Below are 72,089 nucleotides of genomic sequence, written 5' to 3'. Positions count from 1 at the left end.
TCTTAGACAAGCTCCTAGAGCATGGTATAAATGCTTGACCAAGTTCCTTACTACAAGTGGTTTTGAAATTGGTAAAATTGATTCTACTCTCTTTACTAAAAGGGTTAATGGAGAACTATTTGTATGCCAAATTTATGTTGATGACATCATATTTGGTTCAACTAACCCTCTCTTTAGTGAAAAGTTTGGAAAGCTAATGTCAGAGAAGTTTGAGATGTCTATGATGAGTGAACTCAAATTCTTTCTCGGGTTGCAAATCAAGCAAACTAAGGAAGGTACATTTGTCTCTCAAACAAAGTACGCCAAGGACTTATTCAAGAAGTTCAATATGCAAGAATGCAAAGGTATGTCTACACCCATGCCTACTAGTGGACATAATGATTTGACCAAAGATGGTGAACCTGTTGATCAAAAGGTTTATCGCTCTATGATTGGTTCATTGTTATACCTATGTGCTTTGCGTCCCGATATTATGCTAAGTGTGTGCAAGTGTGCACGATATCAAGCTGGTCCTAAAGATTGTCATCTTAAGGCTGTGAAAAGGATAGTGAGATATTTAATCCATACACCAAATTTTGGCATTTGGTATCCTAAGAGGTCTTCTTTTGATCTTGTTGGCTATTCCGACTCAGATTATGCCGGAGACAAGGTTGATAGAAAGTCCACTTCGGGTACTTGTCAATTTCTTTGTAGATCTCTTGTGTCTTGGTCTTCCAAGAAACAAAACTCGGTATCCTTATCCACCGCCGAAGCGGAATACATTGCCGCTGGTTCATGTTGTGCTCAATTACTTTGGATGACCCAAACTCTTAAAGATTATGGGATTTATGTGAAACATGTTCCATTGCTTCGTGACAATGAAAGTGCTATCAAAATTGGTCATAATCCTGTACAACATTCTCGAACTAAGCATATTGAAGTTCGTCATCATTTCATTCGAGATCATGTTGCTAAGGGTGACATCAATCTTAAGCATGTTCGCACCGATAAGCAATTAGCGGATATATTCACTAAACCACTTGATGAGAAAGTGTTTTGTAGGTTGAGAGGAGAATTGAACATCATTGATGCTTCAAACTTGGAGTAGAAACTCCATTGGATACATGCAAGACATGAGCTTATAACTAATCCATGATGTATCTCTTATGATAACTATCTTATGTCTTGGATATATTTGCACCTTGCATGTTGTCTAACCCATGTAGGTGCTTGGTTGAATCTAATTCCATGAGATTGCGACTCACTCACATCTTGAGCAATCTCTACAAGACCAAGACTCTACACAATAGTGGTTGAAGACAAGGAAGCACAAAACCATTCAAACATATCCTTTGACAAATTCTATGTTAAGCTTCATGATTGTCATTTTTGGATACACAAGTGCTCTTCCTTGCAAGAACTAACCCATGTAGGTAGATGAACTCAAACTCCAAGTGGTGCTCCCAACTCTTGATGAACTACATCAACCCTGAGCACCCACACAAGTTCAACTACATGAGCAAGAACCACATCACTATCCAAGGTATGTTATTCCATCTTAGAGAAGCTTTACTCCAAGACATGAGTCAAAGCAACTCAACAAGATGTGAATACATCAAGATGCTTAAACGAAAAATGGTAACCCCATTTTGAGCTTAAACGATGAGTATGACCTATGATCAAGTGTCCTCACTTGACTCCTAAGTCAATATACTCTAACATAGGTAACTATGTCACCGCCCAATTCTAGATGAAGTTCTCTTGTGTTCTTTTATGAGTTATTGCATTTTTCCCTTGCATATTTGTTTCCTTCCTTTCTCAAAAAAAACTTCATCTAGAAACTTTCACTCCTTTTCTTTTTGTTCTTGTTCTGCATATTTCTGCATCAAATTCCTTGCAAATCCTTGTGAGATCTTACTTGACTAGTGAGCTGAGGTGACAAGTGTTTTTCTCTGTGTAAACTCGGTTCTACCGACTTGCAAATTTCGGTCCAACCGAATCTTTTCGGTACCACCGAAATATGCCACTCGGTGCCACCGACTTTGCAATCAGAAAAACAATTTACCACTTGTTCTACATTTCTTCTGATCCAGCTCCACTCAATGAATCTTGTCCTCCACAAGCATCACAATTTTATCCTCTGCTTTGTGCTGAATCTCAAGGACCAAACCTATTCGACGGATTCCAGGAAAAACCTTCTTGGAAATTGATGTCAAAGGGGGAGAGAGAGATCACATCAAGGGACAGAAACAGTCTCAAGGACCAAACCTACAAGAGAGAAAGTATTAAGGGGGAGAGAGAGACCTCAAGGGGGAGAGAAAATACTCAAGGATCCCAGATGCTTGATGTTCAAGAGGAGAGATGCCACATGTGTTCATATAAACTCATTTGAATTAAGTTCTATTCATATCCTTCTGCTCTGATTTTCTGTTTCCTATCTTCTCCCAATATCCCATGTAAGATTCAGGGGGAGCAAGACACCTAAGGGAAAAGAAATCAGCCAAATTCATTGCATATTTTTATTCTTGGGGACATGTTGAATCCAATGTGGTACCTTGTACTCACTCTCTACATGTCATCCCAGTCTTGGCATTCTTGTGGTTTCTTTTGTTTGCTTTGGCTAGTGGACGTACCTGTGTTATCTAACCTTGTTTGTGCAGGTTCATTCCATCCTAAGCCAACTCGAGACCACAAGGTAAGTATATGCATCAAAATCATGAGTATGAGGAATTCTTGCTTATGTACATACTGTTTGCAAGAAGGACTCATGAGCATGAAGGTATTTTCCTTAATAATCTTTTGCTCTGATGCATATGGCCCAGATACATGTAACACATTGCCTACTCTATCATGATCATGCTCTCACATGCCTCTATATTTCATATTTACATGAGTGCATACATGTAGGGGGAGCCTATGCTTGCTACATGTTCTTCCAAAGCTTTACTTGCTGTTCTTTATATCTTTATCTAAAGCTTTGATGTATGTTGCCATCAATTACCAAAAAGGGGGAGATTGAAAGCACAAGTGCTCCCTAGGTGGTTTTGATAATTGATGACAACATATCTCTTCTTGGACTAACACTTCTATCTAGCATATTTCAGATAAGTTCAACAATGGAGTGGCATTGACTAAAGGTTGTGGGAACCCCCTCAAGATGCTAAGGACAAGGGATTGGCTAAAGCTTCAAGCTCAAGACTCTTCACTTTTACATTTTGGTGATCCAAGATCACATTGAGTCCATAGGAAAAGCCAATACTATTAAGGAGGGATGAGGTGTTGCTTAATGAGCCTCTTGCTTCATGTGCTTAATGATATGCTCCAAAATCCTCAACTACTTTCCCACTTCCACATATGACCTTAACCCTAAGCCAAACTCGGTCCTACCGATTCTTCCTATCCGGCGCCACCGAGTTTCACTTGTCATAAGCCACTGCCAAACCCTAATCAGTTCGGTCTCACCGAGATGGGCTTGCAAACTCTCTGTTACCCATTGCAATATTCTCGGTCCCACCAAGATATGCAATCGGTCCCACCGAGTTTTCTTGACCAAAATCTCAGTTTCACTTATTACCCAAATCGGTCCCACCGAGTTTGAGTAATCGGTCAAACTGAGTTTTGGATTTACCCTAACCCTAGCACATCGGTCCCACCGAGTTGATCCAGTCGGTCCCACCGAAATCACTAACGGTCACTAGGTTTACATTTTCGGTCCGACCGAGTTTATTGATTCGGTCCCACCGAGATTGGAAAACTGTGTAACGGTTGGATTTTGTGTGGAGGCTATATATACCCCTCCACCTCTTTCTCATTCAGTGAGAGAGCCATCAGAACACACACACCATTCCAACTCATTTGTTCTGAGAGAGAACCACCTACTCATGTGCTGAGACCAAGACATTCCATTCCTACCATATGAATCTTGATCTCTAGCCTTCCCAAGTTGCTTTCCACTCAAATCTTCTTTCCATCAAATCCAAATCCTATGAGAGAGAGAGTTGAGTGTTGGGGAGACTATCATTTGAAGCACAAGAGCAAGGAGTTCATTACCTACACACCATTTGTTACTTCTTGGAGAGTGGTGTCTCCTAGATTGGCTAGGTGTCACTTGGGAGCCTTCGACAAGATTGTGGAGTTGAACCAAGGAGTTTGTAAGGGCAAGGAGATCGCCTACTTCGTGAAGATCTACCGCTAGTGAGGCAAGTCCTTCGTGGGCGATGGCCATGGTGGGATAGACAAGGTTGCTTCTTCGTGGACCCTTTGTGGGTGGTTGCTTCTTCGTGGACCCTTCGTGGGTGGAGCCCTGTGTGGACTCGCGCAACCGTTGCCCTTGGGTGGAGCCCTGTGTGGACTCGCGCAACCGTTACCCTTCGTGGGTTGAAGTCTCCATCAATGTGGATGTAGGATAGCACCACCTATCCGAACCACGGGAAAAACATCCGTGTCTCCAATTGCGTTTGATCTCTCCAAACCCTTTCCTTTACATTCTTGCAAGTTGCATGCTTTACATTCCGCTGCTCATATACTCTTTGCATGCTTGCTTGATATGTATTGTGTGTGTTGAAATTGTGCCTAAACCCCACTTAAACCGGAAAAACTTAAAAATGGCAACTTTAGCACTAAGTGTCTAATCACCCCCCCTTTTAGACACATCTACTTCTAGATCCTACAGGAATAGAATATGGTGGTTGTGGAGAAGACAAAAAGAAGGAGAAAGCCTCACATCAACTAGGAAAATTAATGGACTATGGAGATGCCCATCAATTGATATCAATGCAAGTGAGTAGGGATTGCCATGCAACGGATGCACTAGAGCTATAAGTGTATGAAAGCTCAAAAAGAAACTAAGTGGGTGTGCATCCAACTTGCCTGCTCATGAAGACCTAGGGAAATTTGAGGAAGCCCATGATTGGAATATACTCCCTCCGTTCCGAATTACTTGTCTTAGATTTGTCTAGATACGGAGGTATCTAGCACTAAAATAAGTCTAGATACATCCGTATCTAGACAAATCCAAGACAAGTAATTCGGAACGGAGGGAGTACAAGCCAAGTTCTATAATGAAAAATTCCCACTAGTATATGAAAGTAACAAAATAGGAGACTCTCTATCATGAAGAACATGGTGCTATTTCAAAGCACACGTGTGGAAAAAGGATAGTAACATTGTCCCTTCTCTCTTTCTCTCTCATTTTTTCTTTGTTTGGGATTCTTTGGCCTATTTTTTATTTGGGCTTCTTTGACCTCTTTTATTATCTTTAAAGTCCGGTGACTCATCCCAACTTGTTAGGGAATCATATATTCCATCATCCTTTCCTCACAAGGGACAATGCTCTAATAATGATGATCGTCACACTTTTATTTACTTACAACTCAAGAATTACAACTCGATACTAGAACAAAATATGACTCTATATGAATTCCTCCAGCAGTATACTGGGATGTGCAATGAACAAGAGTGACATGTATAAAAGACTATGAAAGGTGGCCAAGCCACAAATACTATGCCAACTACATGATCATGCAAAGCAATATGCCAATGACGATATGTGTTATAATAAAACGGAATGGTGGAAGTTGAATGGCAATATATCTCGGAATGGCTATGGAAATTCCATAATAGGTAGGTATGGTGGCTGTTTTGTGGAAGGGTAAATGGTGGGTTTAATGCACCGGTGAAAGTTGCGAGGTACTAGAGAGGCTAGCAATGGTGGAAGGGTGAGAGTGCGTATAATCCATGGACTCAACATTAGTCATAAATAACTCACATACTTATTGCAAAAGTTTATTAGCAATCAAAATGAAGTACTAATACACATGCTCCTAGGGGAGAGGTTGGTCGGAGTTAACCATCGCGCGCTCCTGACCTCCACACAAATGATGACAATCAAGAAAATAAATCATGCTCCGACTTCATCACATAATGGTTCACCATACGCGCATGCTACAGGAATCACAATCTTTAACACAAGTGTTTTTACCAATCAACAATTACTCATTAGCATGACTCTAATATCACCATCTTTATATCTCAAAACAAATGCAAAGAATCAGACTTCTCATATATTCAACGCTCTTATATGAAAGTTTTTATTATATCCCTCTTGGATGCCCATCATACTAGGACTAAATTCATAACCTAAGAAAATTACCATGATGTTTAAAGACTCTCAAAAAAATATAAGTGAAGCATGAGAGTTCAACAATTTCTATAAAATAAAGCCACCGCCATGCTCTAAAAAGATATAAGTGAAGCACTAGAGCAAACTGCCTAGCTCAAAAGATATAAGTGAAGCATATAGAGTATTCTAATAAATTCACGATTAAAGCGTGTCCCTCTCAGAAGGTGTTTACATCAAGGATGAATGTGGAAAACTAAAAAGCAAAGACTCATATCATACAAGACGCTCCAAGCAAAACACATATCATGTGGTGAATAAAAATATATCCTCAAGTAAATTTACCAATGGATTGAAGACGAAAAAGGGATGCCATCCGGGGCATCCCCAAGCTTAGATGCTTGGTTATCCTTGAATATTACCTTGGGGTGCCTTGGGCATCCACAAGCTTAGGCTCTTTCCACTCCTTATTCCATAGTCCATCAAATCTTTACCCAAAACTTGAAAACTTCACAACACAAAACTTAATAGAAAACTTGTAAGATCCAATAGTATAATAAAGCAAATCACCACTTTAGGTACTATTTTGAACTCATTCTATATTTGTATTGGTGTTATATATACTATATTCCAACTTCTCCATGGTTCAAACCCCCCGATACTACCCATAGATTCATCAAAATAAGCAAATAACACATAGAAAATAGAATCTGTAAAAAACAGAACATTCTATAGTAATCTGGAAACTTTGTATACTTTTGCAACTCCAAAAATTCTGAAAAATAGGAAAATCTAAGAAATTTGTATACAAATCTTGTGTAAAACATTAAATAATTTATCATGTTCTAGCAGCTCAGATCAATTCTGTTATTGGGCGCAAAAGTTTCTGTTTTTCAGCAAAATCAAATCAACTATCACCATGACCATCCCAAAGGTCTTACTTGGCACAAACACTAATTAAAAACACCAAAACACAATTACTACAAAAGTAATAATGTGTATTTCCTCAAGAACAGTAGCAAAAACAAAAAAACACGAAATAAAATTGGGTTGCCTCCCAACAAGCGCTATTGTTTAAAGCCCCTAGTTAGGAATTGATAATTTTAATGATGCCCACATGAAAGACAAAAAAGATGAAGCACAAAGAGAGCATCATATAGCATGTGAAAAACAAGTTTAAGTCTAACATACTTCCTATGCATAGGCATTTTATAGGGAAAAGATTTATCAAGACAAGCAAAAACAAGCATATGCAAGGAAGTAGAAAGAAACAATAGCAATCTCAACATAACGAGAGGTTATTTAGTAACATGAAAATTTCTACAACCATATTTTCCTCTCTCATAATAATTACATGTGGGATCATATTTAGATTCAACAATATAACTATCACATAAAATATTCTCTTCATGATCCACATGCATGCAAAGTTGACACTCTTCCAAAATAGTGAGATTATCATCAAATAAAATCATGACCTCTCCAAGCCCACTTTTATCAAAAAAATCATAAGATTGATCGTACTCCAAAGTAGTGGGATCATTATTACCTAGAGGTGAAACTCTTCTAAATCCACTTTCAATACTATCGCAAACATATTCATCATGAGGCTTAAATAAAAGTTCAAGATCATAAGAAGCATTATCACCCCAATCATGATCATTGCAACAAGTAGTGGACATAGCGAAATTAGCATCCCCAAGCTTAGGGTTTTGCATATTATTATCACAATTGACATTCATAGAATTTATAATAACATCATTGCAATCATGCTTTTCATTCAAGGAGCTATCAAGTGTGGGTGCAATAGCAATAATTTCATGTTTAACATAAGGAACTACAGAAAGTTCATCTCCATAAGTACAATTAATATTGGCATCATGGCCATAAGAATAGGAAGCATCATGTTCATCAAGGGGGGATATTTCAATCAAATCAACGGAATCATCTATAGATTCATGCAAATCATTATCTTCTTCCAAAGTAGCGGACATTCTATCAATAAATTATTTAACATAGGCATTAGAAGCATAGTTTTCATAGCTATATTTAAGTATGTCAAAATTTTCAGATTTGTAGAGAGTAATATCATACTTTTAAATCAAAGAAGCAACCACTACAATATAAGACACATCCGTGACATTTTGGGCCGAACGAAATTTTTCTGTCATGCTTATGACACTTCTATGACGATAATTGTGACAAAACCCGGTATCATCATAGATGTGGTGGGCTCCTACTTCTATGACAGAAAATCATGATAGAAAATGGGCTTTTCATCTTCGGCAAGCCGGAGACGCAGCTGCATGACATTCTTTGGGCCGTCCATGAGGGAAAAAACCGTTGTAGAAGTGAGGGCGAGGAAAATATCGGGGAGTTCCCTGTTACAGTGGGTGGTCGGGGCCGAGTGATGCACGAAGGTTTGCGTGTTTCTCTCATACACGAACGCGCGTGTGTGCGAGGCATTGCGCTCTAACTAAACCTGAGCGAGGCGTTCACCTACTGAACCCGAGCTATCGATCCCTGGCTGTTAACTGAACCCGATCGACCAATTCCTTCGCTACTGCTGCTAACTGAAGCCGATCGAACCTGCTGCCTCTTGATGAACAATGAGCATTGTTGGGGGGGGGGTGGATGAACAGTTCCCGGTGGGGGGTTGTATGAACAGGACCCCGTGGTAGTAGAGGCTGTTGCCGCTGGATGAACAAGACCCCGATCGAGCCGGTTGGGGTGGATGGACAGGAACCCGTGGAGGGCTAGATGAACATGACCCCGTGGAGGGCTGGTTGAACAGTAGCCGGTGGAGGGCTGGATGAACAGTAGCCCGTGGAGGGGTGGATGAACAGGACCCCATGGAGAGGGCTGGTTGAACAGTAGCCGGTGGAGGAGAGGTGGATGCTGGATGAACAAGAGCCCATGGATGAACAGTCGTAGGTGGAGGTTGGAGGAGGTCGACGGTGGATGAACAATAGCCCGTGGAGGCTGGAGGAGGTCGACGTTGGAGATGAACAATAGCTCGTGGAGTCCCGTTTTGCGATACGCCACACCCCTCCCGATGAACATGACCCCTGTTTCGACCATAGCGCTCCAACACAAGTCCGTTTCCTACGTTTTGCAGTACGCCACACCCCTCCCGATCAACAGGACCCTGTTTCGACCGTAGGCAGTCGAACACAAGTCTGTTTCCTCCGTTTTGTGGTACGCCAGACCCCTCCCGATGAATAGGATCCCGTTTCGACCGTGGCTGGTCGAACACAAGGCCGTTTCCTCCGTTCTGCGGTACGTCGGGCCTCGTTTCGATCGGTTGTTCCGTCCAAGCCGGTTGGCTCCCGATGAACACGACGTTGTAGTTTCTCCATTCCAACCCAGCCGGTTGGCTGCCGATGAATAGGACGCCATCGCTGCCTCTCCATGTATATGAGCCATGGTCGTACGTATGCACGAGTAGCAATGTTAGGGATATCGCTTATCGAGAACTTATCGATCGACCCATGATAAGGGGTAAATCGGCCAGTTTATCGGCATATCGGCCCATTTATCGCCATATTGGCAGATTTATCGGCCGATTTATCTTATTGGTCTGATAGCGGTAAGCGATAAATTGGCCGATTTATCGGCATATCGGAAGATATCTTGAACAGTGGCGAGTAGGCATTCGAGACCTCGCCCGTATGTACATATGTGGCCGTATTTACTTTCTTGCACCATGGATGTACGTACGTGTACATGCTACGTGCGCGCCTCTACTATGACACGTGCCCTTCCTTACTCAGCCACGGTTCATCGATGTAGCCTGCAGACAGACAGATCGACTAGTATGTACGTACACGTTCGTGACCAGAATGACAATGCTACGTACTCTTTGACGAGGTGGGTCCCGACTGCCAGGGAGGATAAGGAGGCACTTCCTTGCGTGTGAAGATGTAGCTAGTGGGTCCTAGCAGTCAGGGGGGAAACATTTTTTTCACGAAATATGGTGGCCCGTCTGGTGGGTCCCTGTTGTCAGGTGGATGAATCATTATTTTGCATGTAATAAGGTTGCACTTCCTTGTTGCACCCGGGGACCCAGCTGTCAGTCTCTCCACGTACAGTACTCTTCCGATGGAAGTCGTTCCTTGACCACATTGACCACTCCGCGCTGAGAGCACCAAGGCGGTGGACGATGGCGAGGCCTAGGAAGGGGACAACGCGGAGCTGGGGAAGACGCGACAGTGGATGCCCACGCGGAGAGGAGTACGAGGGTTCACTAGTTCGGCTGCGGTGTGAGGCTGCCGTCACCGCAGAATAACAGGGGGTGTGGGTGACTAGAGGGATGGCCTGGCCAGCGGTGGGAGTAGTAGGGGGCGGTGACGCCTCCGCGGCAGCACAACCGACCATGGGAGGCAGGGGCACACGGCTCGACCGGTGCTTGTTTGGGTAGCTGGAGCAAGAAGACCAGAGGTTGAAGAAGCACTACGGCCGTTGGATGGACATTGTATGGTCACTGGAGCTAGAATCGTTCATATTGACTAAGTTGACAAAGCCCTCCATCCGCGTCAACTTAGTAGGCCCACAAGTCAGCCTCCCACTATGGTGGGTCCCAGTTAGCAGCGGGAGTATTCATTTTTTTGTGCGTAATAAGGAGGCACTTCCTTGCGTGTGAAGATATAGCTGGTGGGTCCGAGCTGTCATTGGGAGTATTCATTCTTTTTGGTGTAATAAGGAGGTACTTGCTTGCGTGCAGCCATGGACCATGTGGGTCCCAACTGTTAGCCTCTCCATGTACATCCCTCTTCCCATGTTGTCATTTGTTGATAACGTTGACCACACCGTGCCGAGAACACCAGCGCAATGGACGCCGGCGAGACCCAGGAAGGGAATGACTCGGAGGCGGCAAGCCACAACAGTGGAGGGATGAGGGTGAGTAGAGGGATGGCTTGGCCAGCGGTGGGAGTATTAGGGGTCGGTGAGGCCTGCGCGGTAGCATAGCCGGCCATGCGAGGCGGGAGCAGGCGGTCCCGCCGGCGCTGGATTTGGCGGTTGGAGCAAGAAGATCAGAGATTGAAGAAAGACGACGGACGTTGGATTGACATCCAATGGTTACGTTTGCTAGAATCATTTGTTGACGTATATAATAAGTAAAAAAAATCTTGCATACGCGTCAACTTAATAGGCCCACAAGTCAGACCATTACCTATTTTTTAATAATTTATAGCTTGTTGCAAATTCTTATGCAATTTCTTGCAGTCCGTTTTTTGTTGCCCAGGGCCAGGGTTAAAAATTTAAATGAAATATCGCATATTTTAGTGGGTTCCAAACTATTTTTAATACCGAAATGTTGAGCTAGATTTAAAGTACTTTGAAGATATATTTAAATTAGGTTAAAGCCCAGTGAAATTGGAATATGAAAATGTCAAATTTTTTAGAAATTATAAAGTAATTGCCAATCTGTCATCTGTTTTTTATATTTATAGCCCATTTCATATTACTTTCAAGATTTAGAGGCATCTCGAAAGAGTTGCAACCCATGAGGGCCTAGAAAAATAAGTAGGCCTGGATTGGGTATTCTTCAAAAAAAAACTCGGCTCATTTTCACAAAGAAAAAATAGCCGGGCTGGTCATGTGGTAAACATAAAATATAAGCCTGTGCTACATGGGCCACAACCCAGTTGAAACCCTGCTCCGTCTCAACAATAACAAAAAAATACTGCTCAAGCAGCTACGTCCCAGGTGTCATGCGATCTTGCGCTGTTCTCTTGTCTATTGACTATATACACTGACCATGTCGTGGGTCCCAGATGTTAGGAAACCACTAGGAGGAAGCATTTTCTTTTTTCATACACTGACAATGGAGTATATATAACAAAAAATAAGGAACTTCCTTGCGTACGGCCATGGAAATGGTGGCCCCCTACTGTCATCCTCTCCACGTATAGTCCTCTCCCGATTCCTCTTGTTTGTTGACCATGTTCATCCTCTCCACGCACAACCTTCTGAAGGCGTCTTCATCTCGCAATGTGGTCAATAAACAGGATATTCGCTTTAGAGCCATGGGAAAGCATGAACATAACCTTCTGTCCTATTTTCCAAGATGGACGGGCCTTTATTATTTGAGACTACCCATGAATAAGTATCTTTTCACCTCCAAGGGGAATGGAGTAGGCCGACATAAACATCATGTTGTGACCAAGCGCAAGTCTGACCCGACCATGGTCAGGCATCTGTATAGGAACAATAGAACCGGGCAGTTTCTGTTTCAAGAAGATCACAACTGTAAAACTATGTATAAGCAAGAGTTTATGAACAACATATATAATAGAAAACAGCTCGTACCATAAGTTTCTCGACACAGTTGGACCTGTTCAATGACTACAGCAGTGGCACACATATCCCACGTGGCCTTCCACCATTGAAACGCCCCACAAGGACCTGAAGACCATCAATAAAGTGTAGGAACTTGTGGATGTCATCCCAGTCAACTTCAGTGCCATCAGTAACAGTCAAGTTCTTATAGAATAACAAACGAGTAGCCTGCTTAACTTTGAAAAAACCTACACGTGCTACCAATTATAAGAAATACTAGTTAGAAGTAGCATCTTCGTGAGAGATTCCTTGCTACTTCTAAAGTTAAATTGTGATTAGTTAGACATAATAGGTGGATTAAGAAGTAATCGAGGCAACAAGCAAGAACCAGATACAAAACTAACATGGATGAACAATTGGAATGACGTCCGGGTGGAAGATCACAGTGAAGATGAGACCAGGTTCTGCTATTTCCATCAACATTCGTGCGCCAACTTTTAGTCTGTAAGTCTTGAGAAAGTTTATCCAAGTTCGGCCATAAAAAAGCAGTGATCTTCTTGGTTCATGAACCCAACTCGGAACTTATATCCATGGCTTGTCTTCAATGTGACCATTAAATTGATGTATTCAGTTATGGCAAGGCCAAGCATCTTGAGTACATGTGTTCTGGCAGAGCAAGGAATGCACTGCAGGAAAAATAATATGAGAACACAATGTATTCCCTATCCAAATCTAGAAATAATTTCCTCCTTCATGTCAGTGTTGACCATGGTACTAGAACCTTTTATCCAAATATAGCAATCCAAATTTCCAAACTAGTCGACAACATGTTGAAAAAAACCCACCCTCCCGGATAGAAAAGAGGATTCTAGGAACATACTGGGCGCGTTTTAAAATCCTGTGTTAGGATGAGAAGGAACAAGTGTGGCGTCTCGCCGAGAGCGTAGAAACCTGTAGGGTCCTCGCACTTTGGGCACTGTAAATGAAACACATTAGATTCAGTAGGAAGAAAAATGCATCAACGGCGGCGGCTGTCATCCTAGGATTACCCGCGACCAAGGGACTTGGATTTATCGGGGATGGATGAAGAATTTGTACCTGGTTCTCCATGAGAAAACCCTATGCAATCGCAGAGGGGGTTTTCTCTGAACAAGCAGATGAGGGAGAAGGGGATTCAGGCCTAGTGAAATATTGCTGCTTCGTCCATCCAGCTTACTGCTAAAGCTGGAAAGGTGGGGGGTTTTGTGATTTGACGGCTCATTGCGCATTACCGCGGCGCTACGACCGGGGTGAGTCTACCGTGCAGTTGTGCACTCTAATTTGGTGCATGGCATGTGGACCCCGTTGCCGGATACCCCACATATCAGCGAAAGGAAGTAGAAAGGCATGAGTAACTAGTTACACATAAATATATTTTTGACAGAGAGATACTCCCTCTATAAAGAAATATAAAAATCTTTTATATCACAACTTTATACATAAGAAAAATCAAGGGGAATATATATAACATAATTATAAAACACAGAGTTGGTGATGATGGTGTGCCTGCCATCCTGCAATATAGGCCGTCCGATTTATATCTGATAGATAGGAAGGAAACTATGGCAATTTTGCAAAAAGGTACCCACACACCTCTCGACATTTGCAAATAAGGCCTTCCCTCTTTCATCCTTTTCTCTCACACGATAAACTACTCATACAAATGCATCTTGATGTTACGTGCAACGCACGGGCATCTTGCTAGTATAACATAATATGGGGGTTAAGCTGATAATATAATACTCAGACAAGCTCACGGTTCTGGACTTTGGGCCACAGGCCGGTGGGCCTGCATGTTTGGGGGCCCATGTATTCTACCTCAGCGCTTTTCATATTGCAAGCGATCGGTACGGCGCTGGTTTTAGATGCTGTCGCAAGGAGAATATACAAAATTGAATAAAGCACGACAGTTGTTAGAATGAAATCGAACGACAGTTCCTAACCAGCAATGAGAGTTGCAATTCTATCAATGACATACTACGTGATAAATAATACTGTCGTACTACTTATACACACATGACACTTGTTTCACCATGCCAGATTATTACATCAAAATCTCTCGGAGGATAGATCAGTTCGACAGTTGCGTGCTGCTACTGAAGAATTTCGAAGTTGATTTGGACTAGCTCTCCTTGTCGAGAAAGTTCGATTTTGACATCATCCCCCACCACAAGATCTGATTTAGATTTGAACCTTGACCATTGTCGGTGTCAAAACCGGCGGATCTCGGGTAGGGGGTCCCGAATTGTGCGTCTAAGGAGGATAGTAACAGGAGGCAGGGGACACGATGTTTTACCCAGGTTCGGGCCCTCTTGATGGAGGTAAAACCCTACGTCCTGCTTGATTTATTCTTGATAATATGAGTAGTACAAGAGTTGATCTACCACGAAATCGGAGAGGCTAAACCCTAGAAGCTAGCCTATGGTATGATTGTATGTTGTCCTACGGACTAAAACCCTCCGGTTTATATAGACACCGGAGGGGGCTAGGGTTACACAAGGTCGGTTACAAAGGAGGAGATATACATATCTGTATTGCCTAGCTTGCCTTTCACGCCAAGTAGAGTCCCATCCGGACACGGGACGAAGTCTTCAATCTTGTGTCTTCATAGTCCAACAGTCCGGCTAAAGGATATAGTCCGGCTATCCGGAGACCCCCTAATCCAGGACTCCCTTAGTAGCCCCTGAACCAGGCTTCAATGACGATGAGTCCGGCGCGCAGTGTTGTCTTCTGCATTGCAAGGCGGGTTCCTCCTCCGAATACACCACATAAGAGTTTGAATACAAGGATAGTGTCCGACCCTGCAAAATAAGTTCCACATACCACCGTAGAGAGAATAATATTTCCACAAATCTAATCTGCTGACACGTTTTGGCAGCATGACATCATGCCATGGCCCGGTAATTATTCGAACTGTTTTTCTTTAACCAGCCCCGCACATAACGCGAGGCGGTTTCTTGACACGTCTTGTCAAAGCAGAGATTGTGTTCCCCTTATTACGAGATTCTCATCAATAAAGACGTGGGTAACCCAACCGCGCCATCAATTATGGCGCTTGGGGGATAAGCGAGTTTTACCAGGCTAGTGGAGGCGCATAGTTTAGTCCGCCCTTATAAAGGGATAAGATCTCACCTTTTTCTACCCACGCCTTCTTCCTCCTTGCTCATCCATTCTCGCGCACTCGAGCTCCAACGCCCAAGTCCGCATCCTCCTCCTCAACTATCTCTAAACATGTCCGGAGCGGGAGGCAAGTGGATGGCCTCCTCCGTCATGGAGGGGCACATCAAAAAGTTACGTGGAGCCGGATACTTAGCCGCGGATATCGCGCACTGGCTGCCAGCCGCGGGGCAGGTTGTCCCTACCCCGGAACCTCACGAAAGGGTGGTTTTCCTCCCCCACTTCGTCCGCGGACTGGGGTTTCCCCTCGATCCATTCGTCCATGGCCTCATGTTCTATTATGGGCTGGACTTTCATGATCTGGCCCCGAATTTCAACCTCAACATCTCGGCGTTCATTGTCGTGTGCGAGGCTTTCCTCCGCATTCGGCCCCACTTTGGCCTATGGCTGAAGACCTTCTATATCAAGACGAAGGTGGTGGGTGGCCAACAAGCGGGATGCGGCGGAGCCATGGTGGGCAAAATGCCCAACGTTATATGGCTCGAGGGCTCCTTCGTGGAGACCATAAAGGGGTGGCAATCGGGGTGGTTCTACATCACCGAGCCGCGCGACACCAACTGGGTGGCGGCCCCCCGAGTTTCGATCCAGAATCCCCACGCGGCTCACTTCTTGGAAGGAGAAGGGCATGTCCTGGGGTTCATCGGTGGAGCTGGACAGACTCCAGAAGTGTATCCGGGACATGATAAGCAAGAAACTTAAGCTTGTCAACATAGTCCAGGTCACGCTCTTCCGCCGGATCCTCCCGTGTCAACAACGGGATTTCAACTTATGGGAGTTCGACCCGGCCCGGCACCAGACTCTAAGCGAGCTCTTCGACACGACGCATAAAGACGTATGGAGGGTGCTGTTCAAGGGCGCCGAGGTCCCTCCTTCTCTTACCGAGGATTGCGGGCTAAGCACGAAGCATTCTGCAAATCCGGTAAGTTCTGTACATCTGATAGGGTGTTTATTTCCCATAGCTTAATCATGTGCGGGGTCTGAGCTCCCATGCTTTTGACAGGACTGGTTAGAGACATCGAAGCAGATCAACTGTCTGGCCCCTCTGCCCGAAGACCCTACGGACGCTCTCCTGACGGAGATGCGGACTCCGGCTCCTTATGAGGTACCGGATAAGACCAAGAAGAAGGCCAAGGGAACCCGAAAGAGTTCCCGGCGCCAGGTGGTATCGGACTCATCGTCCGATAACTCCGAGACGCACTCCTCCCATGAAAACAAGGAGAAGGAAGACGAATACTCTCCCCCTCCAGCCGGGGGAGACAAGAAGAGGAAGGCCGCCCCAACCGGGGAGGCCGAAGGATCCAAGAAGGGAAGGACTCTCCTTCCGGACTGTTCCACCACTGCTGCCGACGGCGAAGACGAGTGGCTGCTCAGGGCCAAGCCCCTAGCAAAGTCGTAAGTATTCGAATACCAGAGTAACCATAGCATACCTTTGCCGCACTACTTCTCCTAACGTCGAATATGATTATGCAGTCCGCCCCAAGCCCGCATCGATGTATCATCGTCGGACGGTTCCTTGGACTCGTCGGACATGAATAGTGATACACCTCCAACCGCCACCTCTCCTTGCCCTATGGAAAATGCCGAGGTACTGTCTCAGGGGGCACCGAGACGGGGGGAGACAGTCCCGGAGGCACCTCAAGGCGACCTTCCGGACTCCAGGAGCAAAGGGAGCAAGGCTCCCGGGGGCTCCAAGTTCGTCTCTAAGCCTAACACCGCGCCGGAACCTCCAGTGGTTCCGGACTCGGGCAGGCGGCCCCCTTCCAAAAGGGGCAAGATGCCCATGCCGGTGACCTCTATCCATCCAGAGGCACCGGACAACCTGCTGGGAGCGCTTCACGACGCTTCCATCGACGAAGAACACCGCACTATTATGAGTGCGGTGATCAAGAAGGTTCAGTCCGCCAAGAGCGGACTGACTGAAGCCTGTGCCAGCCTTCTAACAGGCTTTGAGGTAAGTATTTAAAATATAGGAAAAATATTACCGCATAGACAGTAGCCCCTGATGCTCTGTTTGGTGTTCACAAAGAAAAGCCGAATAGAGGATCAAATAAAATATGCAGGAGTCTAATATAAGTATGTCTGTATGCATATACAGGCTTCGCTGCTGACCTCTGCCGCACTGATTACGGAGGTCGCCGCACTGAAGCAGGACCTCGAGGGGTCCGAGAAAGAGCTCGGCCTTGCCAAGAGGCAGCTCGAGGGGAGCAAAGGTAAGTGATACATTGTCTATATATATAAAACAAAATGTGGTTGCGAAATGACAGGATCATTATGAATGTGCCAGGGGCCACGATCGAAGTGGCGACCCTAAAGCAAGCGCTATCCGAGGCCGAAGACAAAGCGGCCAAGGAGCGCACCGAGCGGGAAAAGAAAGAGGCACGGGTGGGCGAGGTGCAGCAAGAGCTCCAGGCTCTCGTGACGAAGCACGAGGCTTTGGAGCTTGACTCGAAGACGCGAGAGTCTGAGCTTGCCGCGGCCCTCGAGAGCGCAAAGAATGCCAAGGCTGAAGCCCAAAAGGCCCTCCAGGAGATTGAGGCGATGAGGAAGATAGCGGCGGGTAAGGCATTCAATATGCAAAGAAAGCATGTGAAAGTAAATTACTTGTTACTTACCCGAGTCTGGAGCTCTCCAGGAGCATTCACAGACTTTCCCCGCAGCGTGTCGGATGCCGCGAAGTTTTACCAGGCCGAGGAGGGAAGCTCGACGGAGAAGCTGTTCTGGTCCCAGTATACTAGGACCGAACACCCGATGCCTATGAGCGACCAGCTGAAGCAACTGGTAGAGCTGCACAAGGCGGCCGAACATGCCATGAAGGGCTTTATAGTCCGGATGTGGCCTGGCGACTCCCTTCCCAACAACTACTTCAGCTTGGTGAGGCGGCTTGTGGATGCCTGCCCACGGCTGGAAGTCATCAAGCGGTCCGTCTGTATAGAAGGTGTCCGCCGGGCTTTTGCCCGTGCAAAGGTGCATTGGGCCAAGATGGACGCTGAGAAGCTGGTGAAGGAGGGGCCGCCACAGGGCAAGGAGCATCGCCACCCAAATGTATTATGAGGGTGTCCTGAAGGGTTCCCGTCTTGTGGCGGATGAGTGTGCAAAAGATGTAATTTTTGAATGAACTTGCTCGTGTGATCCTGTATTATGAAAACTTGTTCATATGCGCTATGCAACGCTTGTTTGAATTTAAAATATTACCTTTTGTTCAGCTGTTTATCAAATCTAGGAGATGGCTAGTCGTCGGCTTCTGCCCCCATGCCACGAGTGCTGGGGTGTTCGGGATAAACTCGAGCACTCTTGTTCCCATTTTTGGGTCCTTCGAGGGAGGTGCTCAGCACAACGAACAAGGCAATCGGACTATAATGCTTTATCACTCTCACTTAGCCATAAAATTCTATAATTTTAAATTTTGGTGAAGCCCCTAGTATTCGGAAGACCGAATTCAGGGCGCTATACACGCCTTAAGCCGGACAAAGCCGACTCCTCGCTCTAAGCGGCATAAGTCTTTAGGGACTCGAAACCTCTCGAACAGCGACCAGTCTCTCGCCTTATCATGACAGTCAGTTTTAGCTTTCTCTACTGAGGTGCTTAGCCCAGCTGAACCGGGGCACAATCGCAGTAGTTCTCCCAGTGCTACCTTAGCCGATATAGCGGAACATAAGGTACCAAAACATGGGAGCCGGGCAAACCCAACTATTGACCCAAGACATGATTCGGAGCTGATGCATATAATGCTATAAGTTCGGGTGCCGCACTATCAAAGTGTTCAGACTTCTCACGCCGTATTATGGGGTACGCTTAAGCCCCTGGCGTATTGGCCGTAGCAGAGTGTACGGGTGCTGGATGTCATGAATGAACATATATATGTATAAAAAAGAGAGAATAGAGAATGCAGTAATAGTCTAGTGCTATGCATTGTTTATTCAAAAAGGTGCGTTAAAGCAGAATGATACAAGTAGTGCGATAAGCAGAAAGTAGGACTATTTGACATGTCCCCTCCAAGGGCAAGCTGAGGAATGGTATTTAAAGCAAGTATTTCACTCGTTATCGGAATCCACCTGGGAATTCAGTGGTGCGACGTAGCTTTCTGCCTCCTTGGTTGCTGCACCACATGTCCGGCAATCCAACTGCCGGACAGGGTTTCTAGAGATTAAAGTCCTGAAAGAGAGAAAAATAACAAAGCGGGAAGCCCCTAGTGCGGTTGAGCCGCGTCTTGGGGCGTGCCGTAGTCGTGCCCCCCTCCCCATCTGTGCCCATGGTATTTTCAATGCGTAGTTGTGTACGCGTGGCACGGATTTCGCCGTTTGGCTGGGGCTGGGGCAGGGGCCGCATTGCTATGCGAGCTCGGAACGTGCCAGGCGGTCTTGTTGCCGATTACTCCGTGCGCGCTTGAAGGTGTCTGGGTCTTTAATCGCCGAACTGGTGGATTGCCTTAAGAGGCTGCTTTGCGCTTCTGCTGCGAGGGCCGCAGTGTGCTCCTCCGTACAGAGAGAGCACTCTGTGTTTCCATTAACTGTGATGACCCCCCGAGGTCCTGGCATCTTGAGCTTGAGATATGCATAATGCGGTACCGCATTGAATCTCGCAAATGCGGTTCCCCCGAGCAGTGCATGATAGCCACTGCGGAACGGGACTATATCGAAGATTAACTCCTCGCTTTGGAAGTTATCCGGGGATCCAAAGACCACTTCCAGTGTGACTGAGCCTGTGCAATGGGCCTCTACACTTGGTATGACGCCTTTGAAGGTCGTTTTTGTGGGTTTGATCCTTGAGGAGTCTATACCCATTTTGCGCACTGTGTCCTGATAAAGCAGGTTCAGGCTGCTGCCACCGTCCATAAGGACTTGAGTGAGGTGAAATCCATGAATGATTGGGTCTAGGACCAGTGCAGCGAATCCGCCATGACGGATACTAGTGGGGTGGTCCCTGCGATCGAAGGTGATCGGAAAAGAGGACCATGGGTTGAACTTTGGGGCGACTGGCTCCAACGCATATACGTCCCTTAGCGCACCCTTCCGCTCCCTCTTGGGGATGTGGGTTGCGTATATCATGTTCATCGTCCACACTTGTGGGGGGAACCTCTTCTGTCCTCCGGTGTTCGGCTGCCGAGGCTCCTCCTCGTTATCGCTATGTGACCCCTTATCTTTGTTTTCTGCATTTAGCTTGCCGGCCTGCTTGAACACCCAACAATCCCTGTTGGTGTGGTTGGCTGGCTTGTCGGGGGTGCCGTGTATTTGACACGAGCGGTCGAGTATATGGTCCAAACTTGTAACACCCCGGATGTAACTTTCCCAATTTGTACTCGAACTCTTGCCGTTTCCGGCGTTAAGTTATTTATTTTCTCGGGTTCGGGTTTTTGTCTCCGTGTGTTGTTGTCATTGTCATGCATCTCATATCATGTCTTCATGTGCATTGCATTTGCATACGTGTTCGTCTCAGGCATTCGAGCATTTTCCCCCGTTGTCCGTTTTGCATTCCGGCGCTTCCTTATCCTCCGGTGGTCATTTCTAGCTTTCTTTCGTGTGTGGGGATTAAACATTTCCGGATTGGACCTAGACTTGCCAAGCGGCCTTGGTTTACTACCGGTAGACCGCCTGTCAAGTTTCGTACCGTTTGGACTTCGTTTGATACTCCAATGGTTAACCGAGGGACCGAAAAGGCCTCGTGTGTGTTGCAGACCAACACCCCTCTATTTTGGCCCAAAACCCACCAAACTCTGCTCCATTATCTAGAGCGTTCGATCACGATCACGTGGCCGAGAACCGCACCTCTTTTGGACTCTCCTAGCTCCCTCTATGCCTATTTAAAGACCCCTCCCAAAAATCCGGATCTCTCCATCTCCGAAACCCTAATTTTCCACCGCGCGCCGCTGGACATTGTCCGCCCGGGGCGGACACACCGCCGCCAGCCAACCGCCTCCTGCCACGTCATCTCCCGCCGCCGCCACTCCCACCGCGGCCCGGGAGCCCGCATCCGGCCCCCGCGGCCCGGTGAGCGCCGCCGCCTCCCGGGTCTCGTCTCCTGCGCCGTGCCGCCACCTCCCTCGCCTCCGGCGCTCCGGCCGCCGAGCCGCCATCGCCGCCCCGCCGCAGCTCCTCGCCGGCCCCGCTGCCTCCGGCCGCCGCACCGGTCTCGACAGCGCCGCCGCCCGCCGCCGCCCGGCCCAGATCCGGCGAAGACCCGGCCGGCCCCTTGCTCCCCGGCCACTCCGGCGAGCTCCAGCCCCGCCGGTGAACAGTGCGCATCGCCGCCTCGATCTGCGTGCCGGGTCAAACCCTAGATCCAGTGGTAAAATTTCTCTAAGTCCCTGATATTTTCAGTCCAAGTGGTCATGTTCGTGGCTCCGTAACTTTGCATCCGTAGCTCCGATTCATGCATATAGCATATCAAAATGTTCGTCTCAGAGAGTACATCATTTCATTCCATTGCATCATTTTCATTTGAGTTCATCTTGATGCCCGAAATGCTGTTAGAAGAGGGCTACTTGAGTTAATTGTCAGATCTGCTACTCCATTTAGGTTTTTGTCATTTTTGCCATGATTAATGTGTGCATGATATGCCCTGATGCTCTACATGTGTTTTGTTAAGGGTTTTGTCATCTTTCCAGAGGTGCAACCCATGTATTTTTGTGATGTGTTTGGTGACTTGTGCAAGCTTGCAAAGTGGTGCACTTGCTAATTCTGTTTTCAGGGACTTAGTAATTTCACTAAGTCCTGGAGCTGTTTATCTCATGATGCCATATGTTCTTGTTGTTTCCTAGTGATCCGTGCCTCTTTTGAGGATGATCAGTAAGGATGTTTTGTTAATATTGTAGTGTTCTATCCATCCATGCCTTTGTTTGCAATTATGGAGCACCCTAGCTTGAGTCAATTGAGCTCCACTTTTACTACTTTGTGAATCTGGGCAGATTGTCAACTTGTTTGCAATTTTGCCGATGATGTTGTAGTTGATCCGTGCATGCTATGCTATTGTTCTTGCCATGTCTAGCTTGAATTTTGTGCCTTATTGATAGATGTATGCTTGTCTTGCCATGACTTGCACCGTAGTGAGTGCATCGAGCTCGTAAACATGCCTACTTGAGCTATATTTCAGCATGTGTCAGTTTTCACTAAGTCTGAAAACTGATTATGTTTTTGCTATGTTCACATGCTTGCAATTGTATTTTCTGATCCCTTTTGGCTCAAGTTCACTGAGGGACTTTTGTTAAGCTCTTTGAGTAGCTCCATGTCATACTTTACTTTGCCATGATCAGGTCCTGTAGCATGTAGTTTTGTTGCTCCGAAGAGGGCTACCTGATCTGGAATTCCAGACAAGTGTTAATTTCACTAAGTCTGAGATCTGTTTGTCATATGCATTTTTGCCATGCTTGTTTGAACCTGTTAATGGATGAATTGGCCGTAGCTCAGTGCTAGACTTTTGTTAAGAATCTTGTATGCATCCCTTCCATGTATTTTGTTGTCATGTTTGGGTGCTATAGCATGTTCATCTCATTGCATTTAGATGGCTACTTGCTGTAAATCGCAGACCGGTGTCATTTTTGAATCGCTTGCCATTTCCAAACCGTAACTCCGATTCCGGCGTTCTTTATATCGTTTTCAAGCAATTTCATCTCATCTTTCCAGTGGCATACATGGATTTCCAAGTTGAGGCCAGGTTCATGCATTTCCGGTCATATCTTGCATTTTGCAACCCGCATCGCATCCCGCATAGCATATCATCATTGCATCATATTGTTTGATCCTTGCACGTGGTTGATGGTATCCTTGTTTGCTTGTTTGTCTTGTTTGGGTAGAGCCGGGAGACGAGTTCGTTGAGTTTGCTTTCGAGGATCTAGTCAACTCTGACAACTGTGCAGGCAAGATGATCATACCCTCGAAATCACTACTATCTTTGCTATGCTAGTTTGCTCGCTCTTTTGCTATGCCAATGCTACGATGCCTACCACTTGCTTGCAAGCCTCCCAAATTGCCATGTCAAAACTCTAACCCTCCATTATCCTAGCAAACCGTTGATTGGCTATGTTACCGCTTTGCTCAGCCCCTCTTATAGCGTTACTAGTTGCAGGTGAAGATCGGAGGCCGTTCCTTATTGGAATATTTATTTTCTTGTTGGGATATCATTATATTATCTTGTTATCTTAATGCACCTATATACTTGGTAAAGGGTGGAAGGCTTGGCCTCTCGCCTAGTGTTTTGTTCCACTCTTGCCGCCCTAGTTTCCGTCATATCGGTGTTATGTTCCCGGATTTTGCGTTTCTTACGCGGTTGGGTTATAATGGGAACCCCTTGATAGTTCGCCTTGATTAAAGCTTTTCCAGCAATGCCCAACCTTGGTTTTACCATTCGCCACCTAGCCTCTTTTTCCCTTGGGTTATCGGAGCCCAAGGGTCATCTTATTTTAACCCCCCCGGCCAGTTCTCCCTCTGAGTGTTGGTCCGAACCGGGCAGCCTGCGGGGCCACCTCGGGGAAACTTGAGGGTTGGTTTTACTCGTAGCTTGACCTATCTGAGTGTGCCCTGAGAACGAGATATGTGCAACTCCTATCGGGATTTGTCGGCACATTCGGGCGGTGTTGCTGGTCTTGTTTTAACCCATCGAAGTGTCTTGAAGAACCGAGATACCGAGTCTGATCGGAACGTCTTGGGAGGAGGTCTATTCCTTTGTTGACCATGAGAGCTTGTCATGGGCTAAGTTGGGACTCCCCTGCAGGGATTTGAACTTTCGAAAGCCGTGCCCACGGTTATGGGCAGATGGGAATTTGTTAATGTCCGGTTGTAGATAACTTGAACCTTATTTTAATTAAAATGAATCAACTAAGTGTGTTACCGTGATGGCCTCTTCTCGGCGGAGTCCGGGAAGTGGACACGGTGTTGGAGTAATGTTTGCGCAGGTTGCTCTCTAGTTTCTCGCTCGCGTTTTGCCTCCTCTTCTCGCTCTCTTTTGCAAATAAGTTAGCCACCATATTTGCTAGACGCTTGCCGCAGCTCCACATATTTACCTTGTCTTACCTATAAGCTTAAATAGTCTTGATCGCGAGGGTGCGAGATTGCTGAGTCCCTGTGGCTCACAGATTACTATTACACCAGATGCAGGGCCTGATGATTCCGCTCCAGGAGACGCACTTGAGCTCAAGTGGGAGTTCGACGAAGACTCTCAACGTTACTATGTTTCCTTTCCCGATGATCAGTAGTGGTGCCCAGTTGGGGGTGAACGGGACCGTGTCGCATGTTGGGTTCTCTTTTATTTTGGCGCCGTAGTCGGGCCATGAGTGTTTGGATGATGTAATGTTATTTATGTACTTGATTGACATGGAGAGTGTAAGCCAACTATGTTATCTCCCCTTTATTATTTACATTACATGGGATGTTGTGAAGATTGCCTAACTTGCGACATATGCCTTCAATGCGATTATGTCTCCAAGTCGTGCCTCGACACGTGGGAGCTATAGTCGCATCGAGGGTGTTACAAAACTAGACGGGCCCGGAGTGCTTCTTTTGAATGGCTTTTTCTACTGACCGGGTTTAGAGCCTCTGAATCCGGCATTGACTGCCGTATCCTTGGTATTGTCGCTGTTAATGTGGTGCTTGTGTTTGTTGCGACGTGACCTGCCATTGCCATCCTTGGTATCTGAAGTACCATGGTTCTTTGATATGTTATTGTTGCGAGCCAGCCAGCTGTCTTCTCCCGCGAAAAAGCGGGTCATGAGTGTCGTGAGGGCTGCCATAGATTTCGGCTTTTCCTGGCCAAGGTGCCGGGCGAGCCACTCGTCGCGGATGTTGTGCTTAAAAGCTGCTAGGGCCTCTGCATCCGGACAGTCGACAATTTGATTTTTCTTTGTTAGGAACCCTGTCCAGAATTGCCTGGCCGATTCCTCTGGCTGCTGAATTATGTGGCTCAAGTCATCAGCATCTGGTGGTCGCACATAAGTGCCCTGGAAGTTGTCAAGGAATGCGGCTTCCAGATCTTCCCAACAGCCAATGGATTCTGCTGGCAGGCTGTTGAGCCAATGCCGAACTGGTCCCTTGAGTTTAAGTGGGAGGTATTTGATGGCGTGTAGATCGTCACCGCGGGCCATGTGGATGTGTAGGAGGAAGTGCTCGATCCATACCGCGGGATCTGTTGTGCCGTCGTATGATTCTATATTTACGGGTTTGAAACCCTCTGGGATTTGATGATCCATTACTTCGTTTATGAAGCATAGGGGGTGTGCGGCGCCTCTGTACTGGGCTATATCGCGACGCAGCTCAAATGAGTCTTGTCCGCTGTGTTCGGCCCGGCCGGACTTACTTTTACTGTATCCGGCGTGACGGTTATCGTCTCGCATAGTGGCGCACCCTCGCGATCCATAGATCGATCTTGCATGTTTTGCTTTGTCCTCCAATATGTCTCGCATGTCTGGCGTATTTCCCCATGCCTTTACATGTTTATTTGAGTGGCGTTGGGGTGCGGGCTGAGATTTTGGCTGAAATGCCTCTCTGTCGCGGCCATGAGGTGGCCGATCAGCCGCATCATACGCTGGAGATGTCGGTTTTGGTGCTTCCTCCTCTAGTCGGGGTAGCAACCTGTGCTTTGGGTAACTCTTGGAGGGGCGTTCAAGTTTATATTCCTCGGCCGCAAGGACTTCAGTCCATCTGTCAGCTAGCAAATCCTGATTAGCTTGAAGCTGCTGTTGCTTTTTCTTAAGGCTATTTGCCGTGGCTATAAGCCGGCGCTTGAAGCGCTCTTGTTCGATGGGATCCTCAGGCACGACGAATTCATCATCGTCGAGGCTTGCCTCGTCTTTGGAGGGAGGCATGTAATTATCATCCTCCGCCTTTCCAACTGCCGCTCTCTCGGGAGGGCTGGCTTCTCCATCCTCCTGCCCTAAATCTTGCTGGAGGGGATTGTTGTCGTCTTCGGCACTGTCTGGAGTGCTATTATCTCCTGTGCCGGTGTCACCGCTTTTGCTTTCGCGAGACTTAGAGCGGCCCCACTGACGTCGGCGCTTGGGTTGCTTCTTGGAGGGGTCATCCTCCGCTGTCCCATCGCCATTGCCTTCTTTGGGTGTGTCCACCATATATATGTCATATGATGAGGTGGCTGTCCAGTGCCCTGTGGGCAGTGGTTCTTGTTCACCTCCTGCATCGTCGTCCATGCCGTCGATGTCTTCGGAGTCGAAGTCGAGCATGTCGGTTAAATCGTGACAGTGGCTACTAAGTGGGTGGTGGGTGGGCGGCGAATTTCTTCGTCATCCGCATCCCAATCCTGCCGGACATAGTTCGGCCAGGACTCTCCTAACAAGGAGAGAGACCTTAATGAGTTCAGTATGTTGCCGAAGGGTGAGTGCTGAAAGATATCCGTGGAGGTAAACTCCATGATCGGCGCCCAGTCGGATTCGATAGGCACGGGCGCAGGCGGTTCGGAGTCCGTGGCCGGAGAAGGATCCGGCAGTTTGGCATCACGGCTCTCGTGAAGGGTAAGGTCGATATTCGGCTCGATCGCCGATGAGAGTGCGGCCTCCGTGGCGGCGTCTATCCACCCGTCCATGGTCGGTGCATCTGGCTCCGAATTGAGGGTCGGAGTGGTTGCCGGCGTGATCTCCTGAACACAGCCTGATGGCAGAGCTAAATCATGCTCATCGTGACCGTGTGGCGCACTAGGCAGGGGCTCGAATCCGTCGAAGATCAAGTCTCCGCGGATATCGGCCGTGTAGTTTAAGCTTCCAAACCTGACCTGGTGGCCAGGGGTGTAACTCTCGATCTGCTCCAGATGGCCAAGCGAGTTGGCCCGCAGTGCGAGGCTGCCGAACACAAAGATCTGTCCAGGGAGAAAAGTCTCACCCTGAACTGCATCGCTATCGATGATCGAAGGAGCCATCCAGCCTAATGACGATGACACAGAGGAACTATCAATGAAAGCACCAATGTCGGTGTCAAAACCGGCGGATCTCGAGTAGGGGGTCCCGAACTGTGCGTCTAAGGCGGATGGTAACAGGAGGCAGGGGACACGATATTTTACCCAGGTTCGGGCCCTCTTGATGGAGGTAAAACCCTACGTCCTGCTTGATTTATTCTTGATAATATGAGTAGTACAAGAGTTGATCTACCACGAGATCGGAGAGGCTAAACCCTAGAAGCTAGCCTATGGTATGATTGTATGTTGTCCTATGGACTAAAACCCTCCGATTTATATAGACACCGGAGGGGGCTAGGGTTACACAAGGTCGGTTACAAAGGAGGAGATATACATATCCGTATTGCCTAGCTTGCCTTCCACGCCAAGTAGAGTCCCATCCGGACACGGGACGAAGTCTTCAATCTTGTGTCTTCATAGTCCAACAGTCCGGCCAAAGGATATAGTCAAGCTGTCTGGAGACCCCCTAATCCAGGACTCCCTCAACCATCCTTTAGCATCAATCATCATGCGACCATCCTTTGTACTTATGGTATATTGTACAGGTTCATTCACACCAAGGCTGCGCATGGTAAGAGAAACTTGGCCACGGTCGCCCTGATTGTTGAACGACTCCCTCATTGCTCTAGGAATTCTCTGTTTGCAAACAAGAAGACATACACAAATAGTTAGATCAACATAGTGAATCATGTGAAACAACATGGAAAGAAAAAAGAACGAAGCATTTGGGCGGCCAATGCTTACCAAAAGGGTGATGCGTTGGTTTTCCCTTGAAGACGAAAGGGTGATGCAAAAAGTAGCATAAGTATTTCCCTCAGTTTTTGAGAACCAAGGTATCAATTGAGTAGCAAATAACACGCAAGTCACCTAGTACCTGCACAAACAATCAAGAACCTCACAACCAACACGATAAAGGGGTTGTCACTCCCTTCACGGTCACTTGCGAAAGTGAGATCTGATAAAGATAGTAAGATAAATATTTTTGGTATTTTTGTTGTATAGATTGGAAAGTAAAGATTACAAAATAGTAAACAGGATGCGATGTAAATAAAAAGAGATGCAATATAATCAGAAAGAGACCCGGGGCCATAGGTTTCACTAGTGGCTTCTCTCATGATAGCATGTATTACGATGGGTGAACAAATTACTGCCGAGTAATTGATAGAAGAGCGCATAGTTATGAGAATCTCTAGGCAATGATTATGAATATAGGCATCACGTCCGTGTTAAGTAGACCGAAACGATTCTGCATCTACTACTATTACTCCACACATCGACCGCTATCCAGCATGCATCTAGAGTATTAAGTTCATAAGAATAGAGTAACGCTTTAAGCAAGATGACATGATGTAGAGGGATAAACTCAAACAATATGATATAAACCCCATCTTTTTATCCTCGACAGCAACAATACAATACGTGCCTTGCTGCCCCTACTATCACTGGGAAAGGACACCGCAAGATTGAACCCAAAGCTAAGCACTTCTCCCATTGCAAGAAAGATCAATCTAGTAGGCCAAACTAAACCGATAATTCGAAGAGACTTGCAAAGATATCAAATCATGCATATAAGAATTCAGAGAAGAACCAAATAATATTCATAGATAATCTTGTTCATAAACCCACAATTCATCGGATCTCGGCAAACACACCGCAAAACAATATTACATCGAATAGATCTCCAAGAACATCGAGGAGAACTTTGTATTGAGAACTAAAGAGAAAGAAGAAGCCATCTAGCTTATAACTATGGACCCGAAGGTCTATGGTAAACTACTCACACATCACCGGAGAGGTTATGGTGTTGATGTAGAAGCCCTCCGTGATCGAATCCCCCTCCAGCAGATCGCCGGAAAAGGCCCCAGATGGGATCTCACGGGTACAGAAGGTTGCGGCGGTGGAAAAGTGGTTTCGTGGCCCCCCCTAATGTTTTTAGGGTATAAGAGTATATATTGGGGAAAGAAGTACGTCGGTGGAGCTCCATGGGGCCCATGAGGGTGGGGGCACGCCCTCCTATCTCGTGGCCGCCTCACGGAGTTCCAAACTTCCACTCCAAGTCTCCTGGTTTGCGTTTGTTCCAAGAAAGATCCTCGCGAAGGTTTCGTTCCGTTTGGATTCCGTTTGATATTCTTTTTCTACGAAACTCTGAAATAGGCAAAAAACAGAAACTGGCACTGGGCCTCCGGTTAATAGGTTAGTCCCAAAAATAATATAAAATAGCATATTAAAGCCCATTGAACATCAAAAACAGATAATATAATAGCATGGAACAATAAAAAATTACAGATACATTGGAGACGTATCAGAGATGTCGGTTTTTGTAAGGACTTTGGTATATGCAGTGCGAACTACGACCCAGTCTGTTGCCGGTGCAACTACTGGTTCCGTTGCAGCTGCACGGGCCGGAGCAGATGCAAGTGTAAGTGTTGGTGCAAGTGCCAGAGCCATTGCTGGTGCCTGTGTTGATGCGACTGGTAGTGCCGCTATTGCTGCCGGAGATGGTGCTCCTTGTAGATCTGGTGCCGGTGTCGTAGCAGGTGCCGGTGTCGACGCCCGATCCTCCGGTAGATCAGCCTAATCCACTGACGCGGTCGGTGCCCAATCCTCAGCTGGATCAGACTGAGCTGCTGCCGCTGTCAGTGCTAGAGCAAGTGCCGTCGGAGAAGGTGCCGGTGCTTGATCCATTGCTGAAGGTGGTACCGATGTGCGAGACAACAGCGATCGTGTCTGGTTTGCTATGATCAGCTTTCTTATTTGACTAGGCTTCGTGACCGTGATCCAGTCTTTTTCTTCATTTCTTTTAAATGCGAGAAGGACTACTTGTGGCGTGTTTGTTAAACCAAACTATAGTTCATCATATGGCTTCAGCTTGTACTCAGACAACAGACTAATCCAATTGTTTCCAGTAATATAAGTGACGGATAGTGCCTTCGTTACTGACACGACATAAGAAGTGAAACCTGCAAAAATAACCATCATAGAGAAAACCAAATGGTTTATTCTATGATGAATGTCACATGGCAAAACCTGCATCGTAAAATTGCAGCAAAAGTAAGAAAACATGACATTAAATCAATAAGATTTAGACAGTAAATCAATAAGATTTACTTGATGTGACACGAGTGAATCCTTACCAAGAAATCACTATGTTGAAGTACGGAACATAAGATTGATCGTCCAACAACGCGTTGCATGCAGGGCCCCCGCCTACTACCACAAGCAGGACAGTCCAAAGGTCGTGACAAATCGTATGGACCGAACATCCATGGGACTGGAAATCCTGGTGGGTGAGATAAACCCTGCAATGCATACAGATATTGGAGTGTAACCATAATTGATAAACCGTCCTCAATACAGGGTTCACCACACACCAAAAAAGATGATCTGGATACTTCAAAATATACAGACTAAACTAAGTGGACAGACATTGACATAGACTGTTCTCATGACTCACCACAGACCAAAAGCGGCAATACTAAACAATACAGGGTTCACACACACAAATCAAGTACTGAACAATAGTACTTACTACAGACAAGCAAAGTCGAACTAATTAAACTCTGCAGACTATTTCTTGCCACCGACCTACGGGATGAACCCCGCACAACTGACTAGGCCATGGACTTCGTGAGAGATGTCTACCTGCACCATCACCATCTCGTCAACCTTGGAGAACCTAACAGAGTGGTCTTTCCACTCATAAACATGATGATGAAGACAATCCACATCAGATTTGTTGGGAAGCTTTACAAGAACCACACCCTTTGTAATCGAAGGCACAGCCAGGAAATTGTTGTGGTCAAGTACAACCTCAAGAACACGCCTAACAATAATGCTACAAGAAAACACTAATTCAGGACACGTGGCGACAAGGACACAACATCTGGATAGTTTAGCAGTAGAACTCATCCTCAGGTCTTCCAGTTCACACGACATGACTTTGAGAACTTCATCTCCACCGCGGACCTGGTCCTAATTCAAACAGAAACCAAATATTTTATTACTACCTCCATTCAGAAATATAAGATGATTTTTGATATTTTACTCCATATATGACTACATATACGCACAGAAATGAGTGAACAAAGACACTAGAACATGTCTTCAAAGGCATAAGAGCAGAGGGATTACTTGCAATATCCATAACACAAGTTACTGAGGCAAATATACTCTCTTCAAAGGTAGCATTGATGTTCATAAAGTAGGTGAAAGTAATCTATAAGAAATCAGTGTCAATCTCTCGCATGTTTTGGTCAAAAGAGGAATTTCAAACCGTCATTTGGCACACAAAAATTACATGCAAGATCACCCAGAAAGTTGTACTAGTAGTACTAGTGCTGCGTGTTAGATGAAAAAACACGATCAAGATCGAGTAAAAGATCGTCAAGAAGAGATATTACCTGGACTTGCTTAATGAGGGATCTGGGAGAGGGGGGCTTGGACAGGGCGATGGCTTTGAGCTTGTTTGTAGTAGTCTCGGCAGGGTGCTTGCGCTTCTTTGTACCATGAGCCTCAACGTTTTTGTCCAGATCCATAGACATCACTTCGGCCGGTGCTCCAGCGTCCATCAAGAAACTGTCAAATAGAAATAAAAGAAAAGAAACCATAATCACAAACCCTAAAGAAGAAAGAGGGAGTTATAGGATCAGTCTTGGGGTTGCAAGACCGGGCCTTGGCCAGAATCAACACCATTGATGCGCTCACCTTTCCTTCTTTGGGAGAGAAAAACAATGGCAGAAGAAGGTAGTGGTTTTCTTGAAGAAATGAGGAACAAGATGAGGGAGAAGCAAGTTGGGGTTTTCTTCAAGAGAGGAAGCTGAGGGAGAAGCGTGGAATGATGGTTGCTTCGTCTGTCCAACTTACTGCTGGAAACGAGGGGGTTTTGTGATTTGATGGCTCATTGGGCATTACTGCGGCGCTTCGATCGGGGTAGTCTACCGTGCTGTTGGGCACTCTACTACGGAGTAATTTAGTGCATGGCTAGTGGACCCCGATGCTGGCTGTCCCACACGTCGGCGAAAGTGAGTAGCAAGGTTCCCGACGACCGTCGAGGAGGATCCGCACGGCAGAGCGTGTCCACCATTTTTCTGAAGAAAAAATGATTACAACAAGCGTTTCCACTCTTATGACAGAGGAGTGTGAAACACGACAGCCACTTGAACTTACACAGTGCTCCTACTACTAGGCATGTGCAGTGGTTCATACGTCATTACTACATAATCTTGTTGCTAGTGTAGTAAGATATGACGATAACAAATGATGTTGTGCACATGTCAACTATATGAACAATAATGTAACATAGTACCCCTTTTTTGACTATCCGGTCGAGAATGAACGGTGAGATTAATGTTAACAGAACTAGGTCTACAGTGCATGGAGAGTACGGTGCTACAGTACTCCACGGAACATGAACCATATGAAGCACGAATCAGTGTTAGGTAGGGTGCACGGGATGGGAGCAAAAGTTCCCTTCTCGGCCCACTTTTGGGTGTTTGGCAGAGTGCATGAAGGGTGCATGAGTCCACACTAGTAGGTTAACACAAATACACTAGGAGCATGCATGAAGAGGGGTGCTGAGATGAGCATGCATGAAGAGGGAGCAACTATATTGAGATGAGAATGCAACCAAACACACCCACACGCTTTGTGCTACAGTGACTGATCTGCACCGTCTGATTTTGATCCAACGGTCATGTTGCGCCGAGACATGGACATCGAAGTCCCTCTGCTTCTCGAGGCAGACGACATTGGTGATGCAGGGTGCAACTACCCGCAGAGCCCGCTCCCGGTCGATGGGGGCCAGCTCGTCAAAGACGGTGTCCAATGGCACGAATGGATTCCGGTGACGGAGCCCTAAGAGGATTCTCCCGACAATGGCGACGGCATCCCACAACCCCTCCTTGTCCAGCTCCACCCCCACCATCGCACGGAGACGGCTCAGCTCCTCGAAGATATAGGTGAAGAAGGAGACCATGTCAGGAAGCCGCATCTCGTTGAAGTCGATGGGGTGGTCGAACGGGTTTGGCCCAACGGCCGGCATGGTCGCGTTGGCACGACGGTAGGCATCGCGCAGCTGCAACACGTGCATGGCAACATGGTCCACCAAGTGGCTGAGGCGATCCTGGACCTCGTCATGATCAGCCCGCTCATGCTCCAGCTGGCTCGCCTGACGGCCTATCATATCTCCCGCTTTCTGCAACAACGCTGTTGACGCCTCGAGCATCTTTGTAGTGGACGTTTTCCGATTTTGAAGCTCCATGAACTCCCGCACATAAAGGAGGAGCATGGCACTCCTCTCCTCCTTGAGCTCACGGAGCTCCACTTCCTTGGCCCTGAGCTCTGCATCCTTGGCCTAGAGCTCCTGTGTCAGGCGCCTCACCTCAGACTCCGTGATCTGCTACACCGCTATGGCACCAGGTAGAAGCCATGGGGAGAGGAAGCAAAGGGGCGAAATGGCTGAAAGGCAATGCAATCTACCGGAAGGCGGAGGGAGCCAGCCGAGGAGCGGGGTGAATCTTTTGGTTTTCACCATGGGAAAACACCAGTCGACGACTTTTCACATCAGGGAGCAATGGGTTTTACAGGCGGAGTCATCGTGACTAATTACTGCCACGCCTGCTCTCGTCAATCAAAAAGTAAAAATCCTGCCGTGCGTGCTCCCGTCAATCAAAAAATTAAAAATCTTGCCACGCCCGCTGCACCCAAAGACCAGAGCAACGCCGCGGTGGATATTTAAATTTACCTGCCGGCAAGGAGATAAAAAAAGGGTGAAAAAACAAATGTGGCGCCAGCCTAGCTAATCGGTCGCACTAGCCCAACTAGCTAGCCACCATGCATCACTGATGTACTCGGTGGGAAAGGTGTTCTTTCGTGATTTGATGACTCATTTACTTGCTTTGGCGCTACGACCGAGGAGGACCCAGAAAACACGCAGTAGGGTGTCCCATGTCTCGGCAAGGAAGAATATATGCGTGCACCACCAGGGAGGACCCCGAAACTGCATGGTAGGGTGTGCCACGTCTCAGCACGGAGAAAAAATGTGTGTGTAAAAATATACTGTATGAGACGTACTACCTATGGTTCGACCTCGGGACCCAGCCTATCAGTCGAAAACACCCCACTAGCCACACAGCTTCATCATGCTAACGTGGCACAAAGGATAGGTGTGGTTAGCTCCAACTCGACCAGCCACAACGTCTCTTGTTCTAGGCGATTCTTCCATTTTCCAAGACTTTTTAGTTATAATAACACCACGGCAAGCTAGCGCCGCTCTTCGTGTGTGCCCGTGCGTCTAAAGGTTAGACAATGAAGAGGAGAGAGAGAGATCACAGACCTGGGACCCACCAGTAAGTGAGTCAACGGTCATGCACGTGTTGATGAGCCACTCCCTCTACTCTACTCGATGTAATTCTACTCTACTCTCATAAAAAATAGAGTTGGTCATGATGGTGTGCCTGCCATCCTGAAATATAGGCCGTCCGGTTTATATCTGACGGATAGGAAGGAAACTATGGCAATTTTGCAAAAAGGTACCCGCACCCCTCTCCACATTTGCAAATAAGGCCTTCCCTTGTTCATCCTTTTCTATCACAAGATAAACTACTCATACAAATGCATCTTGATGTTACGTGCAACGCATGGGCATCTTGCTAGTACTATATAAAATCAAGTTATGGGACAAAGCTAACAACCGTTGTTGTTTCAGGCTATCGACTTACTCTTTGTAGTCCAAGTTGCCAGTTTGAATCTCGTCTATCAGATTTGTTAGTTTTAGGTCCAAATTTGATCAATGATAAGTGGGACCCATGTGTTCTTCCGATATTTCAGTGTAGGATGGGTTTTTTTGAACAAACACTTTGCGCGGTTAGACAAGTAACGACATGAGTTACACCTATTTTGCAAGTTTAGGAACAAAAATGACAGCGGCATAGAATAACACATCCACCCCATAGCTTAGATGCTATGGTGATGCGTGTTTTTACATTGTTGGAACTAAGATCCAATGGCTTGGGAGTAGTCTTTGTAATTATGCGCAATTCCCAAACTCTCCAAGTTTTTTTGAAATAAAACATTCAGGCCTCGCGTGTGCCACTGCATCTTGGATCCAACTGCTCCCCATTGCTCATATTAGGTGCTCCCCATAGCTTAATTAGCTTCTATGGTGATATGAGCATCTAGGTTGTATGATCTGTGATCAGATGCCACATGCGTAGTACTTGTACTTTCTGCACAATTCCCAAACTCTCTCAAGCGTATATTGCTAAAACATTCAAACCTCCTACTGTGAGCCGTTAAATATCTGGGAACTTGTATCACCATAGAATCTACGGTGCGGGAGCACATCATATTCTCTCGTGCGAGAAAACATCAGGTGCTCTCACAGCTTGGATGCTATGGTGATACAAGCTTTGAGGTCATTCGATCTGAGATCCAATGGCATCTGAGCAGTCTTTGTGCTTCTAAGGAGTGGCTGAACTCTTTGGGGGCTTTCCTGCAAAAAAACATTCGAACCACGGAGGAGTTGTTGGATCACAAATCCAACGGCTCTAAAGATCTTATATCACCAAAGCATCTAAGGTGTGGTAGCACATGATATTCTTACATACAGGAGAATATGAGGTCCTCCTTCATCTTAGCTGCTACGGTGATACGAGCTTCGAGGTCATTGGATATGGAATCCAAGGGCATTTGAGTAGTTTTTGTACAAATTGTGTGCAATTCTCAAACTCATTAAGGTTTCCTCTAAAAATATTAAGACATCATGTGAACTGCTATATCTCAGATCTACAAGCTCCAAGCAACTCGTATCAGCATATAACATCTAAGGTGTGGGCGCACATGATATTCTCCCAGGGGGGGGGGGGTTGCACAACCAATCAGTGTTTGGGAGGGTGGGGACAAATATAATGTTCAAATAATACAATCTAAACAATCCTAAATAGAGCTCCACAATTTTATCTAAGGTCGAGGGGTTAACCCCCGACAATCTACATACCTCCGCCTAAACACAACATTTGCATGTATGTAGTACTAGACTTAATATTCATGTTTCAGTTTCTTGTTCATTTTAAATATTGAACTGAGGACCATGCATGTCTTACATTTTACTCCCTTCGTTCCTAAATATTAGTCTTTTTAGAGATTTCAAATGGACTGCCACATACGGATCTATATAGACATATTTTAGTGTGTAGATTCACTCATTTTGCTTGGCATGTAGTCACTTGTTGAAATCTCTAAAAGACAAATATTTAGGAACATAAGGAGTATTTTTGAATTCGTGTCATACATGCATGGTTTGGAAAAATAGATGCACAATATTTACTGGATTGTTGTTGTATTCGTGTGCGTGCGTGTGTGTGGTCATATGCTTGATACAAACAAAGTTTTCTCACCACCATACCATTCATCTTTTAAATTTGAATTTGTAATGAAAAACTTACAAGGGATACCATGAAATGTGAAATCCACGTTGAGATCATTATATCACAAACTCACTCTAATTCAAGAACTCGTCATAAATCAATTACCACGTTGAGATTACTATTTGCAAGGAAAATACGAGCATTGTAATACACATAGATTCGTTTGTCAATTTAAAAGATTCCTTTCGTATTCTTGAATGGTAGGACCCAACGGCGTACTAGCCAGACTCTGGCTCGTGTTGATCCTAAAAAAACCGGGCTCGTGTCCTTCTGGTGGCATGCATGGTACGCACATTAGCCAACCCCAACTAGTCGAGCCTCCGCATTTTGAGTCAAAATATCTGGCGTCCAGAATTCCAGCCCTAAGAAATTCCCCTCATCTCCCCGGTCCATAATGACTACTGATGAACAATGGAGGGATGCTTTATTAACTAGACAACATTACCTATCGTGCCAAGCACGGTTCAGTTCCCTCAGTCCCTGCTACCCAAGGTCACCTGTCAACTCCATTGCCTAGTACTAATAGGAGTACTACACCAGGATGAGCACATAATTGATCCCGTTTGTTCGTGCCTACAACTTGAGTTAATATATCAGGCGATGCGCTGGTAAGGAGGGATTATCCTTTTACTCTGCATATATAACTTGTCTCAAGTCTAACAAACCAAAATGTTTGACTAAATCCTTTCTTAAGAAATACAACAGGAAAGATGTATCGCTTGAAAATTTATTGCATGCTGTAGGTTATGATATTGTTTCGAATCCTGGATTTTAAATTTCAGAAAATCCAAAAGTGATCGGAAATTCATGAAACTGAGCATGGTCTCGTGATATGGCACAAATATTCCTACGTAATTTTTTCTTCAATTTGAGACAAGCTGCTTATGAGAAGTTGCGTAAATGAAGAGCCAAGGTATTTTGGAACAAAGACCTGTCACGTTAAGGCGAACAATTTCACTATTGAAATAGTGGGTGTTTACGTGCCACCACGAGTCCCGCTTCTCATCAGCAGGTGCCATCCGAGAAAGCATGTGAGTCTATGGGAGGCATGCGAGCAAACCACTGCGCAGGCTCACCGGGAGGAGAGCCCTTTGACTAGGCTCCGCCGCCCACCTTCGTCCCAACGGCCCCCACTTTTAATGGCGCCGGCGCCGCAGTTTAAAAACAACCCCACACTACCCGGGATTGCTACAATCTTCTCTCTTCCTCTCCGATTCTCCTGTCGTCTACCTCCAACCAGCTTGACCTAACCGTATGCCATGCCGCATCATGATGGTCTGCCCTTAGTCTTCCAGTTTCATGAGGAAGACACCCAGCCGGAGTCTCAAGAACATAAGGCGCTTTCGGACAAGCTTGAACCGTCCTTGCGGGAAGACGCCACACCTGTCCCCGCTCCCGTTTCGGCTCCCGTCGCATCGACTGCGCCAGCACCCATCCCCGTGGCATTGATGGGCTGGGAGCCGCACATTATCGTCAAGCTTGATGCCATAGGGTTCCACGAGGTCCCCGTCGACTTTCACGCACCCATGCACCTGCTAGCGCATGTGCCTACGCATGGACTAACGCCCGTGCCTGTGCCGGTGCCCGTGCACCCGCCAGCGCATGCGCATGCACTGAGGCGCGCGCCCGTGCCGGTGCCCGTGCACACGAATGTCTTTATCGCGCCGTTGCCAGCACATGTCCCTGTGTGGGTGCCAGTGCCTCCCTCAGCGGCATCGATGACCGCCATCGACCGCTTCCTTGCACCAACGCCAGTCACCTCCTCCCGCCAGTTGACTCGCTCCTGGAGACCGAAGTCCAGAACATTGTGGCCTTCCTTGAAGCTAGGGCGAACGTCCAGGAGTACGCCAACAACGACGCAAGACACCGCCGTTGCTGTCGGTCTGTGGCCCGACGACACACAGAGCACGGCAGAGGAGACGCTTCCCACTGCAAGATGCCCCCGCCGCTGCGTAATCTAAATTTTCCATGAAAAACGTTCGAATTGCCATGCTTAAAATCTGAACATTTATCTTTTCCGTTTATTTTAGATCGATCATCATATGAATGTAAAGTCAGAGTCAGACTGAATGAAATCTATGGTTTTATCAATTGAATGTTCTACTAGAGCCGTATCAAATTAAATATGAAACATCATCAAGCCACATGTATTCCTTCTCATCCAACGACCTAGGCTGCTTCAATGTAGAGCGCTCAACACGTTTAGCGTGCAGTTAACTTCATGCCAAAAATAGTGCTAATCACATAATACTCAAATAATATCCTACTTAATATCCGCATGCACTTAATATACTTCCAAATTAATGTGCATTGCACATACACATTGACTAGTAGTACTACTACGTGAAACAGGTGCCGTAACTTGTGAACGCGTCCAGATATGGTCAATGGCAACATCGCTCGCGAGTTCTTCGTGTTTGCCCGTGCGTCTAAACGTAGAAGGGGAGGATAGAGAGAGATAGCAGAAATGGAACCCACCAGTAAGTGAAGGCGAATAGTACGTGCTAACGAGCCGGTCCCACTAATGTACTAATAATAATATTACATGTTATCCATTAAATAGGCTGTGGTAATATAAAAACATTGTATGAACAAGGGGGGGGGTACAACAAACATTGCTGTACTACGTATGTTGCCTATTGACGTGCGGCTTGAAGGTCCTGGTCGCATGTTCGATCCTCCCCCAATTCATTTCAACCCACAAATTTGTTTCATGACAGGTGGGCCCCTCGGTGTGTAGTTTGTAGCACTTTAATTTGTGGGTCGAAATTTGTTCCATTACAGGTGGACTACGCGTGTGTAGTTTTGTAGCTTATTTGTAATAATTAAAGAGAACAACAAAGTTTTTCGCAAAAATACCATGGTGCGGTATTGAAGGCGAGAAAGGACGTGCGAGAGAGCGATGACCGAGCCAGAGGGAAATAAATTGGGGGAGGTGCGGGGGTTGCAACGGTGTTTAGAGTAGTTGTGGGCCGAATGCTATGAAAATATAATCTAAACCCACTGGAATAAATGCCTACACAAATTAATCCAAGGTTGGAGTCCCCCTCGCAATGTAAATAGCTCTGGCTTTGTGGGATATGGAGAGGTAGCTTCAATGTGTGGAAGATACGGCGTGAGAAAGCGAGGTCAATCGAGACATATATAGATAGAGAGACAAAGTGAGTGTGGTCCGACATTCATTGAAAACATATATATGCTCTAGAGAGATATTGTCCGATTGAGCTTTTGGGAAGGGTGAGGGCTGTAAGATAGAGCTTGAGAGATGATCCAGTCACAGACATGTAGATATATTTTGTGCGTGGGAGGAAACAAGGTCAATCGATTACATATATAAAGGGAGAGAGATTGAGCGAGTGTGGGTCGTTGTGCGATCGAAAGAGTGAGACGGGTTGGAGAGAGTGACCTAGATAGACAATGTGCGTGACAGAGTATACAATATGAATATGTCTAATTGGGATCAAACATGGAGATATATCGTTTGTGTCCGAGAAAGAGCGAGGTCAATCGAGACATACAAAGAGAGAGAGAGATTGAGCGAGTGTGGCCCGCCATGAGGTCAAAATAGTGGGGGCGGCTTAGATGGACTGACCTAGATAGATAATCTGCGTGAGAGAGTATAGATTGTGTCGATCGAGGCTCGAACAGGGACATATTTTATTTGTGTGTGAAAGAAAGCAAGGTTAATCGAGACTCAAATAAAGAGAGCGAGATTGAGCGAGTGTGGCCCGTTGTGCGGAAGAAAGAGTGAGATAGTCTCGAGGGAGTGACCTAGATAGACAACGTACGTGCATGCGCACGAGAGGTTGGGGGCTAGATAGGCAATGCATGTATCTAGTGAGAGAGGGTGGGAGAGAGAGAGAGAGCTAGAGAGAGAGAGAGAGCTCGCATGGGGTGCAATGGCGGGTGTGTGAGGTAGATACATTTGGTAACATAGTGGGAAAAGGGGGTTGTGTAGTTGAGATATTTAGAGACCGAAACATGGAGAGAAAGAATGAATGTGTGTTAGAAACCGATAGCTTCCTAAGGTGGTTAGGAGAAGAAGATTGACCGATAGAGGAAGTATGTAGCGTGTGTGCCGAGGGGGGGGTGGGGGTGGGGCTAAAAACAACATTTGAATGTAGATAGTACGGGACTTATATCGATGTTTCAATTTAGTGTACATAGTAAGATTTGAACCGAGGACCATGCATATGGGTGATTATTTCGAATTCGTGCCATACTAGGTTTTGAAAAGTTGACATTGACTTGATTGTTGTGCTATTTTGTAGGTCATATGTTTGAATCCATCCAAAGTTTTCTCACTACCATGGTGTTAATCATATACATATGAATTTGTATTAAAAAGTAGCGTGGATACCATGAAATGCGAAATCCACGTTAGAATTGGAGATCGCTATGTGACACACACTCTAATTCAAATAACACCTCATTAATTAATTTATAGTATCTTGTTTCGAATGACTAATTATTTGCAAGGAAAACACAAGCATTGTAATACATACAGATTCATTTGCAAATGAAAGAAGATTCATTTGCAAATGAAAGAAGATTCGTTTGCATTCAAATGTAGGCGCACCAGGCAAATCCAGGGTTGTGTCATCGTGGTCACGTGTGTCGTACGGACGCTAGCAACCAACCACCCTCCCTCCCCCCCAAAAAGAATGACGACAAAATAAGTTCGCGCTTCCATGTTTCGGATTGAAATATCTGGCGGCCCCAATTCCAGCCTTGCAAAGTCTCCCTTCTCCACCGTCCCCTTCCGTGCCCAGATTGCTCAAATCCCTAATTCGCCGCCAACCTAAGCAAATTTCGAATCGCCCCTCATCTCATATCTTTCCCGACCTCTGTGCAGGACGACGACGGTGAAGACGATGGTCGCGCTTCACCACCGCACCGGAGCTACCTCATCTACGTCCTCGTCCACCGCACCGAGTGGTCCACCAACAACGTCGGCTGCTTCAACCGATGTGCCTCACAGACACCGATTTCCACTGCATCAGGTGCGATTCACCGACGCCATCTCCCACCTCACCGGGGCTGCTTCACCGAGCACATCGTCGCACCTCCCCCCCGAGGCCGTTGGGGCTTCACCAACGGTCTCGTCCGCCGCATCGTAGCACTCCGCTGCCACTCAAGATCTGCATCCGTGGGCGGCCAACCAGCCAACACCAGCGCATGACCCTCAACGGCTCTGAAGTGACCTGCACTATAGCTAGGCGAGCATGCCCAAACGCCGGCCCGAACTAGGTATCAACATATCACTCCCTTGTGCACTGTTCCGACTATGTTTGGATATCCTTTCACTGCTCTCTTAGATTACACGCCCATGCAACTCTGGCTTTAACTCTTATTTCTTCTAGAGATATCATCTGAAACAAGCAAAGCCATTTTTTAGCGAAGCATGACGACGCTACGGGATTTGGTACACATCCTGCACACCCATATAACCTTGTAAGTATCTGTCCTCCGGTACAGCAGCAAGGTTGTTGGTGTCAAAACCGGCGGATCTCGGGTAGGGGGTCCTGAACTATGCGTCTAAGTTTGATGGTAACAGGAGACAGGGGACACAATGTTTACCCAGGTTCGGGCCCTCTCTGTGGAGGTAATACCCTAATTCCTGCTTGATTGATATTGATGAATATGAGTATTACAAGAGTTGATCTACCACGAGATCGTAATGGCTAAACCCTAAAAGTCTAGCCTGTCTGACTATGATTATGAGGATATCTGTCTACGGAGCTAGCCCTCTGGTTTATACAGACACCGGAGGGATCTAGGGTTACATATGGTCGGTTACAGAGAAATGAATCTTCATATTTGGTCGCCAAGCTTGCCTTCCACGCCAAGGAGAGTCCCATCCGGACACGGGTACAGTCTTCGGTCTTTGTACCTTCACAGCCCATCAGTCCGGCCCATGTCTAATAGGCCGGACACCCGAGGACCCCTTAGTCCAGGACTCCCTCAGTAGCCCCTGAACCAGGCTTCAATGACGAGGTGTCCGGCACGCAGATTGTCTTCCGCATTGCAAGGCAGGTTCCGCTTTTCGAATACTCCAAGATAGTCTTCAGACGTAATGAACGTGTCCGGATCTGCAACACAAGTACCACACACAACCGCAGATAATATAATATTACACGAGTCCAATCCGCTGACAACTTTTTGTAATGTGACATCACGTCTGCTTGGTCATCATTTCGAACCATTTTCCATCTGCCATTCCACGTTTCGAGATGCGGTTTTAATAGGAACGTCTTGTCGAAGCAGAGATCGTGTCCCCTAATTGTGGGATTCTCATCAATACGGGTGTGGGTAATATAACCGTGCCATTTACACAGCCCTTGGGAACAGGCCAGTTTTAAGGCGAGTGGGGAGGTGCTTGATATTCACTGCCTTTATAAGGAGATAAGGATTCCCTTTCTTCACCCACGCCTTCTCTCTTTCTCTGCCCTTCCATTCTCGAGCTCCAGCGCCCAAGTCCTCATTCTTTCCGCCTCAAGGAAGCACTCAGCCATGTCCGGATCTGGAGGGCAAGGCAAGTGGATGGCCTCCTCCGTTAGGGAGAAGGACATCACCAAGCTTCGGGACGCCGGGTATGTGGCGAAAGAAATCGCCCACCGGTTTCCAGCCAAGGGGCAAATCGTCCCCACCCCGAAGCCCAACGAGAGGGTGGTGTTCATCCCTCATTTCATCCGCGGGTTAGGGTTTCCTCTCCACCCTTTTGTCCGCGTGCTTATGTTCTATCATGGGCTAGACTTCCATGACCTAGCCCCGAATTCTTTCCTCAACATCTCAGCATTCATTGTCGTGTGTGAGGCCTTCCTCCGCATCCAACCCCACTTCAGACTGTGGATCAAGATTTTCAACGTGAAGCCGAAGGTGGTGGATGTCCAGCACACGGAGTGCAGAGGCGCCATGGTGAGCAAGCTGCCCAATGTCACATGGCCCAAGGGTACTTTTGTGGAGACCGTCAAGGAGTGGCAGAAACTGTGGTTCTATATCATAGAGCCCCGCGACGCCAACTAGGCCGCGACTTCCGAATTCAAGTTCGGAGCTCCAATGCGGCTCACCTCCTGGATAGAGAAGGGCCCAAATTGGTGTTCGTCGGACGAGATGATAGCGCTGAAAACACGCATTCAAAGCATGGTAGATAAAAACGTCAAGCTCGTCAACGTAATCTAGGTGATGCTGGTTCGCCGGATCCTCCCATGCCAAAGCCGAAGCTGCCCCTTATGGGAATTTGACCCGAAGAAGCACCAAAACTTGGAAAGGCTCTTCGGAACCACTCACGAAGATGCCTGGAAGTTGCTCTTTAAGGGCAACGAGACGCCACCAGCCCTAGACTCGGACCGCGGGGACGATATTACCCATTCTGCCAATGCGATAAGCCTTTCACGTCTCCAGACGCATCCTCTACTTGCTTGTTTCAAGGAGGATATCTAAACTTTATTTTTTTTAGGTATGGACGAAGAGGGCGGAGCGGATTCAATGTTCGGCTCCACTGCCCTAGGAACCAGTCATCCCGCTCCTGGCGAAGATGCTGGTGCTGACGCCTTATAAGGCACCAGAGAAGAAGGCCAAGATGAAGGCCAAGGGGATCCTGAGTGGCCCCCACCATAAGGGAGCTTCGGACGTGTCATCCGAAGACAAGACTCTCTCCTCCGCCGCCGAAGACGATGACGAGGAGGAGGAAGAAAGCACCTCTCCCCCTGATGGGGGGAGGAAGAAGAGGGTGGCCTCCACAAATATGGAGGAAGAGGTGCCCAAGAGGGGGAAGGGTCCCCTTGTGGATAACTCCGCGTGGGACGTTGATAGCAGCCCGGAGCGACACCCCCGAAACAAGCCTCTGGCTGCATCGTAAGTACTAAAAACCCGCATATGTCCATGCATCCGGCCTCTCTTGCTTCATAATATAATATGTTAATTTATGCCATCGCAGTCCGGCCCACGACAGCTCCCTGCGATCCTCATCAAGAGTTCGTTGGATTCGAAGGCGATGGCCAGCGAATCACCGCCGGCCGCTCACTCTGCCACGGCCAAGGGCGACGATGAGGTGTTGTCCCAAAGGACATTCCCAGGCCAGGGAGAGGTTCAGGAAGCCGCCAGGGTGACGCCAGAGGGCGAAGCCTCAGCTACCGGACACATGGGGGAGCAGACCCCCATGGAGACTGTCGGTGTTCTCGGAACGGGGGTCCCCAGACTTGCCTGCCTACGGCCTGTGGCGTGGCTCAAAGGGGGGCCCAGCACGGCCCATCTTCACCAACACAAACCCAAGACCCTCGCGAGGGGCCAAGCCTCGCGGGGCGGACGACGCGGAGCTTCCTCAGGCACGGCCTCGTCAGGTTGGCTCATGAGGAGGCGGAGAGATCAAGGCGGGGTACCTCACGAGGTGCCCGTGACGCAAGCCATGACGACTCAGGGCGCCAGGCGGGTGCCAGCCCGCGCAGCGTCCTCCTTTCCTCTTTGGTGCAAGGGGGGCAAGCGCAGCCGCGGAGTACCGAGGCATCAGGCAAAGGTTGCCATTTCGGTGCAACGAGACCAAGACCAGGAGGACTACGAGATGGAGGTCACCGTGGAGCCCAAGACGGCGTCATCACTAGAGCTTTGCGCAGGCGAAGACTACTTTTGTCAGGATAGCTGATACTTGTTGTCCCCCTTCAAATTAGCCCGCCAATGTTGGCTCCCTTCTCGCTCGATATTTGGGAAGAGTACCAGGGCCTCTATAAGTAGGACCACCCACCCACATAGCAAGGGGGTTCGGTCGGTTGGCTAGAGAGAGAGAGAAAGGTGACTGAACTCCTCCGAGCAGTTCATCACCCCAGCCAAGAACAGACCCTCGCGAGGTTGTTCTTCCTTGTATTGTTCATCATCATCAGCCCAAGAGGTAATCCACCACACCACACACTGGAGTAGGGTATTACACCACTACGGTGGCCCGAACCAGTATAAACCCTGTGTCTCTTGTGTTGTTCTTTCCTTAGTTTTAGATCCTAGCATGGCGGAGGGGTGCAGGTAGGTAGGAGGCGAAATCTCCGCGCGCACCCCAGTGTTCGAACCTCAAGGGTCTTCCAGAACCCGAAATCCGACATTTGGCATGCCAGGTAGGGGTGCGCCGGGACTCGTCTTCCACCACCCCGTTCTCCTCCGACCATCACGCCCATGTCTGACGCTCGTCGGGCCCGCGCCGAGCGCCGGGCCGCACTCGCTTCCCGCGTTGCCCAGACGGCCCCTGTCGGCGGGCATCCACGCCGTTCCCTGTCACCTGCCGTCAACGCCGCCACCGGCCCGGCGGGGGACGAACAGCAAGCATCGTCTCAGCATCCATCCATGCGGCAAGACGGCCGCACCGCAACTCCCTCGCTCGCCCCAACTGGTTCTTCGCCCCGCGCGCTCTGCGTGCCCATGGAGCCCCGCAACCTCTCCCCCGTCTATCGCGCTGCATCAACACCCCCGGTCGTCGCGGCCCTCTTGGCCGGCTCGCAGGCGCCGCCCACAAGTCACCACGTCAAGCCGTTCATCCGCCGGGTCAGCGCCGCTTCCACACGGCAGGGGGCTCCCCTGGATCGGGCGGCGCCCGAGGCCGGCCTAACCTTCAGCTCGGAGGACCACCCCTCCAACTCGGCCTGCTCGGGTGCACTCCCCATGCTGTGCACCCCCACCATCTGCCAGGTGGCCGTCACCAGAACCCTCATTGATGGCGGCGTGGGCCTCAGCATGCTCTCGGTCGAGGCCTTCAATCTCCTCTGCATACCCCAGGAATGGCTGCGACCCAGCCGGCCCTTCTCAGGCGTTGGGGGCGGATCATCCAGCTCCTTGGGACAGATCCGGCTCCCAGTAACCTTCGGCACCTACGACAACTTCCGCACGGAGCTGATCGACTTCGACATCGCCCCCATCGGCCTCCCCTACAACGCCATCCTCGGCTACCCAGCGCTGGCCCAGTTCATGGCAGCAACGCACCCGGCGTACAACCTCATGAAGATGCCCGGGAGCAGCAGTGTCCTCACCGTGCACGGGGACACCGGGGACGCTCTGCGGGTGCTCAAGCTCGTCTTCAAGACAGCGGTGTCGGCACAGCCCGCCGACTTGGAGGCCCCCGAGCCCAAGGGAGCTGCGCCCGCCAAGAAGAAGCAGTTGTTCACCCAAGACAAGGCAGAAACCAAGCAGATACCCGTCGAAGAGGACGGGTCCACCAACGCCACTTTCACCATAGGTGCCCACCTCAAACCCGAGCAGGAAGAGGCCCTGGTCGGGTTCCTGCGCGCAAACAAGAAGGTATTCGCTTGGGAGCCGGACCAGTTGGCAGGGATCCCCAGGAGTGTAATCGAGCATCACCTCAACGTATGCCCCAACGTGCGCCCTGTGAAGCAGAAGGCCAGGCGGCAGTCCACAGAAAAGCAGGCCTTCATCGTCCAAGAGACCCACAAATTAGAGGCCGCTGGAGTCATTCGCGAGGTCCGATACCCAGATTGGTTGGCCAACCCTGTCGTTGTGCCAAAGAAGGGAGGGAAGGAGCGCATGTGTGTCGACTTCACCAACCTCAACAAAGCGTGCCCGCAAGATCCGTTCCCGCTCCCCCGCATCGACCAGATCATCGATTCCACTGCGGAATACGACCTGTTATGCTTCCTGGATGCCTTCTCTGGGTATCACCAGATCAAGATGGTGGTAGAAGACGTCGAGAAGACAGCCTTCCTAACCCCGTGTGGGGTGTACTGCTACACATGCATGCCATTCGGGCTGCGTAACGCAGGGGCGACCTTTCAGCGGCTGATGCACATCACCCTGGGCCCGCAGCTCGGGAAGAATGTTGAAGCTTACATCGATGACATCGTGGTAAAATCTCGGGAGGCCAGGACCTTGATACAAGACCTGGAGGAAACCTTCGCGAGCCTCAACGCAGTGAACCTACGGCTCAACCCAGAGAAGTGTGTGTTCGGAGTCCCCTCGGGCAAGCTCTTGGGTTTCCTCGTGTCCCACCGAGGCATCGAGGCTAACCCGGAGAAGGTCAAGGCAGTGGAAGACATGAGCCCGCCAAAGACCCTCAGAGAAATGCAGAAGCTCACGGGGCGCGTGACCGCGCTAGGGCGCTTCATCTCCAAGTTGGGGGAGCGAGCGCTACCTTTCTTCCAGCTAATGAAGAAAAAGGGGCCCTTTGAATGGACTGAAGAGGCCGACAAGGCGTTCCAGGATCTCAAGAGATACCTGACCAGTCCACCGGTCATGGTGGCGCCGCGCCCTCAAGAGCCCCTGGTGCTTTACCTCGCCGCCACTCCCTACTCCGCCAGCGCAGCCTTGGTGGCAGTCAGAGAGGAGCGTCGAATCAAAACCGCAGCAGCGGCCCAGGATGAGGCGGAACAGGAACCGGGAAGGCCCACAGAAACCGCTACAGCGGCTGAGGAGGATCAGCCGCCGCAGAGGGGCGCACCGGAAGCGGAAGAGGCCCCACTCCCAGATGGCCAGTCTCAGGAGTCCTCATTGCCTCAAGAGGCGCCAAGGTCTCCAAAGGGAGCCACCAGCACTGACGCACTCCACCTCGTCGAGCACCCAGTGTACTTCGTCAGCACGGTGTTGTGGGATGCAAGGGCACGGTACCCCATGCCTCAGAAACTCCTCCTCGTGCTACTGGTGGCCTCGCGTAAGCTGCGGCACTATTTTTAGGGTCACCCCATCAAGGTCGTCTCGTCATACCCCCTGGAGAGAGTGCTCAGGAGCCCCAATTCAGCTGGGAGGGTCACCGAGTGGAACATAGAGCTGCAAGCGTTCCAGCTCGAATTCAACACGACCAGAGTCATCAAGGGAGCAGCGTTGGCGGATTTTGTGGAAGAATGGACGGAGGCGCCAGGCCTCAAGGCCGACGAGGATCGGTCCCTGTCCCCGGGAAGCGAGGCGCCAGAAGGATGGGCCATGTACTTCGATGGGGCGTTCTCCAGGCACGGCGCTGGGGCTGGGGCGGTGCTTATATCGCCCACTCAGGACAAGCTCTATTACGCTGTGCAGCTCTGTTTCCAGCAAGGCGAAAAGGTCTCCAACAACATAGCGGAGTATGAAGGTCTAATAGCAGGCTTGAAGGCCGCAGCTGCCCTGGGGGTGAAACGCCTCACCATCAAGGGTGATTCGCAGCTCCTTGTCAACTTCTCCAACAAGGTGTACGAGCCGAAGGATGAGCACATGGAAGCCTACCTTGCGGAGGTCCGCAGGATGGAGAAGCAGTTCTGGGGGTTGGAGTTGCAGCATGTGCCTCGTGGCACCAATCAGGAAGCCGATGACATCGCCAAACACGCGTCCAGGCGGTTACCTCAGGAGCCTGGTGTTTTCGAGGATCGGCTCTTCAAGCCTTCAACCCTGCCGTCATTATCAAACACGGCTCAGCCCCGGGAGGAGCTCCCCCAGCCACCTGCCTCAGGAGATCCGGCCTGTGGCCCGGCCTCGGGAGCATGCCTGCTCCTGACGATGGAACCTCAGGAGGGATGTTGGATCGCGGAGCTACTTAACGCAAGGGACCCTGCCGGAGAAGGAGGAGGAAGCAGAGCGAGTGGCATGCCAGGCCACGGCATACTGCATCAAAGATGGAGAGCTCTACCGGAAGTGACCAAACGATGTATCCCTGCGCTGCATCTCCAGGGAGCAAGGGAAGGAACTACTGGAAGATATACACGGCGGAGACTGCGGACATCATTCATCATCACGGACCCTCGTCGGCAAGGCGTTCCACAGTGGGTTTTATTGGCCCACCGCGCTCAATGACGCCGTGGAACTAGTGAAAGCTTGTGAAGCCTGCCAGTTCCACGCCAAGCAGATTCATCAACCAGCAGGAGGCTTGCAGACTATCCCCCTTTCGTGGCCATTCGCAGTCTGGGGGCTGGACATCTTGGGTCCGTTTCCTCGGGCGCCAGGGGGCTACCGCTACCTTTACGTTGCCGTGGACAAGTTCACCAAGTGGGCTGAAGTAGAGGCTGTCCGCACCATTCCCGCAGGTTCCGCGGTCAAGTTCATCAAGGGCATCGTGAGCCAGTTCGGGGTGCCGAATCGCATCATCACGGAGAACGGTTCGCAGTTCACCAGTAACCTGTTCAAAACATACTGTGCTAACCTTGGAACGCAGATATGCTACGCTTCAGTGGCGCACCCCCGAAGCAACGGCCAGGCCGAGCGGGCAAACGCGGAGGTCTTGAGGGGCCTCAAGACCAGGACGTTCAAGAAGAAGCTGGAGGCCTGCGGCAGAGGTTGGTACGACGAGCTTCAGTCCGTGCTGTGGTCCATCCGCACCACTGCGACCAAGCCGACTAGAGAGACCCCGTTCTTCCTGGTCTACGGAGCGGAAGCGGTCCTCCCTCACGAGGTGAGACGTCGCTCCGCGCGGGTCCTGGCATTCGATGAGGCGCAGCAGGACGCCATGCGGGGGATGGACCTCGTGCTGGGGGAGGAACGTCGCCGAGAAGCCGCGCTGCGAGCGGCGAGGTACCAACAAGCGTTGCGGCGATATCACTGCCGCAACATTCGCCCCAGGACTCTTGAGGTAGGAGACCTCGTGGTCAGGCGGGTTCTCTCCAGAGAGGGACTGCACAAGCTCTCTCCCATGTGGGAGGGCCCGTTCAAGGTTGTTCATGTTTCCAGGCCCGGCTCCGCGCGCTTGGAGACTCAAGAGGGAGTGCCGGTCCAGAATGCATGGAACATCCAGCACCTCCGGAGGTTCTACCCCTAAAAAGGCCCAGAGCCTGTGAAGCAAGGCGAGTGCCTGTGAAGCTATCGCATTTTGGAAAAGGCCCAGAGCCTGTGAAGCAAGGCGAGTGCCTGTGAAGCTATCGCATTTTGGAAAAGGCCCAGAGCCCGTGAAGCAAGGCGAGTGCCTGTTAAGCTATCGCGTTTTGGAAAAGGCCCAAAGCCTGTGAAGCAAGGCGAGTGCCTGTGAAGCTATCGCGTTTTGGAAAAGGCCCAGAGCCTGTGAAGCAAGGCGAGTGCTTGTGAAGCTATCGCGTTTTGGAAAAGGCCCGGAGCCTGTGAAGAAGGCCAACGCCTGTGAAGCTCGCCGCCCGTGACACTCTCACGTAATAATGAGTTGGGGCTGTACACCCCCCTGAGTCTCAGGAGTGCCGGCCTCAGGCCCTGGGGCTCCCTCCCACACCCAGTGGCAGCACTTAGCTCCGCGCTGGTGAGAAGACGTCGAAGACTAGATTAGGTGCCGGACGCGGCTTTTCATTTGCTTTCCGCAGTTGGCTTGTTCCTTCTCATTCGAAGTTTTATTGAAGTTGTCACCGTCTTTGGCTTGCGGTTCTTCGACCTTTCATTCTCCTGCCTTGATTTCTCTGGTGCAAAGCCTCGCGAGGGGGGCAGCCGAGTGCCCTCATGAGAGTCCCTATCCTAGTCATTCAAAGGGCTCGCGACCTGGGCCCCTTGCAGGAGCACCCCTCCAGTCCGTGCCCCTCGGGCATCGCGACACAGACACAGGGCCTGGGTCGGTCGCCGCCACGGCTGGGCCCGGGAACCATCCACGCGTGGGCACGTAGCCGGAAGGTATGGTAAAGAAAGCAAAACGATGATTAACAGCAATAACCCATACACGCCCCCGCGGGGCTCCACACTACTGTCCTTTTACGCAGGAAAAAGGGAAAAGGAAGAACAAATCTGGTGCAGCTCGCCTCGCACCGGCCCGCAGGGAAGCCCGAGCTGCCTCCGGAGCTCAGGCAGACTCCCTCTCGCGCTTCACCTGGGCGCGACGGTGGGCGGACACGCTACCATCTCCCAAGAAGATACGACAGCGCGGAGGCTGACCGCGGCCAACGCTAGAAGAGTCGCCGCCTTAAGAAGAACCGGAGAAGCTTGAAGAACCCTGAGCGCCGCCTGCCACGCGAGCGCTGCCCTCTCCGCCATCGCCGGAGCCGGGTTCCCAGCCGCGGTCGTCACCCTCGGGGCAACACCCTGCGCGGCGACCATCTTCCCCAAACACGCTCACGTAGAGGGTGGCATCACCGTCGAACTTGAAGTGTAGGGTGCACCGACGGCCCAGGCCGCGCGCGTGGGCAAACGACTGCCAACCGCGGGCCAGGGCCAGGCTCCCGGCTGCGGAGACCTCCAGTGAAACCCATGAGGCCCGGCTGCAGCAGCCGTCGGCCTGGAGCCAGAGGCCGCCCGGGGCGCCGGCCGGGAGTTCGCCAAGGAGGAAGCGAGGAAGAGGAAGCCGGGTGCTAGTCGGCTCCGCCGACCACACGACGAACTCCGGCAGCACCTCGGCAGCGCGGAAGCGCGGCATGGGGGGACGTGCAGCCGGAGCGCACCCCCCGGTCGCAGCAATCCGCCCGCCACCATGCTGGGAAGCGTCCCCGCGGCCGCGGGAAGCTGCCGTGGAGGCCACAGGATGTTTGTGGGGGCGCCCTCGGCCGCGCTTGGGCGGAGGAGAGGCATGCCCAACCTGGCAAGCCTTCCCCTTCTCCGCGGCCGAAAACCTCCTTGACAGGGCCATGGATAAGAAGGAGAAGCAAGGAGGGATGGACTGGAAGGGTCCGCGCCGTTCCGTGCTTATAGCCGGCGAAGGCCAACCGCCGACCTCCACGATCACAGGTAATCATGACCCGTTTTTGCATGCAGGGACTTGTCCAATCCGTGGAGTTGCCGAGGCGTCCTGGGGAAGTGGAGACGCCCATGTCCAATCAACCGCCACGCAGCGCCCAAGGCCACAGGCTGTTAGGGCCCGCGGAGCTTCGCTCTTGCCCTCTCGCCTCCTTGCACGGCCAAGTCCGGGCGCGCCTTGGGCCCGGGGGCTACTGTCGGCGTTCTGGGAACAGGGGTCCCCAGACTTGCCTGCCTGCGGCCTGCAGCGTGGCTCAAAGGGGGGCCCAGCACGGCCCATCTTCACCAATACAAACCCAAGACCCTCGCGAGGAGCCAAGCCTCGTGGGGCAGACGACGCGGAGCTTCCTCAGGCACGGCCTCGTCAGGTTGGCTCACGAGGAGGCGGAGAGATCAAGGCGGGGTACCTCATGAGGTGCCCGTGACGCAAGCCATGACGACTCAGGGCGCCAGGCGGGTGCCAGCCCGCGCAGCGTCCTCCTTTCCTCTTTGGTGCAAGGGGGGCAAGCGCAGCCGCGGAGTACCGAGGCATCAGGCAAAGGTTGCCATTTCGGTGCAACGAGACCAAGACCAGGAGGACTACGAGACGGAGGTCACCATGGAGCCCAAGACGGCGTCATCACCAGAGCTTTGCGCAGGCGAAGACTACTTTTGTCAGGATAACTGATACTTGTTGTCCCCCTTCAAATTAGCCCGCCAATGTTGGCTCCCTTCCCGCTCGATATTTGGGAAGAGGACCAGGGCCTCTATAAATAGGACCAGCCACCCACATAGCAAGGGGGTTCGGTCGGTTGGCTAGAGAGAGAGAGAGAAAGGTGACTGAACTCCTCCGAGCAGTTCATCGCCCCAGCCAAGAACAGACCCTCGCGAGGCTGTTATTCCTTGTATTGTTCATCATCATCAGCCCAAGAGGCAATCCACCACACCACACACTGGAGTAGGGTATTACACCACTACGATGGCCCGAACTAGTATAAACCCTGTGTCTCTTGTGTTGTTCTTTCCTTAGTTTTAGATCCTAGCATGGCGGAGGGGTGCAGGTAGGTAGGAGGCGAAATCTCCGCGTGCACCCCAGTGTTCGAACCTCAAGGGTCTGCCGGAACCCGAAATGCGACAGCGACTAAGGATGGGGGCTTTGTTCAGTTCGGCCCCTAGCCGAATACAAGTCCGGAGACCTATACGGCTCCGGAATCCGGCAAGCAACCTCCTTCGAAAGAAGGGGGTGTGCCTATTCCGCTGGTGACCTCTGTCCAACCAGAGGCATCGGATAATCTGCTAGAAGAGCTACGAGGCGCTTCCATTGTGGATGAACACCGTATCCTTATGGGTATAGTGATTGAGAGGGTTCAGTCCATCAAGAGCGGACTAACCGAAGCCTGCAGCAGCCTCCTGATAGGTTTTGAGGTAAGCAACGCAAAAGAGAAAATCCCAATATAGACAGTAGCCCCTGAGACACTGTCCGGTGTTCGGAAAGAAGATCCGGACAGAGGATCAATTTATTTTCTCAGGAAACTAACTAAAAATGTCTTATATGAATAAGCAGGCGTCGTTGCTAGCCGCGACCTCACACACTGCCGAAGTCTCCGGACAAAAGCAGAGACTGGAGCGGGCCGAGGAGGAACTCAGCCAAGCGAGGAAGCAGCTAGAAGACAAGCAAGGTATGTAAAGACTTGCTGTATATTCGGGAAGAATAAATAATGCGTATTGACCATAGTGCCATGATTTTTGTAGGAGTGGCGACCAAGGTCGAGGTCCTTAAACAGGCCCTGGCCGAGGCCGAGGAGAAAGCTACCAAGGAAAAATCCGCTCGTGAGAAGCACGAGGCCAGGCTTGATGAGGTCCAACAAGAGCTCCAGGATGTAGTGAAGAAATGCGAATCCTTGGAGCGTGATGTTTCGGCTCGAGAGACCGAACTTGCTAAGGCCCGCCAAAGCACGGAAGAGGCCCGGGTTGAGGCCGAGGGAGCCCTCCAGGAGATCCAGGAGGCCAAGAAAATCGTGGCGGGTAAGGCATTTAGCATGCAAAGCAAGTATGTGAAGAAGTATTTCTTACTAACCCGGATTCGGAGTTCTCCAGGGGCGTTTGCAGATCTGCCGTGTAGTGTGTCTGACGCTGCGGAGTTCTTCCGAGCCAAAGAAGGGAGCTCAACGGAGAAACTGTTCTGGTCGCAATATCTTGCGCCAGAACATCCAGTGCCCTTTAGCGATCAGCTAAAATAGCTGGTCGAGCTGCATAGGGTGGCCGAACTGGCTGTGAAGGATTTAATAATCCGGTTGTGGCCTGCCGAAGCTATGCTCGACAGCTACTTCGGGCTCGTGAAGCGGCTGGTGAATGCCTGCTCTCGACTGGACGTCGTCAAGCGGTCGGTCTGTATCGAGGGCACACGCATGGCCTTCGCCCGCGTCAAGGTGTGGTCGGCGAAGATGGACACCGTCAAGCTTACGACCGAGGGACCGCCAGAGGGCAAGGAGCACCGCACGCCCGAGCGGTATTTTGAAGACGTCCTGGAGGGGTCTCGTATTGTGGCAACGCAATGTGCGCAAGACATTATTTTCGAATGAATACATTCATGTTATCTCTGCCTTGTATGATGAAACAAAGCCGTTATGTAATATAATGTTTGTTATTTAAAAAATTTCACCTCCTGTGCGGTCGTGTTGTGTGAAATATGAGAGTTGGCCAGTCATCGGCTTTTGCTCCCACGTAGGTAGTACGGGGGTGTTCGGGATGTAATCTAAACACTCTTGATCCAATTGTTTGGTCCTTGAAGGAGGTGTTTAGCGCGACAAACCAGACAATTGGACTATGCGGCTTTAGCACCCTCACTTAGCCATAGGAGTTTGACAATAAAAGATAGGTGCAGCCCCTAGTATCCGAACTAGGATGCTGTAAACACCTGATCGGGTAAGTACCGATCCCTCGCGTAATGCGGAAAGAATCTCTAAGGATTTGAGACCTCCGAAGAGCTGATCGACTCTCGTCGCATCATGACAGTCAGTTTTCGGCTTTCTCTACTGAGGTGCTCCTTCGGGTAAACCAGGGCACAATCGCAGTAGTTCTCCCTTTACTACCCTAGACGATATAACAGAACGTAAGGTAGCAAGCACAGGAGCCGGGCAACCCAACTATTGACCAAAGACATGATTCAGAGCCAATGCATATAGTGCTAAATTCGGGGTGCCGAACTATACTGTAAAAAGTGTTCGGACTTTGTTGTAGTGTTGTGGGGTGCTATGAAGCCCCTGGCGAATTGAAATGTACCAAGGTGTACGGGTGCTATTTGATAAGGTTATCAAAAAAGAAAAACAAGAAAGGGTAGTAAGCTAAAGCCGTAAAATTTGGGCCGCAAACTATTTCCATTATAATTTCAGTAGTGTGTTAAAGCGCATTTATACAAGTGGTGCAATAAGCAGAAGGCTATTTAATATGCCTTAACCAAGGGAGAGTTGTGTGCGGGTTCTGAAAACAGGTAAGGGCTCGTTAAAGAAACCACCTAAAAATTCCCCAGTACGTCCATGCTTCTTGTCGTCTTGGTGTATTTATCCTTCAAAAAGAACTGATGGTCAAGCCGTCAGGGAAGGCCTGTAAAAAGGAAACCCGAAAAGGAGAAAAAGGTAATAGTGAAAGTATGTGTGTCCGGGGCGGTCGAGCCGTATTGTGGATCACAAGCTAGTTATGCCTCCATCCATGCGCATGGTATTTTGAGCGCGTAGTTATGTACGCATGGTACAATTGCTGCCACTTGGTCGGGACTGGGACAGAGGCCGAATTGCTAGTCGAGCTCTTGACGAGCCGAGCTGTCCTGCTGCAGAATAGTCCGGACTCGCTTGACAGTGTCCGGGAGCTCAACCACTGAATTAAGGTTCTGCTTGAAAAGGCCGCTCTGTACTTCTGCTGCTAAGGCAGCGATGTGCTCCTCGGTGCGGAGGGAGAATTCCATGTTTCCATTAACTGTTATGACGCCATGTGGTCCGGGCATCTTGAGCTTGAGATAAGCGTAATGTGGCACCGCATTGAATTGGGCAAATGCGGTTCGTCCAAGTAGTGCGTGATAACCGCTGCGAAAAGGGACAATATCGAAGATTAACTCGCTTCGGAAGTTGTTCGGAGATCCGAAGACAACCTCTAGTGTGATTGAGTCCGTACAGCGGGCCTCTACACCTGGTATGACTCCCTTAAAGGTAGTCTTTGTGGGCTCGATCCGTGATGGATTGATGCCCATTTTGCGCACTGTATCCTGATAGAGCAGGTTGAGGCTACTGCCACCATCCATCAGGACTCGCATCAGGTGGAACCCATCAATTATTGGGTCCAGGACCAGTGCGGCTGAACCGCCGTGACGGATACTGGTCGGATGATCCCGACGATCGAAAGCGATCGGGCATGACGACCATGGATTAAATTTTGGGGCGACTGGCTCTATCGCGTAGACGTCCCTGAGTGCGCGCTTGCGCTCCCTCTTGGGGATGTGGGTAGCGTATATCATGTTCACCAATTTGACCTGAGGGGGAAACTTCTTCTGCCCCCCTGTGTTCGGTGGTCGGGGTTCCTCGTCGTCGTCCTCGCTTTGCGATCCCTTCTCCTTGCTTTTGGCATTTAACTTGCCAGCCTATTTAAAAACTCAACAATCTCTGTTGGTATGATTGGGTGGTTTGTCTGGGGTGCCATGAATCTGGCACGGACGATCAAATATGTGGTCCAAGCTGGATGAGCCTGAATTGTTCTTTTTGAACGGCTTCTTCCGCTGACCGGACATAGAGCCACTGAATCCGGCATTGACTGCCGTATCATCGGTGTTATCATTGTTGTTTCGACACTTGTGTCTGTTGCGTCGGGACTTGTCATTGATATTTCTGGCTTTAGGGGTGCCGGCGTTGCTTGCATTGTTTTTGCTACGGGACAACCAACTATCCTCACCCGCACAAAAGCGGGTCATGAGTGCCGCGAGGGCTGCCATGGACTTTGACTTTTATTGGCCGAGGTGTCGGGCGAGCCATTCGTCACGGATGCTGTGTTAAAGGCCGCTAGGGCTTCGGCATCCAGAAAGTCGATGATCTGGTTCTTTTTAGTTAGGAACCTAGTCCAAAATTTCCTGGCTGACTCTCCGGGCTGTTGAACTATATGGCTTAAGTCATCGGCATCTGGTGGCCGGACATATGTACCTTGGTAGTTGTCGTGGAAGGTGTCTTCCAAATCCTCCCAGCTACCAATAGAGTTTTCGGGCAGACTGTTTAACCAGTGTCGAGCTGGACCTTTGAGTTTTAATGGGAGGTATTTGATGGCATGGAGGTCATCTCCGCGGGCCATATGGATATGGAGAATAAAATCATCAATCCACACCGCGGGATCAGTTCTTCCATCGTATGATTCAATATTCATGGGTTTAAACCCTTCTGGGAATTCATGCTCCATTACTTCATCAGTGAAGCAAAGAGGGTGTGCGGCGCCTCAATATCGGGCCACATCATGACGTAGCTCCGATGGAGTTCGTCTGCGGTTTTCGGCCCGTGCATGACTAGGCTTGTCACGCCCAAATAGATAGCCATTGTCACGTGTCGGGGCACATGTTTGCAATCCGTAGATCGATCAGGTATGTCCTGCTCTATTGTCTAGTGATACGTCCGAGGGAGTCCTGAATTAGGGGGTCTCCGGATAGCCGGACTATATCCTTTGGCCGGACTGTTGGACTATGAAGATACAAGATTGAAGACTTCGTCCCGTGTCCGGATGGGACTTTCCTTGGCATGGAAGGCAAGCTTGGCAATATGGATATGTAGATCTCCTCCCTTGTAACCAACTCTGTGTAACCCTAGCCCCCTCCGGTGTCTATATAAACCGGAGGGTTTAGTCCATAGGACAATATATAATCATACCATAGGCTAGCTTCTAGGGTTTTAGCCTCTACAATCTCATGGTAGATCAACTCTTGTAATACTCATATCATCAAGAACAATCAAGCAGGACGTAGGGTATTACCTCCTTCAAGAGGGCCCGAACCTGGGTCAACATCGTGTCCCTTGCCACCTGTTACCATCCGCCTTAGACGCACAGTTCGGGACCCCCTACCCGAGATCTGCCGGTTTTGACACCGACATTGGTGCTTTCATTGAGAGTTCCACTGTGTCGTCACCGTAAGGCTCGATGGGTCCTTCGATCATCGGTAGCGATGCGGTCCAGGGTGAGGTTTTCCTCCCCGGACAGATCTTCGTATTCGGCGGCTTCGCACTGCAGGCCAATTCGCTTGGCCATCTGGAGCAGATCAAGAGCTACGCCCCTGGCCATCAGGTCAGATTCGGAAACTTAAATTACACTGCCGACATCCGCAGAGACTTGATATTCGACGGATTCGAGCCCGTGTCAGGTGCGCCGCATAGTCATGATGAGCACGACGTAACTCTGCCATCGGACAGTGTTCGGGAGATCGCATCTGCGACTACTCCGGCCTTCAATCTGGAGCAAATTGCGCCATCCAAGGACGGAGGGATAGACCCCGCCATGGAGGCCGCACTCTCAGTGGCGATGGAGCCGTATACTGACTTCATCCCTTACGAGAGCAGTGTCGCCGAACTACTGGATTCGTCTCCGGCCACGGACTCCGAGCCGCCTGCATCCGTGCCCATCGAATCCGACTGGGCGCCGATCATGGAGTTCACCTCCGCGGATATCTTTCAGCACTTGCCTTTCGGCGATGTGGTAAATTCATTAAGGTCTCTCTCCTTATCAGGAGAACCTTGGCCGAACTATGTCCGGCTAGAATGGGATGCGGACGACGAAGAAATTCGCTGCCCACCCACCACCCACTTAGTATCCACTATCGATGACTTAACCGACATGCTCAACTTCGACTCCGAAGACATCGACGGCATGGACGAAGATGCAGGAGACGAACAGGAACCAGCGCCCACAGGGCGCCGGACAACCACTTCATCACATGACATATACATGGTGGATACACCCAAAGAAGGCAATGGCGAGTAGACAGCGGAGGATGGCCCCTCCAAGAAACAACCCAAGCACCGACGTCAGCGGCGCCGCTCTAAGTCCCGCCATAGCAAAAACAACGATAACAACACAAGAGAAAATAACACTCCAGTCGACTCCAGAGGAAACGACGACCACATTGCCCCGGCGGCAGAGCACGATGAAGCTGCAAGCGGCGAACATAGTACGGATCCGACGTCCGAACACGGCGACGCCAAGAATAAACCTCATCAAACCCCCTCTGGGGAGGAAAATAGTCCGGACGAAGATGCACACATCATCCTGGAAACGCACTTGGAGCAAGAGAACCTCCGCAAAAGGCTTATTGCCACAGCGAGGAGTCTGAAGAAGCAGAAGCAAAGTGCTCGACAACAAAGCAAAATATGGTGGAAGCTACCACACAAGGAGCTATCCAAAGCGCAAGCTATTACCTGAATTCGACGATGAGGCCTTAGAGCCCACACAGCCAAAAAATGAAACGGCCAACCGGATGGATCCACCACCTTGTGACCGCGATAGAGCGGCTAACAAAGTCGCACATAAGTCAACACACGATCTACGTGAGGACTTGCGGAAAAAATCCGATACGACCAGATCCATCTATGGATCTAGGAAGCACGCTCCCGCACAAAATCAAAACCAAATACTACAGCCGTCTGAACGTCATGGCACATCCCAATACAGGGGTGACACCCCCCCTATGTTTCACCGATGAGGTGCCGGACCACGTATTCCCAGAAGGATTCAAACCAGTGAACATAGAGGCGTAAGAAAGGACCACGGACCCTGGGGTCTGGATTGAGGACTTTATCCTCCATATCCATATGGCTCGCGGAGACTATCTCCATGCCATTAAATACTTGCCCCTCAAGCTTAAAGGATCAGCTCGGCACTGGCTGAAAAGCCTCCCCGAAAACTCAATTGGAAGTTGGGAGGAGCTCGAGGATGCTTTTCGGGCTAATTTTCAAGGGACCTACGTCCGACCTCCGGATGCAGGCGATTTAAGTCATAGAATTCAACCGTCGGAGAGTCCGCCCGAAAGCTTTGGAACATGTTTCTCACCAAGAAGAACCAAATCATCGACTGTCCGGACGCCGAAGCCTTAGCAGCTTTCAAACACAGCGTCCGCGACGAAGGCCTCGCCAGACACCTCGGCCAAGAAAAACCGAGAACAATGGCAGCCCTAACAAGCCTCATGACCCGCTTTTGCGCAGGCGAAGACAACTGGTTAGCCCGCAGTAGCACCAGCGACCCAAGCACATCCGAAGTCAGGGATGGCAATGGAAAACCACGATGCAATAAAAGCAAGCGTCGAAACAAAGAAGATAGCCCAGATAATACGGCGGTAAACGCCGGATTCAGGGGCTCTTGACCAGGTCAGCAGAAAAAGCCTTTCAAAGGCAGCACAGACGGACCGTCTGGCCTAAACAAGATTCTTGACAAACTATGTCAGATTCATGGCACCCCCGATAAACCTGCAAATCACACCCACAGAGAATGCTGGGTCTTCAAGCAGGCCGGTAAGCTAAACGACGAACACAAGGGGGGAGACACCAAGCGAAGACGAGGACGAACCTCGCCAGCAAAGCACTGGAGGACAGAAAAAATTCCCACCAGAGGTTAAAACAGTAAACATGATCCATGTGACGAAGAGGAGAAGCAAACATGCACTCCGAGACACACGCGTCATAGAGCCCGTCACCCCTAGGTTCAACCCCTGGTTGGCCTGCCCGATCACTTTTGATCGCGAGGATCACGCAACAAGCATCCGACACGAAGGATTGGCTGCCTTGGTGTTAGACCCAATAATAAACGGATACCATCTCACACGAGTCCTCATGGACGGCGGCAGTGGTCTAAATCTGATATGTCAGGACACAGTCCGCGAAATGGGGATAGACCCGACAAAAATAAGCCACCGTACTACTACCTTCAAGGGAGTAATACCAGGCCTAGAGGCCCGTTGCACGGGCTCTCTATTACTAGAGGTTGTATTCGGTTCTTCCGACAACTTACGAAGCGAAATGTTAACTTTCTACATCGCTCCATTCCGAAGTGGCTATCAGGCACTACTCGGAAGAGCGGCTTTCGCTCGTTTTAATGCAATACCACATTACTCTTCTCTCAAGCTTAAGATGCCCGGTCCACGTGGCACCGTCAGAGTTAGCGGAAATACTGAGCGTTCTCTACGCGCGGAAGAATGTGCGGCGGCTTTAGCCGCCGAGCACTAGACGACCTCACCAACCAGAAAAAATGACAGGTCGTCAAGACCACAGACACGGTTAGACGAATCCGGTGCACCACTACATATACCTGAGATTGGTTTGATGATCAAACCCTCCTAGACGATACCAGGGGCTTCCCGCATGTAATCAGGGCTAGTCTGGATCAACTTGACTTATCTTGAATTTTAATGGTTTATTGATAATAACCAATTTTATGGCACAATAACTTTCACCTAAGTTCTTCTCTTTTACAGATGACAATTGTGCTACACCCGTCCAGGACACGGCACAACGGAGACACAGGCGCAGACGTGCAGCAGGGACCCGCTCAAAGGTTTCTTTTTAGATTAAGACCATGCGTAAACCTTCTTTACTGTCTCTTGTTGTTCACATCCTCTGGATACTCAATACAATCGAGAAGGATGCCGACGTTATTGGCATATGGCCATGTTAGGATATTGCACGTACCTGGACACTCGGGGTTTATTACTAAGGGCATTGTTCAGTCCGACATATGTTATAAAGACCGAATATCTTAGGGAGTGTTCAGTGTCGCGAGTTTGGCCCTATATGCATCAGCTCCGGATCATGTCTTTGGTCAAATGTTGGGTTTGCCCGGCTCCCATGTTTTGGTACCTTACGTTCCGCCATATCGGCTAAGGTAGCACTGGGAGAACTACTACGATTGTGCCCTGGTTCATCCAGATGAACACCTTAGTAGAGAAAGCCTAAAAATGACTGTCATGATAAAGCGCGAGACTGGTCAACCCCTCGATGACTTAGTGGAATCTTCGGGATTCCTTTGCATTAACGAAGGGCTGTTTCCCGGTCATGTACGTACGCGCCCCGTATTCGGACGAGCGCAGAAGTGCCAGGGGCTATATAGTAGCCCCACAGTCAAACTCCTATGGCTAAGTGAAAGTGTTAAAGCAATATAGTCCGATTGTCTCGTTCGCTGTGCTATCATCTCCTTAATGGACCAAGACGTTGGATCAAGTGTGGATATGCATTTTCTGCGAACACCCCCGCATTATATGCGTGGGGCGGAAGCTGACAACTACAAACTTTCAGGTTATATACATATATACATAAACGGCTGCACAGGAGGCATCATAGTACTTTCGGGCAAAAGTATAAATACAGCCTTGATAATTCAATAAAACATTGTTTTACAATGGGAATACATGTCACTAGAACATAATATTCTTCGAGCACTGAGCCTCTATCAAATGAGCGCCTTCAAGAACTTCTTCAAAGTAGTGCTCAGCAGCCACTCAGCCTACGGCCGAACCCTGTGTCGCAACAATGGTGGCCTCCATCTCCGCCCAATATGTCTTGACACGGGCAAAGGCCATTCGCGCACCCTCTCTGCACGCTGATCTCTTTACAGCATCGATGCGTGGCACAACTGTCGGATTTCGGGTTCCGGCAGACCCTTGAGGTTCGAACACTGGGGTGCGCGCGGAGATTTCACCTTCTACCTACCTGCACCCCTCCGCCTCGCTAAGATCTAAGCTATGGAAAGAACACCTTAGGGAGTGTTCGGCGTCGCGAGTTTGGCCCTATATGCATCAGCTCCGAATCATGTCTTTGGTCACATGTTGGGTTTTCCTAGATCCCACGTTTTGGTACCTTACGTTCCGTTATATCAGCGAAGGTATCACTGGGAGAACTACTGTGATTATGGCCTGGTTCATCCAGTTGAGCACCTAAATAGAGAAAGCCGAAAACTGACTGTCATGATATAGCGAGAGACTGGTCAACCACTCGATGACTCATCGGAATCTTCGGGATTCCTCCGCATTAACGAAGGGACGTTTCCCGGTCATGTACGTACGCGCACCGTATTCGGATGAGCGCAGAAGTACCAGGGGCTATATAGTAGCCCCACCATCAAACTCCTATGGCTAAGTGAAAGTGTTAAAGCAATATAGTCCGATTGCCTCGTTTGCTGCACTACCACCTCCTTCATGGACCAAGACGTTGGATAACGTGTGAACAAGCGTTTTTTGCGAACACTCCCGCATTATATGCGTGGGGGCGGAAGCCGATGACTGCAAACTTTCAGGTTATATACATATATACATAAACGGCCGCACAGGAGTCATCATAATACTTTCAGGAAAAAGTATAAACACAACCTTTATAATTCAATAAAACATTGTTTTTACAATGGTAATACATGTCACTAGAACATGATATTCTTCGAGCACTGAGCCTCTATCGAACGAGCGCCTTCAAGGACCTCTTCAAAGTAGTGCTCAGCATCCACTCGGCCCACGGCCGAACCCTGTGTTGCAATAGTGGTGGCCTCCATCTCTGCCCAGTATGTCTTGACACGGGCAAAGGCCATCCACGCACCCTCTATGCACGCCGACCTCTTCATAGCATCGATGTGCGACACAGCACCAAGGAATTGTTGCACCGAACTAAAGTAACTATTCGGCCTTGGCCCTCCCAGCCACAGATGATCCACAACAGACCTCATGGCAAGTCCAGACAACCTATGGAGCTCATCCCACTCGGCCATTCGCTCATTCAACAGCAGCGGACACACTGGAGCATGGAACTGTGACCAGAATAGCTTTTCTACTTCGCGATCTTTTTGATCCTTGAAGTACTCGGCCGCATCAGCAGCACTTGCCGCCAAATCCACGTAGGCGTCCGCCGAACTCCATAGTTGATCAAGAGGAGCATACTTCAGATCCCCGAACTTAGTCTGCAACAAGAAGGGCTTCCCAGCCACGATATCGCAGCTTGACGCAACTCCTCCTTCATCGCTCTGATTTAGAGCGGGCTTCCTTGGCTGCTACCATGGCCTTCTCCTGGTCCGTCGCCCTCACTCGGCTTTCTTTTTCAAGAAGCTGGTAACGGTTAGAGGCATCTTTCAACTCAATGGCCATCTTGGCTATTCTTTCCTTGCTCTGGCGATGCGCGGACTGTTCGGTCCTCAGCTCTTCGACCGCCTTTAGAGCGGCCACATCGCTATTCCTTGCTTGCTCCTTGGCTCGGGCAAGCTCCGCTCGAAGGGTCTCTACGGTGGCAGCTCCATCTACAGTCACAACATATTAAAGATACTGGCATCATGCTCCTCTTACTATGTGTTGATCACCGGAGAAATCACTTAGCCTGTGCCTCATCAAGACGCTTGTTGACAAGCACGATGTTGGCATCTGCCGCATCAAGTTGCCGCTTTATCTCGGCAAACCCATCAGTCCGGCTAGCCACCGGACCTTCAGCCACCTGTACATAAAGGCGGTCTGGTTATTACCTGGGACAATGATCCTCTGCTTGCCGCCGTTTTCGACGACAAGTATAGTCTCAGTGGCTACTATCTGCATAGGGCACACCTAACGTGTGCGGTACTGTCAAAAACATACACTATGTCACGTACCTCAAAGCCTTTCAGCAGACTCATAAAAGCTTCATGCAATCCACTTTCAGCGGATGAAATCCTTTCAATTACCGTACCCATTAGCATATGATGCGCTTCTGAGATGGCCGCTTGCTCCATAAGATCCTTCAGTGCATCCGACCGCACATTGTACGGTTCCGGACTCTTTCTGTCACCCTCTTTAGGAGACGAACATTGAGGACTCTGGGTGGCCAAGGGATTGCCCTCTGGCCTTGGCGGATCAGGATAAACCCTCCGCGACGACACTTCAGGGTCGCCCGCCTCATGAGGCGGGGTGGCAGGGGGAGGTTTTTCGCTCTCCATCATCTCCGGAAGAAGATCCCCTGAAGACGAACTCTGTCGAGAAGGGCTACGATCCGAACTACAAGATATAAGCTTTGGTTATTGTCTTCAGAAGTAAGGTAGGATATTTTCACTACTAAGTACTTTTCGATTACTTACAGCTTGGTAGAGGGCTGATTCCCTTGCGGGCACTGTGCGGCAAGAGTACCCTCGGAGGCAGGACCCTCTGGTGAAGATTTCTTCTCCCGTTTGGAAACCTTGGTTTCCGGATCCTCAGAGGTGATCCTCTTCCTTCCTCGGGGAGAGGGAATGTCAGATTCTTCTCCCCAGTTATCCTCCTTCGTGGAGGCGCTCATTCCCCCAGTTGGGACGAGTAGTGAGTGAGGCTCGCTTTCGGCCTCTTTATTCCCCCCTTTATCTTCCTTCGAGGGCACCTGATAAGGCGCCTGCTCCAACATTCTGTCTAGTACTGGATTGGCCAAGCCCTCGGGAAGGGGGGGCGAACACCTGATCATCTTCGCCTTTGTTATCCAGTCCTGGTCAAAGAGCGACTTTTCAGAATGATGTTGGGATAAATAAGAGAAACAGTGTGTTCGGCCATGGGATTACTTACTTGGGTATCCGGGCGATTACAGCTCAGACCCGCATCCTCGGTGGTGTTTGGACACTTTATTTGTGGTCTGAAGAAAAAATTGTACATCTCCTCGAGCGTCATGCCGAGGAAGTGCTGAATGATTCGCGGTCCCACCGGGTTGAACTCCCACAAACGGAGAGGTCTACGTTTGCAAGGCAGGACCTAGTGAACTAGCATGACCTGCATCTCCATGACCAGGTTGATTTCTCTCTTAATGAGATCTCGAATGCGACTCTGCAATATCGGCACATCCTTTACTGGACCCCAGTTCAGCCCCTCGCTGATCCATGACGTCAGTTGTGGTGGGGTGCCCGAGCAAAAAGCAGGGTCGGCTACCCACTTGGTACTCCGGGGAGCTGTAATATAAAACCACTCCCGCTGCCACAAACTGGACACCTCTGGGAAGGAACCCTCTGGCCATGGAGCATCAGCGCTTTTGCTTATTACGGCACCTCCGTACTCTGCGTGCCGCCCCTCGATTATCTTCGGCTTCACATTGAAGGTCTTGAGCCACAGGCTGAAGTGAGGGGTAATGCGGAGGAAGGCCTCACATGCGATGATGAACAACAAGATGTGAAGGAGGGAGTCCGGGGCCAGATCATGGAAATCCAGCCCATAATAGAACATGAGCCCCCTAACAAAGTGATCCAGAGCGATGCCTAGTCCTCGGAGGAAGTGAGAGATGAACACAACACTCCCGTTGGATTCGGGAGTGGGGATGACCTGCCCTCAGTCGGGCAGCCTGTGCGAAATTTCGGTGGTCAGATATCTGGCCTCTCTCAGCTTCTTGATGTCCTCCTCCGTAACATAGGAAGGCATCCACCAACCTTGGAGGTTGGATCCGGACATGGTTGAAGGTCCGAAGCGCCTGACTTGAGCCTTGGGTGTTGGAACTCGAGGCGGGGGAAGGATTCGATTAAGCGTGAGAGGAAGAAAAGACAGGCCTTGGCCTCTTTATAAAGAGGGTGAATAGCAAGCGTCCTCCACACGGCCGTTTTGGACTTGCCTAAAATCGAGGAGTCATACCAACGGGTACGGTTGGGTTACCCACGTCCGTATTGATGAGAATCCTGTAATAAGGGGAACACGATCTCTGCTTTTACAAGACGTGTCAAGAAAACTTCCTCGCGATATGTGTGGTGCTGGTTGAGAAAAACGATCTCCGTTTTACGATACGGAGCCGCCGCCAAGCCCTAAACTCTCTCGGGAGGGCCGATCTGGAGTCCGTTCGGGGCTCCAGAGAGGGGAATCCGTCGCCATTGTCATCATCAACCTTCCTCCATCACCAATTTCATGATGCTCACCGCCGTGTGTGAGTAATTCCATCGTAGGCTTGCTGTACGGTGATGGGTTGGATGAGATTTATCATGTAATCGAGTTAGTTCTGTTAGGGTTTGATCCCTAGTATCCACTATGTTTTGAGATTGATGTTGCTATGACTTTGCTATGCTTAATGCTTGTCACTAGGGCCCGAGTGCCATGATTTCAGAACTGAACCTATTATGTTTTCATCAATATATGAGAGTTCTTGATCCTATCTTGCAAGTCTATAGTCACCTACTATGTGTTATGATCCGGCAACCCCGAAGTGACAATAATCGGGACCACTCCCGATGATTACCATAGTTTGAGGAGTTCATGTATTCACTATGTGTTAATGCTTTGGTCCGGTACTTAATTAAAAGGACGCCTTAATATCCCTTAGTTTCCAATAGGATCCCGCTGCCACGGGAGGGTAGGACAAAAGATGTCATGCAAGTTCTTTTCCATAAGCACATATGACTATATTCGGAATACATGCCTACATTACATTGATGAACTGGAGCTAGTTCTGTGTCACCCTATGTTATGACTGTTACATGATCGATCGCATCTGGCATAATTCTCCATCACCAATCCAATGCCTACGAGCTTTCCATATATATCGTTCTTCACTTATTTACTTTTCCGCTGCTACAGTTACAATCACTACAAAACCCAAAAATATCACTTTTGCTACCGTTACCACTACTATCATATTACTTTGCTACTAAATACCTTGCTACAGATATTAAGTTTCCAGGTGTGGTTGAATTGACAACTTAGCTGCTAATACTTGAGAATATTCTTTGGCTCCCCTTGTCTCGAATCAATAAATTTGGGTTGAATACTCTACCCTCGAAAAATGTTGCGATCCCCTATACTTGTGGGTTATCAAGAACATTTTCTGGCGCCGTTGCTGGGGAGCATAGCTCTATTCTTTGAGTCACTTGGGATTTATATCTGCTTATCATTATGAAGAACTTGAAAGATCAAAGAACCAAGATTTTTTCCTCAACTACGAGGGGAGGTAAGGAACTGCCATCTAGCTCTGCACTTGATTCACCTTCTGTTTTGAGTAAACTTGCGACACCTACACCTGCTATTCATTCTGATATGTCGCATGATATTGATGATGCCACTTCTGCTTTGCATGATACTTATGATGAAACTACTTCTATGCTTGATAATACTGTGCCACTAGGTGAATTTCTTGATGAACAACTTCCTAGGGCTAGGGAGAATGAAATTATTGAAACTGATAATATTGATGAAAGTGATGATGAAGATTCTCCCCCTAGATATGAATTGCCTGTTGTTGCTGAGGGTTATGTTATGGATGAAGAAACTGCTAGAGACTTTCTTGTCTGCAATGATAGAAGTGATCTTAAGGAACTATTAGCTAAGCTTAAAGAAAAAACTCTGAATGCTAGAATGAAATATGATCCTGCTTATGCTACTTCACCTATCTTTATTACTGATAAGGATTATGATTTCTGTGTTGATCCTGAGTTAATTACTTTGGATGAATCTGATCCTTTCTATGGCTATGAATCTGAAACTGTTGTGGCACATCTTACTAATTAAATGATATAGCTACCCTGTTTACTAATGATGAGAAAACTCGCTACTATTATATCCTTAAATTATTTCCGTTCTCATTAAAGGGTGATGCTAAGATATGGTTTAATTCTCTTGATCCTGGTTGTGTGCGTAGTCCCCAGGATATGATTTACTACTTCTCTACTAAATATTTCCCTGCGCATAAGAAACAAGCTGCTTTAAGGGAAATATATAATTTTGTGCAAATTGAAGAAGAGAGTCTCCCACAAGCTTGGGGGGAGGCTTCTCCGATTACTTAATGCTTTGCCTGATCATCCTCTCAAGAAAAATGAAATATTTGATATCTTTTATAATGGACTAACCGATGCTTCCAGAGATTACCTGGATAGTTGTGTTGGTTGTGTTTTTAGGGAAAGAACTGTTGATGAAGCTGAAATTCTATTGAATAATATGTTGACTAATGAAAATAATTGGACACTTCCTGAACCAACTCCTGAGCCAACTCCGATGAAAAGGGGTATTCTATTTCTAAGTCCTGAAGATATGCAAGAGGCAAAGAAATCTATGAAAGAAAAAGGTATTTAATCTGAAGATGTTAAGAATTTACCTCCTATTGAAGAAATACATGGTCTTAATTTGCTTCTTGTTGAAGAAATACATGGTCTTGATAACCCAACACAGGTAGTAAAGGTAAATTCTCTCTATAGATTTGATGAAGGTGATATTCCTCGTTATAAGTCTGCTAGCCAATTCTTAGATGAGTTTGATAATTTTATTGTTAAACAAGAGAACTTCAATGCTTATGTTGGTAGACAATTGAAACATAATGCTTACATGATTGAACACTTGAGTGATTATATGGCTAATGTTAAAGGTGAACTTAAACTTATTAGTAAACATGCTTCTATGGTTACCACTCAAGTAGAACAAGTACTTAAAGCTTAGAATGATTTGCTCAATGAATTGAATAGTAAAAATAATGACTTTGCTGTTAGAGTTGCAACTAGAGGAGGTAAAATGACTCAGGAACCTTTGTATCCTGAGGGCCACCCTAAGAGAATTGAGCAAGATTCTCAGAGAGCTAATGCAGATGCACCTAGTCCTTCTAAAAGGAAGAAAAAGAAAAATCATAGGACTTTGCATGCTTCTAGTGAACCTGTTGTAGACACACCTGAGAATCCCAATGATATTTCTATTTCTGATGCTGAAACACAAGCTGGTAATGAACATGAACCTAGTGATAATGTTAATGATGATGTTCATATTGATGCTCAACCTAGTAATGACAATGACGTAGAGATTGAACTTGCTGTTGATCTTGATAACCCACAATCAAATAATCAACGTTATGATAAGAGAGACTTTGTTGCTAGGAAGCACGGTAAAGAAAGAGAACCATGGGTTCAGAAACCCATTGTCGGTGTCAAAACCGGCGGATCTCGGGTAGGGGGTCCCGAACTGTGCGTCTAAGGCGGATGGTAACAGGAGGCAGGGGACACGATGTTTACCAAGGTTCGGGCCCTCTTGATGGAGGTATGATACGTCTCCGTCGTATCTATTTTTCCAAACACTTTTGCCCTTGTTTTGGACTCTAACTTGTATGATTTGAATGGAACTAACCCGGACTGACGCTATTTTCAGCAGAATTGCCATGATGGTGTTTTATGTGTAGAAAACAAAAGTTCTCGGAATGACCTGAAACTCCACGGAATATCTTACAATAAATAATAAAAAATCCTCGCCAAAGATGAAGACCAGGGGGTCCACACCCTTTCCATGAGGGTGGGCCCCCCTAGGGCGCGCCCCCTACCTCGTGGGCCCCCTGGAGACCTCCCGACTCCAACTCCAACTCTATATATCTGCTTTCGGGGAGAAAAAAATAGGAGAGAAGAAATCATCGCGTTTTACGATACGAAGCCACTACCAAGCCCTAAAACCTCTCGGGAGGGCTGATCTGGTGTCCGTTCGGGGCTCCGGAGAGGGGGATTCGTCGCCGTCGTCATCATCAACCATCCTCCATCACCAATTTCATGATGCTCACCGCCGTGCGTGAGTAATTCCATCGTAGGCTTGCTGTACGGTGATGGGTTGGATGAGATTTATCATGTAATCGAGTTAGTTTTGTTAGGGTTTGATCCCTAGTATCCACTATGTTCTGAGATTGATGTTGCTATGACTTTGCTATGCTTAATGCTTGTCACTAGGGCCCGAGTGCCATGATTTCAGATCTGAACCTATTATGTTTTCATCAATATATGAGAGTTCTTGATCCTATCTTGCAAGTCTATAGTCACCTATTATGTGTTATGATCCGTTAACCCCGAAGTGACAATAATCGGGATACTTACCGATGATGACCGTAGTTTGAGGAGTTCATGTATTCACTATGTGCTAATGCTTTGTTCTGGTTCTCTATTAAAAGGAGGCCTTAATATCCCTTAGTTTCCATTAGGACCCCGCTGCCACGGGAGGGTAGGACAAAAGATGTCATGCAAGTTCTTTTCCATAAGCACGTATGACTATATTCAGAATACAGCCTACATTACATTGACGAATTGGAGCTAGTTCTGTGTCACCCTATGTTATGACCGTTACATGATGAACCGCATCCGGCATAATTATCCATCACTGATCCGATGCCTACAAGCTTTCCATATATTGTTTTACGCTTATTTACTTTCCCGTTGCTATTGTTACAATCACTACAAAATACCAAAAACATTACTTTGCTTTCGTTACTCTTTTGTTACCGTTACCATCACTATCATATTACTTTGCTGCAGATACTAAGTTTCCAGGTGTGGTTGAATTGACAACTCAACTGCTAATACTTGAGAATATTCTTTGGCTCCCCTTGTGTCGAATCAATAAATTTGGGTTGAATACTCTACCCTCGAAAGCTGTTGCGATCCCCTATACTTGTGGGTTATCAAGACTAATTTCTGGCACTGTTGCCGGGGAGCATAGCTCTATTCTTTGAGTCACTTGGGATTTATATCTGCTGGACACTATGAAGAATTTGAAAGACGCTAAGACAACAATTTATCCATCAACTACGAGGGGAGGTAAGGAACTACCATCTAGCTCTGCACTTGATTCACCTTCTGTTATGAGTAAGCTTGCGACACCTAAACCTGCTTCTATTGTTCGTTCTGATATGTCTCATGTTATTGATGATGCTACTTCTGCTATACATGATACTTATGATGAAACTACT

Source organism: Triticum urartu, chromosome 7A, assembly GCF_056163025.1.
Source record: "Triticum urartu cultivar PI428250 chromosome 7A, HENAU_Tu73, whole genome shotgun sequence".
NCBI classification, from domain to species: domain Eukaryota; kingdom Viridiplantae; phylum Streptophyta; class Magnoliopsida; order Poales; family Poaceae; genus Triticum; species Triticum urartu.
The sequence above is the reverse complement of the archived record's forward strand: the minus strand, read 5'-3'. Positions refer to the sequence as shown.